At 40.5% G+C, this 60948-nt stretch overlaps 1 protein-coding gene across 11 annotated transcripts; it reads left to right on the forward strand.

The window, feature by feature from the left end:
• The first annotated feature begins 30942 nt into the window (after positions 1-30942).
• On the forward strand, positions 30943-59959 carry LOC146382950 (alanine and arginine rich domain containing protein). Of its 11 annotated transcripts, XR_014800703.1 has the most exons (46): positions 30943-31027; positions 31274-32241; positions 32556-32670; positions 32782-32955; positions 33238-33344; positions 33449-33586; positions 33848-34005; positions 34123-34149; positions 34655-34691; positions 34776-34845; positions 34924-34975; positions 35053-35252; positions 37692-37878; positions 41988-42049; positions 42133-42217; positions 42465-42569; positions 42994-43061; positions 43146-43215; positions 43304-43348; positions 43986-44252; positions 44393-44491; positions 44575-44645; positions 46050-46676; positions 47664-47839; positions 48115-48330; positions 48967-48997; positions 49090-49231; positions 49397-49610; positions 50910-51084; positions 51579-51725; positions 51847-52309; positions 52589-53094; positions 53217-53369; positions 53495-53670; positions 53859-53952; positions 54060-54086; positions 54497-54574; positions 54738-54872; positions 54964-55076; positions 55546-55687; positions 55836-56126; positions 56449-56684; positions 56828-57059; positions 57455-57512; positions 59045-59090; positions 59195-59261. XR_014800703.1 is itself a non-coding variant. In XM_084933988.1 (45 exons), exons 2-45 carry the CDS (start codon positions 32042-32044, stop codon positions 59320-59322), a joined length of 6885 nt encoding a protein of 2294 aa, XP_084790114.1. In that variant the 5' UTR covers positions 30943-31027; positions 31274-32041; the 3' UTR covers positions 59323-59959. The 11 variants fall into 11 exon arrangements, 10 of the variants coding, with proteins under 10 accessions (XP_084790114.1, XP_084790116.1, XP_084790124.1 ...); XM_084933988.1 differs by lacking the exon at positions 57455-57512 and having other exon boundaries at positions 59195-59959; XM_084933990.1 differs by lacking the exon at positions 57455-57512 and having other exon boundaries at positions 35056-35252; positions 59195-59959.
• The last annotated feature ends 989 nt before the right edge of the window (positions 59960-60948 follow it).

A 60948-nucleotide genomic window follows, 5' to 3' on the forward strand; every position in this document is an offset into this window, starting at 1 on the left:
AGATATACGTATATGGCAGGGACCTTTCTGCTTTTTGTGATTGAAATGCTGGTCCATCCATCCATCCATCCATCCACCTTCCGCTTTATCCGGGGCCGGGTCACGGGGGCAGCAGCCTAAGCAGAGAAGCCCAGACCTCCCCTCTCCCCAGCCCCCTCCTCCAGCTTATCCGGGAGAACACCAAGGCATTCCCAGGCCAGCCGAGAGATATAATCTCTCCAGCGTGTCCTGGGTCTGCCCCGGGGCCTCCTCCCGGTGGGACATGCCTGGAACACCGCGCCCAGGAGGCATCCTTTTCAGATGCCCGAACCACCTCAGCTGGCTCCTTTCGATGTGGAGGAGCAGCACCTCTACTCTGAGCCCCTCCCGGATGGCTGAACTTCTCACCCTATCTCTAAGGGAGAGGCCAGCCACCCTTTGGAGGAAGCTCATTTCCGCCGCTTGTATCAGAGATCTCGTTCTTTCGGTCACTACCCACAGCTCGTGGCCATAGGTGAGGGTAGGGACGTAGATCGACCGGTAAATTGAGAGCTTCGCTTTTATACTCAGCTTCCTCTTCACCACGACGGACCGGTGCAGCGTCCGCATCACTGCGGCCGCAGCACCAATCCGTCTGTCAATCTCTGGCTCCCTTCTCCCATCACTCGCGAACAAGACCCCGAGATACTTGAACTCTTCCACTTGGGGCAGGAACTCATCCCCGACCCGGAGTGGGCACTCCACCCTTTTCCGGCTGAGAACCATGGCCTCAGATTTGGAGGTGCTGATCCTCATTCCCGCTGCTTCACACTCGGCTGCGAACCGTTCCAGTGTGAGCTGGAGGCCATCACTCAATGAAGCCAACAGAGCCACATCATCCGCAAAAAGCAGAGATGAGATACTGAAAGTGAAAGCCCTCCGCCACTAGAAATCCTGTCCATAAAAATTATGAACAGAATCGGTGACAAAAGGCAGCCCTGGCAGAGTCCATCTCCCACCGGGAACAAGTCCGACTTATTGCCGGCAATGCGAACCAAGCTCTTGCGACGGTTGTACAGAGATCGAATGGCCCGTAGCAACGGGCCAGACACCCCATACTCCTGCAGCACCTCCCACAGGACACCTCAAGGGACACGGTCGAATGCCTTCTCCAAGTCCACAAAACACATGTAGACTAGTTGGGCAAACTCCCATGCACCCTCAAGTATCCTTGAGAGGATAAAGAGCTGGTCCAGTGTTCCGCGACCAGGACGAAAACCACATTGTTCCTCCTGTATCTGAGGTTCGACTAGCAGACGAACTCTCCTTTCCAGCACCCTGGCATAGACTTTCCCAGGGAGGCTGAGGAGTGTGATCCCCCTGTAGTTGGAACACACCCTCCGGTCCCCCTTCTTAAAGATGGGGACCACCACCCCGGTCTGCCAGTCCAGGGTTACTGCCCCTGATCTCCACGCAACATTGTAGAGGCGTGTCAACCAGGACAGCCCTACAACATTCAGAGCCTTCAGGAACTCGGGGCGGACCTCATCCACACCAGGGGCTCTGCCACCAAGGAGTTGTTTAACTGCCTCAGTGACCTCGCCTCCGGAAATTGGCGGATCATCCCCGTCATCCCCAGACTCTGCTTCCTCCTCGGAAGATGTGTCAGTGGGATTAAGGAGGTCCTCGAAGTATTCCTTCCACCGCCCGACAATTTTCTCAGTCGAAGTCAGCAGCGCTCCGCCAGCACTATACATAGTGCAGGTAGAGTACCGCTTTCCCCTCCTGAGACGCCTGACAGTTTGCCAGAATCTCTTCGAGGCAGTCCGAAAGTCTTTTTCCATGGCCTCTCCGAACTCCTCCCACACCCGAGTTTTTGCTTCAGCCACTGCCCGAGCCGCATTCCGCTTGGCCTGTCGGTACCTGTCAGCTGCCTCCGAAGTCCCACAGGCTAACCAAGCCCGATAGGACTCCTTCTTCAGCCTGGTGGCTCCCTTCACCTCTGGTGTCCATCATTTGGTTTGGGGATTACCACCACGACAGGCACCAACCACCTTGTGGCCACAGCTCAATGCAGCAGCTTTGGCAATGGAGATGCTGAACATGGTCCATTCGGACTCAATGTCCCCATTCTCCCTCGGAATGCTGTTGAAGCTCTGTCGGAGGTGTGTGTTGAAGATCTCGCGGACTGGGGCCTCTGCTAGGCGTTCCCAGCACACCCTCACTACGCGTTTAGGTAGGTCTGTCCAGTGTCCTCCCCCGGCACCTGATCCAACTCACCACCAGGTGGTGATCAGTTGACAGCTCAGCCCCTCTCTTTACCCGAGTGTCCAGAACATATGGTCGCAGGTCTGGTGATACGATTACAAAATCAATCATCAACCTGCGGCCTAGAGCGTCCTGGTGCCACGTGCACTTCTGGACACTCTTATGTTCGAACAAGGTGTTCGTTATGGCCAAACTGTGATTCGCACAGAAGTCCAATAACAAAACACCGCTCGGGTTCAGATCAGGGAGGCCGTTCCTCCCAATCACGCCCCTCCAGGTCTCGCTGTCGTTACCCACGTGAGCATTGAAGTCTCCCAGTAGGACAACAGGTGGAGCACTTTCCAGCACCCCACCCAGGGACTCTAGGAAGGCTGGGTACTCTGAACTGCCACTCGGCGCATATGTGCAGATGACAGTCAGGACCCATTTCCTGACCCTAAGGCGCAGGGAACAAACCCTCTCATCCACCGGAAAGAACCCCCAACGTACCGGCAGCAAGCCGAGGGGATATTAGAATACCCACCCCAGCCCGCCATGCGTAGAGGTGTGCCCGACTATATCTAGCTGGTACCTCTCAACCTCACGCACTAACTCAGGCTTGTTCCCCACCAGACAGGTGACATTCCATGTCCCAATTGCCAGTCTTGGTAGCTGGGGATCAGTCCGCCAGGGCCTCCGCTCCTGGCCGCCGCCCGGCACACAATGCACCTGACCCCTACGGCGCCTCCTGCGGGTGGTGGGCCTGTGGAAGGATGGGCCCATGTCCCCTTTTCGGGCTGTGCCCAGCCGGGCCCCATGGACTAAGGCCCGGCCACAAGACGCTCGCCCTCGGGCACCCTCCCCGGGCCTGGCTCCAGGGCGGGACCCCGGTAACCCTATCCCGGGCAGGGTAAACTGTTCCCTCGATGTTTTTCTCATAAGGGTCTTCTGAATCGCTCTTTTTTTTCTGGTCCCTCACCCAGGACCAATTTGCCATGGGAGACCCTACCAGGGGGCAAGAGCTCCCAGACAACATAGCCCCTGGGATCCCTGGGACATACAAACCCCTCCACCACAATAAGGTAGCGATTCACGGAAATGCTGGTGTTATATATAAATCAAAAGAGCACCAAACTAAAACTTGTTTATATTAACAATTCCATTCATTTTAAATTGTCATTCACAATCAGAATGTTGTGGGTTTTGCTGCCACTGCAGGTATGACCAGCTATTAAATCCAAAGGCCAGTAGACAAAAAGCTCAAGACAGAGTGTATCTCACAGGCACCTTTAATGAAGATAGACTAGAAGCAAAACGACATCAGTGGGACTGGTTAAATAGCTTTGAAACAAGCACCTTTCTGAGAGAAACAGGCAGTGATTAAAGATGAGAAGGTAGGTGTGGAAGTGTAGCACAAGGATTTGGAGACTCCAGCTCAGAATTAAATCAAAACATATAATTTGAAGTGACGTGAAGATGTCAGAGAACAATAAAGCTTGTCGTCTTTTATCCACACGTGAAAAATTATTGTGTTTATCAGTCTTTTTTTTTCTTCAAATAGTGGCAGTAAAGATAAGTGAATTGTATTCTGTTGCTTTAAATTTACTCCTCTAAGATAACTATTTAAGCCTAAATGCTATCAGTAGGGAAGGGACTTAAATCTCCATAAATCTGAAATAGCAGGATGACTTATGGACCTGGGTTTTAGTAGAGTATATCTAAGAATGTGAGGTTGTTTTCTCAGTCATAGCTAATGGGCAAACATTTGATGCTGCTCTCGCAGCAAAGCAATATGATTTACAGACGGATTTTGGTGGGATTTACTGTAAAGGAGCACCCACGTCTGTGACGTCAAAAACAACCTGTTATGACATTTACTAAAAGCTAATACTATAAAAAAAAATAACTCAGCAACTTCTAGTTTTTGTTTGAATTTTCTGAGCTTCTGTGGGGTCAGCAACAAATACACTTATACCCATATCATGGACTCTAAACCAACCAGAGATTAGGTGGCGGGAACTCTCTGACAGATATTCATGTCCTACTTGTGTGTATGTTTGAAAGTGCAGGCAGATAAAGAGAGTTGAGTAGCTTGAATAAAGCGTTATCGATTAATTAAATTCTGAATCGACTTTTCAATATAAATGGATTTTGCCAGAAATGCCAGAATCTCAGGTTAAAGCTCACAAAACAATTTCAACAACCACCAAACAGCTAATCAGCAAATGCGAGCAGGTAAACAGATTCCGCACAAAGTTGAGTCATGGTTTTCTTTAGTTTTTGATCTACTGCAGAATATTTTTAAGGCGGTTATCTGCTATAAAAAGGAAAATCTCCTTCATGTTTTTCTGTATTTTATACTCAGTTACTTTGACACAAAGACATCTGCTGTGATGCTTACACCTCTGATGAAGTAATCAAATCGAAACCTTGTGAATCAGAATTGAATCGATTATAGAAATCAGTGACGATACCCGAGCCTAGTGAGTAGCCTAGGCCTGACAGAGCATGGATGTAGCTGTGGGCAATGAAAAGAACAATTGATAACTTTTTCATTAAATTAAGGCCTGATCCATTTGAAATGCATAGCCAGTGCTCTGACACGGAGCCATCAACCTCTCAGGTTATGTCTAATACTGGTCCGGAGACGGCATCAGATAATGAACTGTCTCATGATCTAATCTCTAATGATCGACTCCCAGCCAGACTCTGAGCCAGAGCCCACTGAAAGTAAAGGGGGAAAGTGTATACATTTCGAAGAAAGTAGCCAGTTTCCCTGGCTAAGATACAGTAAAGCTGACAACATGATGCACTGCATTTACTGTCATGAGTGTGGAAAGACCATGGCCGATAATTCTGCATTTGTGACTGGTGCTAATATGGTTCGAATTGAAATGCTGAAAAAGCACAGTGTATCCAGAAAACACATTATACGCTGCGATGAATGCACTGCCCAAGTGTCCCCACTGCCATTCAGCGGCAGGCAGCAGCAAACAGGTCATGAGAGGAGGCCAAGATGATAATCAAGTTTAACATTGGCACTTTAGCACTCTTTGGCAATTTTGTAGGCAAAGCACTTTAAGCACAAGCACTTTTTCAGTAACTTATCTTTCTTGTAGAACTGTGCTCCAAATAAAGAAGTTTGTGTTGACAAGATTGTTAGTTAATCATTTACAAATCAATATTGTATGTATGGGCATGTAAAACTGTAGGGTTCAGCATTGCGATTGAAAAATTTGGGTGCACCCAACTTTTGTGCTGCTGCACCTAAGAAAAAAGTTAGGCGCACCAGTGCAACCATATGATACAAAGTCCTGATATGATACAAAATGTTTTCTTCATAAATTAATATATAAATAAATATATTAAATGTATTTACTTTTTTATTACAATAAATTTCCGATACCATTTGATCATGAAAGGTTCATTCTTAAATGGAAAAAAAAAATTAAAATAAGGTTCAGTTATAGATTTTTCCACAGTTTGCAAAGAAATTGTGTCGTCTTTAAAAAGGAAGACTAAAGCAAGAATATTATGTCAAACCACAGTATCCATTTATTTTTCTCTGAAAATGATAAATGACTGCCTTGCACTATAACGTGATGTGAGTGGAACTTTTTTCTGATTTGAATAGTCATATTTTATCTGAAGTGTAACCTATAGCATTGCTTTGCTGCCTTGACAAAATAAACCATTGGCTTACATCACTGAGACATAATGGTTTCCAAATGCTACACTTCCAGCAGTGGTGTCACGGCATCTTCTACAGGATGTAATAATTTTGAGAAGTTGTGGTTCAGTGGAGGTGAAAGAACTAATGTAATGATTTATATATAATTGGCCTGTATCTTTTTTTGTATCGTAACTGTTATCTAACTGTGATATTATCCAATGCCTGAAAAAAAAAAAGCCAGTTATCTTTAGTTTTTTCTAGACAGTCTGCTTAACTGCAGCAATTGTCGGTCATACGACTATTTCCTTGTGTATTTATTATGCCAAGGCTATCATTCTGTTCATTTTTGGACTATACAAAATGTATAAAATGTATATTTTCACTATTTTGTTTTAGTGTTAAGCACTTTGGCTTTAAATGTGCCATAGAATTCAAATGTGTGTGTACTTAATTTTTTACTTACTTACTAGGTGTAAATTCTGTTGATGAAAAGCTAGTTTGTGGCTATTATTTTTTTATTCAGAATTTAAAATTTTGATTATTTTAAATTTGCTAATGGAGTTTACTTGGATCACACGTGACATGATTTGCTGCACAATACTTTACACTGGGTTTTTTTGTTTGTTTGTTTTTTGATTAAGCAAACAAATAATGCAACTACAAGTCTCTGTCTTATAAAGTTGAGTAGAGAAATGCCTGCATTAGTGATTTGAATTTAATTAAAATTAGTGTGTCCTTGCAATTGTTCTAAAAAAACATTTTGTAAGTTTTGGGTTTCAGAAAGCAGAAACTAGCCAGTAATGCCTAACAGGAAAAAATGTGTTAATAATGCCAGAAATTAAGATCATAGCCATCCTTTTTCCTGTTCTGACTAATGAGAAGCAGACATTCAGCACATGAGAGCCATGTAAAATACACCACTCACTCCAATAAACACATACACTGGTATTTCATAACTTTATACAGGTGTTCTTGATATAGCACTTACTCACTACAGGATCTAAGCATGTTATTGTATCCTAAATCATAACTGAAAATGCAGAGGCAGTAGTGACTTGGGATATGGTAAAAATGGTAAATGGCCTGTATTTGTGTAGCACCTTACTTAGTGCCTAAGGACCCCAAAGCGCTTTACACTACATTCAGTCATCCACACAATAAGATCTTCTTACATCTCACAGTGAAGAGCATCCTCTACCTGTTTAGGTACGATTTTCTTCCCTCTGCTTTTAAAATTGCTTCCATCATCTCTTTCGGTATGGTGCTTCTATGTTGTGCTCTATATGTACTCCGTGAGCCATCTCTTTTACTTCTACAGAGGAGATTACATTAGCTACTGTCTACTACCTCTAAAAAGTTTTTTTAGTTCTTAATCTTCTATCCCTCCTTACAACTCGTACTTATTTGTTTCCCGACTTCCATGGCAAAAACCCCATAAAATACATAAAGGGGGAAAATTTATTCATTTTAAAATTGTGTCTGCATTTCAGAAATCAGATTATTTGGGATTGGTAATATATATGTTTATTTGACATGTTTGTTTGTTTTTTTATTTGTAATGTAAATCGTTTTGTTGAGATTAAACTGTGTGCAGCTGAGGGTTTTTGGTTTAACTATGTAACTTCAGGATTACAGACGAATGTCTCCAGCAAGTGGTAAAACTCTGCTATTACACTATGGACTGTAATGAGTCTCTTTGCCTTGTAAACCAACCTTTTGCATAAGGTTAAGCAGCCTATTGGCCAATTGTTGCATCCAACTCATTTTTGATTGGTTACTTGAAAACCCCAACAACCAACAAGGTTTTGTGAGCTGTTTAGCTTTCGTCTAGGTCTGTGATGGTTTGACTCTGACAATCAACAGGTTAGTGTTTGACTTTGTGTGCTGTAGTTAGGATTAGTTATATACATGCTCACATTAACTAGGGTGTAATAAGGGCTGGGTATCGTCACGGATTTCTAGAATCAATTCGATTCCGATTCACAAGGTCCCAATTCGATTAGATTTGAATCAGGGAAATTTTGCCTCTGACAGTCAGAAATATTATAATTCTGATGACTTCTCAGTACATATCTATATTTTTTAATCTATAAAAAGAAAGCTGACACTTGCGAGACTTTATCCGAGGTGTGAGCATCACAGCAGATGCCTTTGTGTCAAAGTAACTGAGGATAAAACACAGAAAAACATGAAGGAGATTTTCCTGTCCTGGCTTTTTATAGCAGATAACCTTAAAAAAATTCTGCAGTAGATCAAAAACTAAAGAAAACCATGACTCAACATATGAACATTTTCTGATCCTGCTGAAGTGAGGCAGAGCAAAGTTACAGAGGTTTTATTAGAGACACAGCCAAGAAATTTGCAATTCGCCATCATTTTAAAAAGTTAAAATTTCTTCAGTATTGAAAAGCAGAAATGAGACAATCTTGTCGAAAGACAGTTAAATTTAAAAAAAACAAACAAACAAAAAAACAAAAACGGGCCGACAGCGCTGTAAACAACGGTAGACTGGTGGGTAATAAGCAAGCAAATAATGAAAATTTTTAGATGGGAAACTGTTCTTGAGAGAGAGAGAGCGCGCTCTGCAGGAAGTGTGATGCAGGAAGTGTGATTTTACCGTGGTGGAAGCAAAACAGCAAAAGTAAGAGGGAATTGATGACGATGTTCATGTGAAATGAAATGTGAAGCGTAGTTTTGATCTTCTTTTGCTTCTGGTTCAGTGAATTTTGGTTGGAGAGAGACAAAACCTGCAGCTTCAGAATGTAGCTGAATCCGCTTACCTGCTCTCATTTACTGTTCTAGCCGTTTGGTGGTTAAATATAAAAATAGTTTTGTGAGGTTTAACCTGAGATTCAGGGAAAATAAATTCATAATTAAAAATTGATTTAGGATTTTAATAAATCGATATTGTTTCACTGAAGCTAAAATTGATTTTAATTGGAAAATCGATTATCAAAACCTACCCCTAGGTGTAATATCTTCAGCTACATTATTCGTCTTCTTTGCTCTAATTAACCAACTATCTACTAGAGATGGACCGATCCGATATTACGTATCGGTATCGGTCCGATACTGACCTAAATTACTGGATCGGATATCGGAGAGAAATAAAAAATGTAATCCGATCCATTAAATATCAAAAAAGCACCTCACAAAACTTGCGACACCGCGTAACTCGGCTCATAACCGTAGCACGTCGGAGCAGTGTGGTCACGTGATAGAGCGGCTGTGTGTATTTGTAGCCTGCTAGCAAACATTTCATCTCCGAGTAAGTTATGTCAGAGAGAAGTAAAGCAAGTGTGTAAGTTCATCTCTGAATGTTTGTAAAGCATTCCCGCGTTAAGCTTAACAACCGATATATAGAGCAACTGCCTCTTCTCTCTCTCTCCTACTGCTACTTCAATCATGAAACTGCTTAATGATCAGCTGATCGGCTTTTCTGTCGGAAGTCCGTCTCTCTTCTTTGTTTTTGGCCCACTTTGCACCAAAAAGAGGAAACCAGCGGCTGAAAGACAGCAGCACTATTAAGCTTGATAAGCTGTTGTTAGAATTTATTTAATATTACTTTCTAGACCAGGATCTTTTTCTACGTAGCCAGGGGGGCCGATAGGGCATTAACAGGGAAAAGGGGGCACAAAGACATACTTTTCTTTCTTATTCTCATTTAAAATATCTAGCTTTTAATTATTTAATAATTATCTGAATCTTACACCCAAAGTTTTAATCTGATGTAAAATGTATAGAAGTCCATTACTGTATATAGTAACTGTTAAGTCTAATATACCCTAGTAAGCTGTAGTACTTTTTCCTTTGGGAAAGTACCATCTGTGAATTCTGCAATTCTGTTGAAGAAAGATGTTGAATCTAATTATTCTTGAAAAATAATTTATTTCTGTGAATTTTTTTCACCCTGCATCAAATTAAAGTTGATTACATTGATTAAGCATCATGAGGAAGAGGCTGGTTCCCTATTTTCTTTTGCTGGGAGTTTGCAACCCTATTAGTTAGGTTGCTTAATATTTCTGCTAAGTACTCTTTAAAATACCAGAATAGGGAGGATGGAGTAGGTTTAACTTTATTAGATTGATCAGTGTTGCTGATCTATGAAATATTTTGGGTGCAGTGTTTTGTTTTGTTTTTTTTTTTTTTTTTTTACATACAGGGTAACAGAATAGCTTTAGTGTTGTTGTTGTTTTTTAACTTGAGTATGAACTTATACAAAAAGCAGCAAGATATTAAAAAAACAGTTTTATTGATTAAAAAAACACACTATATCGGATTCATATCGGTATCGGCAGATATCCAAATTTATGATATCGGTATCGGACATAAAAAAGTGGTATCGTGCCATCTCTACTATCTACCTAATCTAGCTAATTAGCATTGTGTTAGCCAGGTTAAGGTTGAACCATAGTTTTTGAGTTTTACACATGTCAAATCAAGCTGAAGCACTTAACCAGGACAAGCAGCCCGAGGCCGCCATGAGGTATGTGCAGTTTTGCTTTGGAGATTCACAGACGACATCTGGATAGACAACATCTCAGCGGTCATCAAGAAGGCCCAACAGCAGCTGCACTTATTGAGGGTCCTCAGGAAGTACAAACTGAACTCCAACCTGCTGCTGACCTTCTACCACTCGTCCATTGAGAGTCTGCTAACATACTGCATCACAGTATGGTACAACAGCTGCACTATGGCGGACAGAGGGAGACTTCAATGAGTAGTCAAGGCAGCACAGAAGATTATCGGCTGCTCTCTCCCCTCCCTTATGGCAGGGCTCGCAAAATCGCTAGCCCGAAGTCCCGGGGCTAGCGATTTTTCCAGTCGGGCTACCAAAATCTATCTCTGCCCTGCCCGTCGGGCTATCGTAGGAAGGGAAAATATATGTCAATGCTTTTGCATTCTTTCGGAAATTTCGTTTGAATTTGCTTGTTGTTTTTGCTTTCACTTTGCAATCGCGCGAACTGTGTATAGAGAGCGACAGTACTGATTGGTGAGTGACGATAATTTGCGCACCAATTCCTCTGACATCGTCTTATCAATCGTTAGCTTACTATGCAAACATGACAAGTGAAATCTCCCGCAGCAAGCTTAAACATGTGAGAGGTTGATCGCGCAGAGAATCGCTGAGCGTTAAGTGAGTGCGTGTGTAAAAGCAGCAGGATATATATTTTAGTTCTGCTGAGCCAAATAAGACAGGTCAGGGTGAAGAAGTGACAGCCAAAGAAAAGGTTACCACAAAACGGAAAAGTTATGACAAATCAGACTATAAGGCAAAAAATAAAGTGCAGCTTTATGGTTTCATGGACAAAAGAATTTCTGTGGCTGCAATATGACAAGCTAAATAATAAACAGGGGTGCACATAAGTGGTCCGCAGGTGCATTCGCTGTCAAAATAAAAAAAGGCGCACAAGATAAGAAGTTGCAACGCGTGTTTGCGTACATAAGATTTTCTGGAGGAGGACAGACATTTGTTTAGAACTCTTAAAGATGTCGAAGAAGCAAGCTCCTTTAAGCAATTACTTTGGTGTTCCTCCACCTCCAAAGAAATGTCAGAAGGACTCCGAACCACAAAAGAAGCGCGTATTCTCGGAAAAGTAGTTGCAGGAGGTGAGCTGGCTTCAAACAAATGATAAACGCACAGAGATGTGGTGCGGAATGTGCCGTGAAAATCCCACTCTAGCGGACAAAAACAGTGCATTTTATATGGACGCAAACACGCGTTGCAACTTCTTATCTGGTGCGCGTCTTTTATTTTGACAGCAAATGCGCACATGCGGACCACTTATGTGCACCCGTGTAAATAACATAATGTTCTGCCGGGTGTGTTGTTGGTTTTCCCTCGATTTCTGAGTCGACAAGCACCTTTGTTACTGGGACCAGTAATTTTAAGAAAGACCCCCATTAGAACCCATGAGAAATGCAAGAAATGCATTATTGCTCAGTCTGCAATATCTTTCCCAGAACAAACACCAATTGCAAATAACATACTAAAAATAAACCTGAAAAATCTGTTTAGAACAGCGTACTATGTTGCAAAGAGTGAACTACCACTGGCAAAATTTAGCAGTCTTTGCAAACTTCAAAAAGCAAATGGCCTAGATCTTGGTTCCACTTGCCTCTTACCCGTGACTTCAGTGGAAATTTCAAATTCAGGATCTGACACAGGCTGATTCATGTTCTACACAGTTCTTACAAGTTCATAGAAATTTCTGTTCAATTAGAACCAAGTATTTGAGTTGATGATTGTAATTTTTATACAATGTTGTAATTTGTGTTTCAACAATTTTTTGATTAATGTTTTGTTTCCGTTACAATATTATACATTAAAGTATAATATTGTAACGGAAACAAAACATCAATCAAAAAATTGCTCTCTTTTTTTTTTATTCGGGCTACTTAAATTTATTTTGGGCTACCAAAAACTGAAGAGTCCCTGCCCGAAGGGCTACCAGGGATTTTGAAATTTTGCAAGCCCTGCTTATGGACATTTATTCCTCCTGCTGCTTCAGCAGAGCAGCAAACATCATTAAAGACAGCTCCCACCCTGGTTTTAGCCTGTTAAGCCTGCTTCCCTCAGGGAAGTGCTACAGGTACATCAGCAAAAAGACCCACAGACTCAAGAACAGTTTCTTCCCAAAGGCCATAACCATCCTGAACTCACGCATGCACCGATAACACAGTCTTACCACAACATTTTTCCCATTTCCCTCTATAAACCACCAATACTAAAGTCTGTGCAATAACCCCAAGTGGATATACAAAACACTATTTATTTACATATTTTACTTTTTTCTTCTTACACCTGATTGTATATTTGTACATTTTATACAGGAAAAATAAAAAGGAGAGGCACGTTATTATTGACACATTATAAGATCATGTTTGAGCATTTATGATTTGTTAGAAATAAACCCAGATAATTTTGTATCACTGAAGTGGTAAAATTTGCTTGAATAAACAACAAAGTAAGAGGGCCCACAGGCCCCACCCTGTCGCTAGCAGCAAGCTCTCCTGCTGTTGAGGCCCACAAGCCCACGCTACTTACTTGAAGCAGCTACTCTCCCAACTGCTCCCACAACTCCACACCACAGGCAGGACAATCACACAACAGGACCTTTCCATCACCTAGAAAGCAGTGTAGAGACACGGGACAACCACCCCCGCATCATACAGTTCTTTCCCAACCTATGTAACCTCTGAGAGGTAATTGCTGACCCGGACAAGCCCCCACTTGTTACGTTCCCCTAAAAAGGTCCAGGGGATGAGGGAAAGTAACAAAAGGTGTCCAGGTCGAAAAAAGGAGACAGGAAGGCAAAATTGTTAAATTAGAGTTTTACTAATGCTTCTATTAGTAACTGAATTAAAAGAGACAGAAGTCGCTGTCATAGTTTAAAGAAACAAAACAAAACTGAGGTGTTGGTCAGTAAACTGAAAAGTAAAAAGGATTAGATACCAAACACACACTCCTCTCCATAGAGCAGGAGCAAACAATCACCACACACAGCTCACTAGCTGTAATCAACAACATGGCTCTCTGGCCCTAGAGCTTACCTTTCTCTGGCGTTAAGTACTTCTAATTTCTGATGGGAATCAGCTGTACAAAAAAGGAGGCATTTAAGCCAAGAGAGATAGCAGGACACACCCAGACAAGGGCAATTTCAGGAGGAGGCCCTGCAAGGGCCATAACAAACCCTCCCATAAATACAAACAGGCGGGTTCTCACGGAAAGTCCTACACAATGCAATAAGCAAAGCTACAAACTATACCTGCAATTGTTACACCAAATTTTAATATACCACCTACCAAACCCAATAGTAATTATTAGGCATAGCCTGTGGAATCTGCCAACACCTTCTGAATGGGTCCAAAACACTGGACGAGGTTTGCCTAATTCTCTTGAAATAGTGTCCCATGTGGGGGGGTCGTCCGGGATCATGAATGAAAGGAACTGAAACAGCGTTGAGATTTGGTGTTTGTATGTTGTTTTTGGGTTGCTTGTTTGGTTTCTACAGAAAAATATGAATTGCCTTCACTTGCATGTAAAGAAGCATTTTAAATAACTTTCATAAACTTCTGCTGTGATGCTTACACCTCTGATGGAGTCTCACAGGTGTCTGTACTGACAAATGATCAGAATTATATATTCTGACTGTCTGAGGCAAAGTTGAATCGAATCGTGGATTGAATCGGGACCTTGTGAATCAGAATCAAATCGATTCTAGAAATCAGTGACGATACCCAGTCATAGTCAGTGCCATCTCAGCTCATGGGGTTGCTGACAGGGAAACAAACCCCACACACACACACACACTTTTTTTCCATCGAGATAATCACCTACCTACAGAAAAATATAAATCACCTTCACTGGCATGTAAAGAAGCATTTTAACAAACTTTCATAAACTTTCAATATGAAGTAAAAAAAAAAAAAAAAAATGGTGTTGAGGTAGTATTGTACCACAATAGAATCCAAAATTTCAGGAGTAGTTAGTCATTATAACAAGTGTTTGTGAACTAAAAATTAAGAATGTGGGATAGTGTTTGTCTGTGATTTGGACAGCCCAGCATGTGCTCCCGACGCAGGGGAAAAAAAAAAAATTCTGTCGGGGATACCTATCTTGGCACCACCGTTGTGCAGGTGAAGCCAAAGGCAAGATATGCTTCATCATATGTTCTAGTCTTTAGCTTTCGTTTGGAAGCATATTTGGTGATGCTTCATCATCTGCTTTGCGTTTGTGTGAGAGCCCCGTAAAAACCTGTCTAATATGCTAGCAGTGTCCAAGCATTCTTTTTTTTTCTTTTTCTTTTTTTTTTATTCGTACCGTGCCCCCCCCGATGGCCCTGCACACCAGATTTAGATTTAAGTGACTTGTATATCATGTTTAACCTGAGTAGCAAAATCTCTATTAATAAAAATAGTATACAAGTATACCTGAATAAAAACAAACAGGTGAGATGTTAGAACGCTTTTATTTTTATTATAGTAGACACTCAAAAATTACAACAGACAGAACATCAGCATCTCAAAGACAGACTCACTGGTTAGTTGGAGCGTCAATATAACCAAGCAACAGAATTTTATAAGATTTTTTTTTTTTTTTTTGTAACGCACACTTAGTCAACTAGGCAAGTATTTTATGCTTTCAGTCAGACTCATTCTGTTGCTAGAACCATGCGAACCACTCTTATGGCAAACCCATTTGCAATAGCAGAATTGGCCAGCTTTGAGTCCCACGCAAACAGCATGGAAAATGAAGTTCATCGTACCACTATGCAGCTGACGGAGAAGGGCGTACTGCTGGAAGTGCTACAGCGGGAAAAGGACCAGACAGTCGCTCATGTCAAGGAGCTAGAAAAAGCTCTGCAGACCAGTGTTGCCAACTTAGCGACTTTGTCGCTATATTTAGCGAGTTTTCAGACCGCTTAGCGACTTTTTTTGGAAAAAAAGTCGCTAAAAAAAGACGTGAAAGCGCGTATCGCTTTTACTCTCAACAAGCAGCGGGTGCTGTAACGCAGTCAGTTCTTCTTTTACTCTTTTACTCTTATGCTGTTTTGTGGATCACAAGGTTTAAAACTACTTGTAAACACACACACACACACACACACACACACAAAGTAACTCCACCACAGTGCCTATTTCGGGTCACTTTTGCCGGTCCAAGCCCAGGTAAAGGAGCAGGGTTGGAAGTGTGACATTAAAAAAAACCAATAATTGCTAAAAGAAATTTAATTTTTAGTTCTAAATAAACTCTAAATGCATTTAGGACGTTTTTTACTCACTTTATGTCTCTTCCACGATGTTATTTCTCTCTCCAACAACATAGGTTACAATTAGATTAGCATGACCAATTATGCAAATTAGGCGATGACGTCATTTAGCGACTTTTAGGACAACCAATAGCGATTTTCCTTACTGAGGAGTTGGCAACACTGCTGCAGACTCACAGGGAGGAGGTCAATTGTAACAACGCACATCAAGAGGCCACACAAGAGCGGCTAGTTCAAGCGCAGAGCGAGGCCATGTTACTAAGGCAACAGCTAGAAGAGGCCCAAAACAAAGGCACTGCAAGGTGCTGAGTGCTGTGACAGATGCTAAAGAGTGCTTCAGTGATATTTTGTCTAAGCTGCGCTCTGACTGGGAAGAGATGCTACGGCTGTTAAAACATCTCACCTGCAAAATTTTCAATGATTTTTAACTGAACCCAATAAAAGAAAATTATAAGTCCCTAGAAGCACGGTTTTCTGTCGCTGGTTTATTTCTTCTCTCCAAAGCCACCGTGAAAACTACACAGCATTGACAAAATAAAACTCAATGTAAGGCACAGCACCTAAAATAACAGTGTACAACAAAACAAGATAAATCAATAAAGTACCTTGTTGGCTGCATGCAGCAAAAAGGGAATTAGTCGCCGTTCTTCTGAGGTTTCCTTATAAGCCAGTAGTTAAAGTCCATTCTACTTAATGTGATTTTCAATAAAGACCATCACGGCCTAACTCTTGCTGCCCGCTTACAGGTGTTTCTCATTTTTTCTCCCAAAAAGGAAACCAGCGCGACTTGTGAGCAAGCTTGACTTTCAAAATAAAAGCACCATAACTTTAACTAAATAAAATAACATATCATAGATAATGTACAGCTTAAACAATTTACAATGATGACATGGGCCTTGACAAGATAAAGAAATAATCCAAATTATGTAAACAATGTCATCATGCCAAAAGCTACAAAAATGATATCAAATATGTTAATTACATGAAAAAAGCCTTATCAGACAGGGAAAACGAAACATCATCTATAAATCCAAACCTTAAAATGGTTTCTATGTACAAAATAAATCAATGAGTTGTCGATTTATTAACCTGATTTACTGAGCTGCCCAATGACATGTACATGTAAACATATACCTTTTTTTCCTATCCTGGAAGATAAAAGAAAAGTGGAGCACAGGTTCACACTGAGCTTCCTTAACTACTCTTTTCTGTTTTTAATGTTTGCTTTGTTCACAAACACAAGAGGAAAACGTTGTCTTTGAGTTTAAAAAAACCCAAACAAAAACCAAACTAACTATGTGTAAACTAACATTAGTGACGTCTGGACATGAATATTAATCATAAAAGAAGAAAAAGAGGGAGTTCCATGTCAGTGTTCTGTTGAAACAGCTTACTCATGGTTAAAAGCCATTGCAAGCCATTTACCATTTGATGTCCATGTATACCACCGTTTCAAAATTGCACTTAATTAGTAGTCTTATGGGGATTTCTTTCGCCATATATCCACCCTATCATCCATCCTTTTTTTGCTGGGTGTATTAGCCTTTATGCTAGAAGGCAAAGAAGGGGCTTGATCCCTCAGGTCTCATCCCAGCTGGACATGCCTGCAACAGCTCAACCTAGGCAGCATCTAGGAGTCATCCGTTTGATGTGGAGGAACAGCATCAATAGTCTCCACCAATGTTCCCTCTAATTTTTCATGTGTCTGAGCGAACACACAAACTCCCTGAGCGGTCCCTTGGACCACTGTGAGCAACATCAGACGTGTGCACTGTGGTCACGCCAGCATCTAATCCATCCAAGTTACATGGTTTATAAAATAATCAAATTACAGCATTTACATTTATGTTAGACTACTTTTAATTAACTGCTTTATCCCACTTACAATGAAAATGTTCATGACCTGTGTAGTATGTTAACACTATTGGAAGTAAAAATAACTTGAACTCCAATTTTGAAAACACAACTTTATTTTTTTGTTTTGTTTTGTTCTGACTTGTATTATGAGTATGAGTCTGTGGTCTGGGAGAGAGTCCTGTAACTCTCTGTCTGCAAAATACAGTCAGGTGTTCTGCATCAAATTTGATGCCACACAAATTATTTGTGCCACTCCAATAAGTAATTTCTGTCCACTATGAGATAAAGGAGAACAACAGCCTGATACCTGCAGGCCTGACAACAGGAGATGTATCACTCCTGTAACATTCAGCAGTCGCCTCATTGTTCTGACACACACAACAAAACTATTGACTACACTACACACTTACTACACAAGATTTCCGCTAAACATCGCAAATCTCTCACGCCGCAACTCCTAAAACGTCCCTCTTCCTAAACAACTAAATGCCATGTTGCCATATCATTTTTTGATTGGTCCACATAGTACATTTTTCCACCAATAGGAAAGGCTGGGGGCGGGTTGCTCACAGGCGGAGAGTGCTTTCGAGCGTTTTCCTTATAAAATGCAGTTTTTACCGTTTCTTCCCGCAGTAAATACAAGCAACAATAGTATTCAGGAAGAAAACAAACATTGCATATATTTTTTTAACATAACTATGGTTTTACGTGGCTTATCAACACAATTTAAAAACTGTTATATTTTTAAAATTTTGGTATAGTCCACATTTTTTCTGTCAATTGTTCAGTCTGTCCTGCTCACATCTCCAATGGTTGTACACGTTGTCATTAACGTGGCTTCACTCCACATCAGCCACACTGCTTTGCTAGCTAAAACACCGGTGTCGGCACATAAGGACACTGTCATAGCCTGTCGACGTTGATTAGCTGCGTATATATGAATGTGAATCGCATCATTGGCTGGACTATGGGATAAGGTGGCATCGTTCTAATCCCATACTGGAGCAGCCAGTCACTTACTGACTAACACTGCAAAACAGAATTGTTAACGTATTTATTTTAATTTCAATTCAGGTTAGATTTTTTTTTGTGCGCAACACAGATTTTCTGTGCGCAGAGACCATGCCAGCAGTGCGCAATTGCGCACGCACGCAGCTTAGAGGGAACGTTGGTCTGCACCCCTCTAAAACTGGGACCTTATGCTGTCATTCGCTACCCGCAGCTTGTGGTGAAGTCACTGGCTCTCTTTTCATGTCAACTGCATATTACAGCATGCACAGACACGAAACCAATACATTTGTCAGTCTCCCAGAACTATTCTTCTCCCATCCCTAAATCAGACCCAGAGGTACAACCCATCATCAACCCAGAGTAAGTACTTCACACTTTTTCATCCTAGAACCAGAGTTCAAGATGTTAATTCTTATCTGAGCTTTTTTTGCAATTGGCTGAAATCCTTCAAGTGTGGCGCTAGAAGTAACCAATCTTGACACTCTTCCCTGGTTGGCTGCACCTAGAAATAGTCCATAAAACTTATCAACACATTTGTGATAATAACCAGTCCCGTGCCCACTGGGAAAGAGTTAGGAATGTTCTGCATTTTGATTCAGGGCAACTAAGCTTGGATGCTTTGCAAATTATTTACCACAAATTGTGAATTTAACACAATGCATACTTGTAATTTTTTTAAAAATCCCAGCAGCAGACGTAGACAGAGTCCAGCTTCCAATAAACGCCTCACACAGGGTAGAAACGACAGAGATCACTGGTCCCAGATCAGTCTCTAAATCACCGGCCGTGCATCTGCAGCCTCGCCGTCACTCCCAGTATTTGGGGACTGTTTAATTTAATAAAGCCTGCAGACAAACAGTGAGCATAGCTAACATCCTTTAATAAAAAACAGCAAAACCAAGTTTGGTGAGAGCAGCCATCGCGGGGTAAACGTCCGGCAGAGTCTCCCCTGAACCCAGAACAGCCCTGGGTTTAAATACCTTCTACTAAACAAAGGGCAATACACAGCTGTTTTAACACCTTTGATCACACTCTTACTCTGTCTTAATTAGTGAAGCCAAGGTTCAATTGCCAGGGAATACAGCATCCCTGACAAAGAACAGCCCTGCGTCAAACCCCTTAGAACATTGAATGGACTCCATTTACTTTCATTACACTCGTAATGTCACAGTACATAACCTGAATCACTGCTACAAAACCTGGGCTGAAGCCAAAAGCAGTTAAAGTTTGCCACAAATATTGGTGTTCAACCCGGTCAAAAGCTTTTTCTGGGTCTATAGAAATGAGACCAATATCTATGCCCAAACAGCTAGAGAGGTCCAAAACAACTCTAATTAAAGTGATATTGTCACTTATCAGCCTGCCGGGCACACAATATGTTAGGTCTCCATGAATGACAGAAGCCATCATGTCTCAAAGACTGGTGGCCAGGACTTTGGAAAAAATCTTATAGTCTGTACAGAGCAACGGAACTGGTCTCCAGTTCTTCAGATTGCGTAGATCTTCCTTCTTTGGTAGCAGAGTGATAACCACCCTTTTACAGCTCAGAGGCAGCAAGCCTCTCTGCAGACTATCTGTGACAACCTCCAGAAAATCCTCACCCATCACACACCAAGAGGCTTTGTAAAATTCAACAGGAAGACCATCCATGCCAGGAGTTTTACCACTCTGAAAACTCATCAGAGCAGTGTAAAATTCATGCAAAGTTGGCTGAGCCTCCCATTTTTGATTGGCTTCAGCCGCCACCTGAGGGAGTCCTTTGACGAAACGATTGCACAAACGGGGATTTTCTGAGAAATCACTCTTAAAAAGGTCCTTATAATAGCTGACAGTAAACTTCCTGATTCCAGAAGGAAAGAAGTGAGATGGGGCATCCATCTCTGCGACCTGAACAAAGCCCCTTTGGCTGTTGTGCCCAACAGGTCGTCTAGAAAAGCCTTTTTAGATTTGAGAGAATCTAAAAGCCCTCGGTTTCCCGTAGACGCTGCTAAACCCTGCAGTTCTGCCACCTGAGTCTCTAGGTCTCTCATAGATCTGGTTATGTCTCTTGTAACATTACAAGTGAATTGTTGACACAATTGTTTGACCTGACACTTGCCAAAATCCCACCACTGTTGAATACAAACAAAATCTGATAGATCTTTTGTGACTGAGCCAAAAATACTCAAAGGCTGTACTAAAAGCTATGTCATGTAACAGGGCTGTATTGAAATGCCAGTAGGCACTCCGTACACAAACAATTTTAATGAAAACAGAACAATAAACCAGACAATGATCAGAGAAACCAACAGGGGTTCTCTGACAGTCTTTAAAAATACTCAAATGGTACTTAAATTAGTATATACGATCCAATCGTTCCAAAGATAAACGATTGTCCTTAGGATGTCTCCACGTGTACTGTCTCTGACATCCATTGAAAGCCCTCCACACATCTGACAGGTCCACAGCTGCAGTCAGCTGCCTGACCCTGCAAGAGGATGCAGGATGAGGTTCTGTGTGGTTCCTATCCAATAGTGGGTTTTCAGTACAATTGAAATCCCCGCATAAAAACAAATACTCATCATCACAAGAATCCTTAACAGTATGACATAGGACATTTAAAAAACCCATTCTGTCCACTCCTTTAGTTGGACCATATACATTGATAAAAACAAAATTCACATTTTCATATTTGACTTTAATTTTCAGTAAACACCCCTTGATTATTTCCTCTGCTTTGCAAGAAACAGGCAAAAAATTCTTAGAGAATACAATCCCCACTCCTCCAGTACAGCTGGACTTATAACTAAAAAATATGCTGCCTGCTGCCTGCTGCCTCAGCGGGGCTACCCATGGCCTCAGCAGGCTTCGCATGGGCAATCGCCGTTTCTCCACCAGGAGCCCTAACCGGGCACCTGCTCTCCAACTGCATCATCCGCTGGCTGCGTGTTTCTTAGCCTTTCTGGACAGGATCGAAATAAATGCCCTTCTCCAGCACAACCAATACATTTCATGCTCTCAGATGGAGCAAACACCATGTAATTGAAACCCTCTATTTTGAAACTGTAAGACTGGTTTAGCTCACTAGTGGTGTCCCTGAGGATCATAAAAACCTGCCTTCTGTGACGCACAACATGTTTAAGTAGCACAAATTTACACCCCAAAGAGACCATCTTTATGGGCTAGACTAGTTGGCTATACCCTGACAGCTCCTTGGCTAGAGTTTCATAAAGGAGGTGCATTTTAGATGGTAACCTTTTTAGCAGGGCTAACCAATGGGAGAACGGGTGTCAAAGTGTCATGAATAATGGCACCTCTTTCCACCAAATCATTAACTTTAGATACCTTATCAAGAAAGATAACAATCACACCATTCATACGAGAGGCAGATTTCACGCTGTCATAACCCACCACCTCTCCTATAGTTAAAACAGCTTCCTGCACCGAACGGTTAACAGTCAGTATGAGTTTGACAGGATGACGGCGTGCCAGCTTCTCAAACTATGCACCACCAAATGGGCAATAGAAGACCAATCGGTGTCCATGCAATCCCCAAAATGCACTGGCATGATATCGGGGTAGCATTGGTGCGAGCAACTTTTTTTTGCCGATGCCATGATGCCGCCTCCACCACGATGACGCCCTGGGCAACCGCCGATGTCACCCATATCAAAAACCGCTACTGTCGGCAATCACAATCTGAAGAAGGCTGATCATCAGAAAGTAAGGATTGAAAGAAAATTAAATCCCTGAAAGTTACAAAAACACTGAACGTGGTAATGATATCCTGCTACTTTAAGTAAGTCCATATTTATAGCAGCATCAGTTTCATGTGATGTATTTGTGGTATAATTATATTTTTAAAAAGAGCTTTTATATGAAAATATGTGTTTCTATTTTTTACTTCATGCTGTGTCTCCAGCTGTCTGTGAACGTTCGATTAGGCCACAGAGTACAAAAATTCAGCTTCCACTTGCTGAAATAAACCTAAAAGAAAATCAATATATACACGAGCGCCTGGCAGCACAAATGAACCAGCTGCTAGTTGACGAGAGACACCCAGAATGGCTAACTGAAGGCCGGACAGTCCTGATCCTCAAGGACCCCCAGAAGGGACCGGTCCCCTCTAACTACCGACCAATAACCTGCCTCAGCACCACGTGGAAGCTCCTGTCAGGCATCAGAGCGGCTAAGATGTACAGGCACATGGGTCAATACATGAGCGGGGCACAGAAAGGTATGGGCAAGAATACCAGAGGCTTTGACTGCAAGACCAGACTGACCAGCCTGTGCACTGCCTGGATTGATTACAAGAAGGCCTATGACTCAATGCCCCACACATGGATCCTGGAATGCCTAGAATTGTACAAGATCAACAGGACCCTGAGAGCCTTCATCGGGAACTCAATGGGTATGTAGTGTACAACACTAGAGGCCAACTCCAAGCCCATAGCACAAGTCACCATCAAGTGCGGGATCTACCAAGGAGATGCCCTGTCCCCACTGCTGTTCTGCATAGGCCTTAACCCCCTCAGTGCAATCATTGACAAGACTGGCTACGGATACCGACTACGGAATGGAGCAGTTGTCAGCCACCTCCTGTACATGGATGACATCAAGCTGTATGCCAAGAGTGAACGAGACATCGATTCACTGATCCACACCACCAGGATATACAGCAATCAGAATCATCAGAATCAGAATACTTTATTAATCCCGACGGAAATTAGGCTTACAGCAGGCAGCACGCTAATGGCGCATGCGCACTTACAAAGGAACCTTCTGACCAACTTTACACAAACATCACATTGGGGAGACATGTCAGAAAGGTAGGCTGATAGGAAAAAAAACAACGAAAATACATAACATGAGGTAAGGGGAGGAGAAAAAAAACTCCACTCAGACTGAGCTCCTAGTGGGAGAACAGTTTGATAACAGAAAAAACACCTCAGCACAAAAAGCACATGACTATCAATACACCATAGAAACACAAGACAAGCAACAGGGGCGGGTAAAGGATAAGAGAGAGCCGGTGTAGACAGCGCATCCGGTCCTGCAGCATGTCTGCGCTGGTCCAGTCGACTGCCATCTTCCCGGTAGGGCACAAGCATCGAAGGCGTTTGGAAAGGGAGGGGGGATCAGTGTGTGCATATCAGTGTATGTGTGTGTGTATGTGTGTGTCCAGAGTTCAGCTGAGACAGTGTCCTTCGCCCTGCCAGGCTAAGTAAACAGTCTTCCAGCCAACCCAGGTGGCCTTGCATGGAATGGGAAGAATAGTCAACACACACAGTCGTTATCTGGGAGTTTTTGTTCGGCTCCAGCCTTGGGCCCGCAGCTGGCGCCGAGGTATCCGCATTCTGATGTTGATGTTGTTGATTTTTCTTTTATGCGAGCAGCTCAGGAGAATTTCAAAGCTGTTCTTTAACACTCTGACACTGGTCTCTCAATCTCCCGTTGGAGAACCGCGAGCCTCCCCATGATGGTATCAGACTTCTGTTCCGTGGTGTTGTCATTCTTTTGATTCTGAGACCTCACAACTGCAGTGAGCTGTTCTGCGATGTGATCCAACTTTTGCTCAAAGGTGTCATTTTGAGCAGGCCTCTCCTTGATGTATCCCAATTTTGAGTCTTCACGGCAGCTGTAAGCGTCTCCAAGGTCTTAACCATGCTGCTTTTGTTGTGAGAAGTCACGCCTCGTCCCATCGTTTCAATCCCAGCGGGCAGCCTTGGGGGGGTTTGAACAGCCAGTTCCGCTCTCTTAATTCTCCGATAAGCCAGGGCCAAGCCAGCTCCGATCAGCAAGAACCCTGTTATCATGGTTCCGAATAGGTAGATATCTTCAGCGTCCTCGATTGACAGTCCCGCCAGGCACACGATCCTCCATTTCTGCCACCCGTCCATCGTGTATCAGGCAGGGAAAGTCCCTCCAGGGCACTCGGGCTCTCCCGAGCCCAGACTTCTTGTTGAGAAAAGGGTGTCAATAGCATTCAGAGACCAGTTGATCAAATCCATAATTCTCTTTTAGGTTTTAGAGAACGACTGTGAGAGACTGTTCCAGGGCAAAGTAATACACACGAAACAGGACAAGGACACAAGAGGCTAAGCAGGGAAGATAAGGGGAAGGAGGAGAGGAGAAAAGTGCGACCGCCTTCGCCGAGAGCAGAGAGAAAAATGACATCGGAATGTCGTTCGGACTGGAGAAGTGTAGTCGGATGGTAACAAAGAGAGGGAAGGTAGTCAGAACTGAGGGGATTGAACTACCAGAAGGCAACATTGCAGACATAGAGGACAGTTACAAGTACCTGGGCATCCCGCAGGCGAATGGGAACCATGAAGAGGCCGCTAGGAAAGCTGCAACCACCAAGTACCTGCAGAGGGTCAGGCAAGTCCTGAGGAGTCAGCTGAATGGTAAGAACAAGATCCGGGCCATCAACACCTGGGGTAATAGGCTCGCCCTCGGGCACCCTCCCCGGGCCTTGCTCCAGGGCGTGGCCCCGGTAACCCTATCCCGGGCAGGGTGAACTGTTCCCTTGATGGTCTTTTCATAGGGGTCTTCTGAATCGCTCTTTGTCTGGTCCCTCACCCAGGACCAATTTCCCATGGGAGACCCTAACCGGGGGCCAAAGCCCCCAAACAACATAGCCCCTAGGATCCCTGGGACACACAAACCCCTCCACCACAATAATCTGAGGCCATGGTCCTCAGCCGGAAAAGGGTGGAGTGCCCACTCCGGGTCAGAGACGAGACCCGGAGCAGGTCTGGGCTTCTCTGCTTGGGCTGCTGCCCCCACGACCCGGCCCTGGATGGATATATGTATATATAATCTGACAAATTAAAATCCTCATAGGGTGATTATGGTGGTCCTCTGGTGTGCGTCTTGTTTCTTTCAACCACAGGGATAACTGTAGATACCCCGATAAACCCAACGTCTATACGGACATCTCAAAACACCTTCGATGGATCGACGAGGTTCTGGGGCACATGGGCAGTGGCGGTCCTAGCCTGTTTGGCGCCCTGGGCAAACACTCCCTCTGGCACCCCGAGGTTCACCACAACATAACCTAATACAAACATAACCTAATAGACCTACACCCTAGTTCACAGACTCACTTTATCTAAGGTGTATTTCTGGGATTTCGCACAACCCAGGATTCAAATCATGAATACATAATGGGCTTGGATTTACAACATTATGAATGAAATGTGCTCTATTTGGAAGCAGCCGGTCCACCTCCCCTTTCGACGGGTTGTCTGTGAGACTTTAAATCATCAAACTATAAAATATAAATTTTAAATTGTTATTGATCCCTTTACCCCTAGTCCTAAAGTGTATATTTATTTTCTTACTCTTCTTATATTTATTGTTTGTTTACTTGCACTGCTGTAACTGTGAGCCTCGTCGTCTCGTCTCGCTATATACTGGACTGTATGTAGCGGAGATGACAATAAAGTTTACTTTGACTTCAGCAGCAAGCAGGCGCACCGAGGGCTCTCGTGCTCACTTTTCGTGTATAGAATTTCGAAAAAACATCGGCGCAAATTCTAAGTCTGTATTATAATGTCTGGTGTTTTCGTGTTTGTTGGTTTGTTTTTATTTTGTTTTACTTTGCGAGATGGTTATTAGATGCTGCTCCAGCCAGCCAGTGAATCCCGCCGCCCCACCCTCTCCTTCCTGTGCGCAAACAGAGGGCGCCCTTACTCCCAGCAAATGGGTGATAGAAAACCGATCAGTGCCTATGCCATTCCCAATATGCACTGGCATGACGTCTGGGCAGCATGATTACGAGCAATTTTTTTTTTTTTTTTGCCGATGCCCGTGATGCCGCCCCCCACCACGATGCAGCCCCGGGCAACCGCCCGTGTCGCCCGTATCAAAAACCGCTACTGCACATGGGAAAATGTGAACTCATGTAAGTTTTTATAAATATCTTCAGTTTTGACAAAGAATTTTGGTTTCATTTATTTATTTGGGTAATTTTGCTTCCATGTTGGTTATGTGTATGTTGTTGTTTTCGTGACTTTCAGATCCTGTCCATCAGTTCACAACAATGACTCTGACTACAGGGAAGAGGTAAAGCATCTAGCCTTGTGGTGCGCTGACAATAACCCGCTCCTGAATACCAGCAAAACCAAGGAACTCATTGTTGACTTCAGGCGAGAGGAAAGAGACACCCATGTCCCCATCTACATAAATGGCACAGATGTTGAACGGGTTTCCAGATTCTTGGGGACCCACATCGCTGAGATTCTGTCCTGGTCAACTAACATCTTTTTTTTAATTAACTTTTTTTTTTTTTTAATTTAATTGACTTGCACAGAAAAAGGAACAGTTCAGGACACATTTCACTGTGTATTGTACTCGTATGACTATGCATGTGACAAATAAAGAATCTTGAATCTTCCATCTCCAGCCTGGTCAAGAAGGCCCTTCAGCGCCTCTTTTTCCTGAGAACACTGAAGAAGAAACACCTGTCTGCTAACATACTGGGTAACTTCTACTGCTGTGCGATAGAGAGCACCCTGACCAACTGTGTTACAGTCTGGTATGGAATTACTTGGATGAGGTATTGATCAGCTCCTGGTGAGGAAAGAGAAAGTAAAAAGCAGGCCTTGGATTCAGTGTGTTTTTGTTTTGACTGCTTGTTCGTGCTTGAACAGGATGCAACTGTTAATTTTGTGTGCTGTTTCTGTGTAAACACTGACAAATAAGTGCAAGTTATTTTCAGCTCTTTCATGGCTGCTGCGTTTAAATTAAGACTTAGACTCACTTAAATGGGGAATTTAAATGACGACAGATACTTCATTAGGTACACCTTTCTAGTTTTGGGTTGGACCCCTTTTTGCCTTCAGAAATGCCTTAATTATTTGTAGAATAGACTCAACAAGTTTCTGGAAAAATTCCTCTGAGATTTTGGTTCATATTGGTATGACATCATCACACAGTTGCTACAGATTTGCTAGCTGCACATCCTTGATTTCAATATCCTGTTCCACCACATGCCGGAGGTTCTCTATCAGTGACTGTGGAGGCTCTTTAAGCACAGTAAACTCACTGTTATGTTCAAGAATACAATTTGGGATGATCTGAGATTTCTGACATGGTGATTCTCCCTACTGGAATCTGCCATCGGATGATGGGTAAACTGTGGTTATAAATGGATGGGCATGATCAGCAATGCCAATGTCAGAGATGCTGTGGTGTTTAAATGATGCTTGGTTGGTACCAAGAAGCCCAAAGTGTGCCGTGAAAATATACAATTACACTGCCAACAACAGCCCAAAGCGTTGTTAAAAGGCAGGATGGATTCAAATTCTGACCCTGTCATATGAATGTTGCAGCAGAAATCAAGATTCACCAGAACATGCAGTATTTTTACATTCTTCAGTTGTCCAATTCTGGCAAGTCTGTCTAAACTGTAGCTCCAATTTCCTGTTATTAGCTGACAGGAATGATAACCAGTGTGGTCTTCTGCTGCTGTAGCCCAGCTGCTTCAAGGTGCTCTTTTGCATACCAAATATGGTCTGGTGGGAAAATCCAAGCAGGTCAGCAGCCTGTCATTTCTAATATGCCTAAATCTTATTTTTTAATTTCGGATTTTCTAATTCTAATTTCACCCATCCATCTGGTTAATACTTAACAGCCTTTGGACAGATTGACATTAAATTTTGTCCACCAGTCTGTAGAACTGTATGTTTTCATCCTGACAGCAGTGAACAGGAATGAATTCTTCATCAGATATACGTATATGGCAGGGACCTTTCTGCTTTTTGTGATTGAAATGCTGGTGTTATATATAAATCAAAAGAGCACCAAACTAAAACTTGTTTATATTAACAATTCCATTCATTTTAAATTGTCATTCACAATCAAAATGTTGTGGTTGTGGTTTGCTGCCACTGCAGGTATGACCAGCTATTAAATCCAAAGGCCAGTAGACAAAAAGCTCAAGACAGAGTGTATCTCACAGACACCTTTAATGAAGATAGACCAGAAGCAAAAGTACATCCGTGGGACTGGTGAAATAGCTTTGAAATAAGCACTTTTCTGTTTGAGAGAAACAGGCAGTGATTAAAGATGAGAAGGTAGGTGTGGAAGTGATGCTGGTGCACCTGCAGCAAGAAAAGGAAGTTTTCTTTTCAGGTGGAAGACAAAAGACTCAGAGATGTGAGAACTACGTAAGATGCGGTGGAGACAAAAAGCATGTCGGTGCATGCGTGTGTTCCATCAGGAATGATACCACCAAAGAGTAAGCATCTAGTTTTCATTCTTTCAAGAGATCCACTTGCCACAGTACGAGACGTGTAATTGGTCCAAGCACAGCAAGAAGCAAAAACCCAAGCGGGTTGTGACGCTAACAAAATACCTATTCTCCTAACTGTCATCTTTATTGCCACAAGAATTTGGAGACTCCAGCTCACAATTAAATCAAAACATATAATTTGAAGTGACGTGAAGATGTCATAGCACAATAAAGCTTGTCGTCTTTTATCCACACCTGGAAAATTATTGTGTTTATCAGTCCTTTTCTTTCAAATAGTGGCAGTAAAGATGAGTGAATTGTATTCTGTTGCTTTAAATTTACTCCTCTAAGATAACTATTTAAGCCTAAATGCTGTCAGTAGCGAAGGGACTTAAATCTCCATAAATCTGAAATAGCAGGATGACTTATGGACCTGGGTTTTAGTAGAGTATATCTAAGAATGTGAGGTTGTTTTCTCAGTCATAGCTAATGGGCAAACATTTGGTGCTGCTCTTGCAGCAAAGCAATATGATTTACAGACGGAGTTTGGCGGGATCTACTGTAATGGAGAACCCACGCCTGTGACGTCTAAAACAACCTGTTATGACATTTACTAAAAGCTAATACTATAAAAAATAACTCAGCAACTTCTAGTTTTTGTTTGAATTTCAGGACAGTTCTAATAGTCTGAGGTCGCTACGTCTATTAAAGACACCATAAAATGCACAACATACAATCAAAATAAGCAGTGAAGAACCTGACAGCATATCAGGCAAAACAACTTGTAGGTTTTTTATATGATATATTAATATGCATATGATACAAAATATTCTCTTCAGACATTAATATATAACAAATATATTAAATGCATTTACTTTTTTATTACAATAAACTTCCGATACCATTTGATCATGAAAGGTTCATTCTTAAATGGAAAAAAAAAACTTAAAATAAGGTTCAGTTATAGATTTTTCCACAGTTTGCAAAGAAATTGTGTTGTCTTTAAAAAGGAAGACTAAAGCAAGAATATTATGTCAAACCACAGTATCCATTTATTTTTCTCTGAAAATGATAAATGACTGCCTTGCACTATAACGTGATGTGAGTGGAACTTTTTTCTGATTTGAATAATCATATTTTATCTGAAGTGTAACCTATAGCATTGCTTTGCTGCCTTGACAAAATAAACCACTGTTTTACATCACTGAGGCATAATGGTTTCCAAATGCTACACTTCCAGCAGTGGTGTCACGGCATCTTCTGCTGGATGTAATCATTTTGAGAAGCTGTGCTTCGGTGGAGGTGAAAGAACTAATGTAAAGATTTATATGCAAGTGGCCTGTATCGTTTTTTTGTATCATAATTGTTATCTAACTGTGATATTATCCAGTGCCTGAAAAATGGCAGTCATCTGTGGTTCTTTCTAGATAGTCTGCTTTAAATAGTGTAAACACATACACTGGTAATTTTATAACTTTATACAGGTGTTCTTGATATAGCACTTACTCACTACAGGATCTAAGCATGTTATTGTATCCTAAATCATAACTGAAAATGCAGAGGCAGTAATGACTTGGGATACATTAAGATCGTCTTACATCTCACAGTGAAAGGCATCCTCCGCATTTTTAGGGGTAGGATTTTCTTCCTTCTGCTTTTGAAATTGCTTCCATTGTCTCTTTCAGTATGCTCTTTTAATTTCACAAAGGAGATCAAATTAGCTATGGCCTTCTACTTCTACTTCTAAAAGGATTTTTAGCTCCGAAACGTCTATCCCTCCTTATAACGCGTACTTTTTGGTTTCCCGACTGTTATGGGGGAAAAAGCAAAATATATAAATGGACCTGCCATAACAGAGACAACGAGGGGGAGGGGTGTGTGTGATTGATTATAAAACTGTGTCTGCATTTTAGAAATCAGATTGTTTGGTATATGTATTATATATGTATTATATATGCTGATTTAGCATGTTGTTGTTTTTTTGTAATGTAAGTCGTTTTGTTGAGATTAAACTGTGTGCAGCTGAGGTATTTTTGGAATAACTATATAACTTTAGGATTACAGTCAAATGTCTCCAGCAAGTGGTAAAACTCTGCTATTACACTATGGACTGTAATGACTCTCTTTGCTTTGTAAACCAACCTTGTGTACGAAGTTAAGCGGCCTATTGGCCCATCGTTGCACACGGCTCATTTTTGATTGGTTACCTGAAAACCCCAACAACCAGCAAGGATTTGTGAGCTGCTTCGCTTTCGTCTAGGTCTGTGATGGTTTGAGTCTGACAATCAACAGGTTAGTGTTTGGCTTCGTGTGCTGTAGTTACACGCATGCTCGCATTAAGTAGGGTGTAATATCTTCAGATACATTATTCGTCTTCTTTGCTCTAGTTAACCAATTATCTACATCAGGTTTGATTTTCAGCGTCTTAGCTAATTAGCATTGTGTTAGCCGAGTTAAGGTTGAACCATAGTTTTTGAGTTGTATGCGTGCACAAGTGGGGTGTTTTTAAGCTGAAAATGATCTTTATGTTTTTTTCAGACGTATAGCGACAATTCATGTTATGCTCAACTCTACCACACATTCATTTTAAATGTGGCGGTTTGCATCAATGCTGAAGTGACGACGTGGGAGGCGCAGTAACGAGCCAGTTGAAGCTACATGCATATATTTTTTTTACAATAACTTATTTTGAAGTGATAATACATGCAGTAATATAGCAGTATTACACAACTGCGCTACAAAAAATAGGTTTAGGCAATTTTGAACAGTAGTAAATTGGAAAACCTCAGCTACGTATCAATTGTACAGTCAGTTACCATGGCAACAGCTCTTAATCTCAAACGCTAGCTAAACGCATGATAAAAAAAAAAAAATCCCGGCGACCTCAGCTAACGCTGTCTACTACAGGTTCTCTGCTTTATCGTAATCTCGTAAAACAGCAGCTTACTCACGATACCTTATCGTTAAAGGAATCTGTGTAAGGTATGACTCAAAGAATGTCGTTAGCATGACAGCTAAGTTCTGCTGTCATCCAACACCGTGATGAAGTACTCGGTGTTGCGTATTGCCTTCTGATATATGCACTCGATTATTATAGAGTAAACGCGCGAAAGCCACCTAATTCTGTATATCGGTGGTTGCATTATACCTTATAATAAGCGACGCTGTAGTGCTTAGTACTGTTTCAAGGGCTTCTAATCCGCTTTGAACGTCTTATTTTAGGGATGGGAGTGTCGGCTGTGGTTGACCTCCAGATGAGTGGCAGGTAGCGACAGGTGCTAAAGTAATGTTTTAGTGGCATATACAATGAAGAAGATATTCAGCTTCACTAAAAAGAAAAAACACCCGTCCGACACTCCAGACAGTGCAAGCAGGCTTTCTGTTGGCTATGAAGTGAAAGACAAGGACCTCGGGAAGGTTCACAAGGCTGCCTTAGCGGGTGATTTGGCAAAGCTGAAGCAGTTGGCTAAGAAGAATGATGTCAATCAACTTGACAAAGAGAACAGGTAAGTGGGGATGAAAACACTAATAAATATTTTTGCATTTTCTGGATTTTGGCACTCACTTAAATGTTAGCAGAAAGCTGCCAGCTGTACCCATACATGACACTGCCTTTTTTTCTTTTCCACTTATGTGTCAAGGTAGGATCTAGTTACCATCTACAATTAGTAGGTGTCAGAAGGAAGTGAGTGAATTGAAAATGAATGTAGTTTGGCCTGAAGAAACAGCCAACCAAAGTTGTAAAACACCTATAATCTTGGTAAGGTCTGTTAGAACAACAGTGCTTGCATATGTAACACTCTTTTTATTACTGTTGCAGAACCGCACTGCATATTGCCTGTGCTAGTGGTCATGTCGAGGTGGTACACTTCCTCGTTGAGAGCAAAGCCAAGCTTAACCTATGTGACAATCAAAATAGATCTGCCTTAATGAAGGTAATCTTGGATGATGGCGCTTCAAGTTGGTGACTCTTAATAAATTGTAAAAATTCATTTTTCCTCACGTCTTGTTTTGGCCCATTAATGTTAATTCTCATCTAATAACAGGCAGTTCAGGGCCAGCATGACAACTGTGTGAGCATACTGCTGGAAAATCATGCTGACCCTAATCTGATGGACATCAATGGCAATACGGCACTACATTTAGCGGCAAACATCCCATCCGTCCCCACTGCTGTCCTCCTGCTGCAACATGGGGCTCAAATCAATTCCCAGAACAAGGTGACTTTTTTCTTTCTGTCCCCTACTTTGCAGTTTCTCTGCTTTAGGGTGAACATCAGGATATTTAATAAGAATATTTTCTTCTTCCTGCTCCTTTTCACACATGGTTGTAGTGCTTTATTGATAGAAAGTGTGGTTGGTTTGTTTGATCTGTTGTACCAAGTGTGAAATAAATAAATAAATGAGAAATGAGAAAATGAGGATACTCTTGAGTGCGTATGGAAAGCACTGTCCAGTGGGCAAGAATTTTAACTGTGATTTTAACTGTAATCTATATTTTAGGAGGGTTTCACGCCTTTGATAGTAGCAGTGCGAGAGAACCATATTGAGATGGCTCAGTTTCTCCTCAAGGAGACTGCTGATGTGAATTCTGTGGATCAAGATCAAAGGTTAAGCGATGACACCTTTGTGATTCACTTTGGATTATGTTAATGTGTGTTACTCATTATTTGGCATGGTTGAACATGTTGCTGCAATTGATTTTTACCTGCAGGTCCCCATTAATGATAGCTGCTGGAAATGGCGAAGTCTGTATGGTAAAGCTGCTCCTGCAGTTTGATGCAGATACCACACTAAAGGATACCAAAGGATGTTCAGCTGATAACTATGCAGGAATAAATGGGCATCACTCGTAAGCACACTTTTTCAAAAGAATATGTCTTTGTGCTTGTATATGGGTATTTCTTCTGTAATTTATACATTTATGTTGGATTTTAATACAGAAATGAAAGAAACTAAATAGCCAAAGCCCACAAATGGGTTGTAATAATTTATTTTTGATGTTATTTTATTTTAATAATTTATTAATGTTTCTCCTTAACTCTTAGTTTGCTAAAGTTTCTCAGCAGTCATGACATTATGACATTTTAGGTCTCTCCTCTCTTTTTGTCAGTTGTTCCCACCTGATCATAGAGCATGATACCCAGCGTTCGGACAGGGCCTCACTATCACATCAAGATCTGAGCAAGAAGAAGAAAAAAATGCTGAGCGGTCCTTCCCAAGATCTTGAAGCAGGCTTCTCTTTGGGAGGACCAGCCACTGACAGAGATGGTATGCAATTTATTTTATCACATCAAAGCGACTGAAAATCATTATTATCATGTCTATTAATAATTGACTTTGGTCATTTTACTTATTCCTCATGCATTACCTCTTGACTGGCTCTAGAGCATGGAGCAGATGAAGCAGGGAGAGGTATTGCTTTCCTTAGCTAGACTTTGTTAGCAAAATCTGTCTGTTTTTTGTCCCCTTTTTAAAACCATTAACAGCTATGGGGATGATTATTAAATATAGGGAAATTTGTTTTGGAAATGCAATTTTTCCTGCTGCCTCTTAGGCTCGATTAAAAAATAAAATAGCAATACAGTGACAGCAAATATTTTAATAAATACAGGGACACTAACACTAACTAGGTTAGCCCATAAATTTCACTTTCTCACATCGCAGTTTCATGACTTTTCATGTTAGCTAGTATCAATGAAGAACAAAAACTCACTGGGGCAAATTAGAGGGATAACTGAATGATAATACATCTGCTGACACTGTTACGTGGTGAATAAATATATATATAATTTGTGTGTGTCAACATTTAAATCTTCTAAAGATTTCACCATTCAAAAGTTGTCCTATTGAAATATTACTTCAATGATTTGTTTCAGATCAGGCTGAGCTGAAAATATGTTTTCCTGCTTTCTTGCAGATTTTGAAGATAATTCTCAGTCAGAGTCACTAAGTCGGTGAGCTAATTTCTTAATGCTGTCTACAGTTTATACTTAAGCCGACTTCCTTGCTATGACCATTTTCTTCCTCCTCTTCTTTAGTGTTTCAAAAAGGGCTGCAGATGATTGGCCATCATCAGATGATGATGATGAATCTGTTTTAATTGAAAAGGTTGGAACTACTCATTCTTCTTTTATATTGTATTGTTGTAATTTTGCCCTGACTTTCATTTAATTTTCTGACTTGCAGAAACCTCTGAAAGTTGACCTCAGCAAAATGATTGCATCTAAAAAGGGAGAAGGTACCAAGAATCTTTCAGCCTTTTTTAATCCATAGTTTGTAGTTTTAGGTAGTAACCTTCTATCCCTCTTTGTCCAGTAGCTTCGGCACGAGCTGACACATCGTTGAGTGGCTCAGACTCTGAGCCAGAAAGTGAAAATAGAGTTCAGAGAATCCCATCCCTCCCAAAGGCTTTGTCATCCAGCAAAGGTCTTCAGCATCCAGTAGATCCCACTCCCATTACCTTCCTTACCAGTGCATCCCACATGACTTCCACTCCGCTTCCACACTACAGAAAGGTGAAAAATTTCTGTTGAACCTTTGTTACATGCTTGTGTCTGACAGATTTTTGTCTTTTTCCCTAAAATCTTAAAACAAGCTGGCTGTGCAGCTGAACAGGGGGAAAGAAAACACTCTGAACAACCTCTGGGTACTAAATCAAGACCATTGTCTCAAGAAAGAAGTTCAGATGCAGATGACTCTGAAGAGGAGGATGGCGAAGAAGAGGGAGAGGAAGACGATGAAGAGGATGAAGAAGAGGAGTCTAATGAAGAGGAAGAAGATGATGAAGAAAGTGATGAAGGGGAAGAGGAGGAGGACGAGGAAGAAGAAGAAATAGAAGAAGAAGAAGAAGAAGAAGAAGGCTCTGAAGAGGAGGATCAGGAGGATGATAGCAACTGCGTGGCTAGCACTACAGAATTTAAAGCCCCTCAGATCACACATGATGCTGGCATCACTTCAAAGAGTGAAACATTTCTTGGAGTTGTACGTGAGAGTGCAGATACCTCAGAGAAAAATACCAAAACAAAGACTTTAAGCACCAACCTCATGCACCCCGCTGGGACATCGAGCTTTGTTACTCCAGCCACATTACATATAGTGGAGGATTGCGTTGTGTCAGCCATAAGAGTAGAATCTAAGTTTTCAGATGAAGATGACAGCCTGGGAAAGAAATATTTGAGTTCATCGGATCAAAACGTAATTTCAGGCCAGGATTCAACACGACATTGTCCAGAAACTCATTCACCAGGCGAGGATATGAAGGAATGTGAGAGAGACACAGAAAAGGATGATGAAGACTCATGGGGCAATAAACAGAATCGTGGTGATATGGAGTGGAATGACAGTGATAATGAGGAGGACAAACATTTGCTTGCTAATCAAACAAATCTATTACCTGAACTTGGCATAAAAAACACAGACAGCACTTCTGATGGTAAAGATGATTGTGGATCGCACAACAAAGTTTCCACAGGAGTGAAACTCCGGTCCTCATGGGGATCTTCATTAGAGGACAGTGATATTGACATACCTGAGGTAAGCAATGAGGTTTTTGATCAGAAAAGCACTGTTCAAGCACCAGAAGCATCATTATTGCATTTAAAAAACACATTGCTCCAGTCAAATGAAGAACATCCAGATAGCCAATGGGATTCTTCATCACCAGTTGCATCTCCAAAATGTTTTACACTTAAGGAGGTTATAGACAACCACAAGTCACTGTCTGGTCTAGGTCCAAAAACCTCTTCTCAGTCCAGAAACCAAGCAGCTGTAGATGAATCAGAGTGGGATTCCTCTGAAAATAAAGACCAAAATGATTTTGGCACTAACTCTAATTGTGAAGTGGTGTCCCCAGTTTCCAAAGCAAATGAGACCGGAGAGATGCAATTAGAGTCTAAGGAAGAAGAGGTCAGAGAAAGTATTGAGAAAGAGTCAGATGACCCCTCACCAGTACTTTCATCGGCACTGGATGATGAAAACCAACTTTTGGGGAATGATGAAGTTGAAGAAGATGAAAGCTGTTGGGATGATGAAGATGAAAGCAATGGCTCAGAAAAGCAAGAGAAAATTGCGATGAATGACAGTGATGTTTTACACAGTGAGGATATCCTGAAGATACCCGACTCAACCAAGCTCTTGTCTCCAAAATTGAAGTCCACATCTACAGTACACAAGAAGGTGGCAGAAGACGCTAAAAGGGATAATCAGCATGATGAAGATGGTGAATTGGTTCCTCAGTCCGTTATCGGTGAAAATGATATGCTTGCAGAAAATGTTGAACTGGAAGAAGAAAAGCTGGAGGTTGTTAAGAAATACAGTGTCCGCAAAGATGATGAGACGAGTGAAGACTCTGACAGCAAGATCCAGAAGCTGCAGTACGATTTTGTCAATGCTACAGTTAAAATGTCCACAGTAGGAGACGATTCTGATAAAACTGTTGATGGAGGCCTTTGTGAAGGTATCGATGCAGATGATGAGCATGAAGCTAGATTAACTGCATACGTTCCATTTGAAAACCAAACTAGAGTGTTGTCAGAGGAGATTAATGAAAAACCAATAAAGGAAAAGACATTTTCATGCCCACCCATCAAACGTCAAACCACAGCTTGTCGGAACAGTGATTCAGATGTGAACACATTTTCAGATGAAGCACTACCTCAGACTGACATTGATGACGTTGATGTAGACTCACCTGATGAGGCAGAAAACATATACATGATATGCTCTGGCATTCAGGTAAAACGGGAATATTTTTACTTGTGTTTGTCTCATTTAGTTTGGCTATTAATAGTCTGTCCTCTATAGCTAGGCCAAGACCTTTAAGACAGTTATATTCACGTCCTTGTTCCTAGCTTAGCTTGTATGTATATCAAATGTGACCTGTGGATGCATACTCACAGAAAAATGGGATTTACCATGCACAGTTTTGAATATTTCCATTTTTTTCCCACACACAGAAGGAAGATTCCACTGAGGATGAGGATGAGGAAGAGGATGAGGGTGATAATGACAAAGAGGGGGAACAAGAGGAGGAGGAAGAAGGAGACGAATCAGCTGAGAATAATCAGCTTGAAGAAAGTGGAGAGTCTTGTGACGCCAATTCGCCTGCTCCTGAGGCCGAAGTTTCTAAAGAGAAGAAGAGGGGTAAAGAGGAGTTACTTTCTACAGAACCAGCAAATGCTCATATGTCAGGAAAATGGTGGTCCACAGGAGTTAACAATACTAAAAACCATTGTGCAGAAGTGCTTATTGTAAGTGACTGTTGAATCGGTCGGAGGGTAGCTCTGTAATTGCTATTAGTGTCTAATGTGAGTGTGGCTGTACTGTGCCTAGAACTCCGCCATGGCAATAAAACACCAGTCTACCAAAGATCAAAGACCTTATAGAAGCAAGTCTGTAGTATAATCAGTCAGATCTGATTAAACTCCTCAAAACTGACACAATCTTTATTGTTGCAGGATTCTCCGATAGATTTCAATTCAGGATTCTTTTAGTGCCAGTCTCTCTCATGCCTGGGAAACTACTAGTGACTTCAAAGGCCATAGCATATGACTGACAAAATTTTTATACTTATTAGTGACCCCATGTGAGGGGACAATTTATAAATGCTTCGTCATAGGTTGGAGGCCATCATTTATAAACTTTGCTCTCTCTTTTTTAAAAGCTTTTCAAAGCATCATTTTCTAGTGACCCATAGATATAGAGGGTAGAACGTAACGGTTCTACCATATCTCCTCACTAAATATATAAAGGCTAATTTACGCTATAGAGCCCTGCTCTTGACAGAGGTGTAACACTAGGGATGGGTATTGATAAGATTTTCACGATTCCGATTCCATTTTCGATTCTGTTTAACGATTCGATTCTTTATCGATTCTCTTATCGATTCTTTTTAAAAAAGGAGAACACTAAGGTCGATTAGCTTAGAACTTTGTTTTATATCTTCTCTTTGAACAAGATAGAAATTTAGGAGTAACATGGCCTTACAAACCCAACAGTGAGATCTTAAGAGATCCACAGCCTACGGCTCTTCAATGGAGCATCTCAGGGTCCCCAGGAAAAAAATTGTAAATGTAAAATAATAAAATAAATATTCTTCTGTAGCAATAACAAAGTATAACATAAATTATTCAGTAGCAATTACACAAGAATATCCAGTAATGTCCCTGCCTACAATTAAACACATTCACTTACCGAAAATCGGGGCATCTGCTGTGGCAAATGGGTGCAAATCTTTGACCACAAACTTAGTCACTGCTCGGTGACATTCGTCTATCCTTGCCTGAAAGGAGACGCTACCGGTAGACTGCAGCGAGAACTGCCAGCATCTGAGCCAGACTCTGTCTGTCTCTCTCATCATGGTCACCTAAATGCACAGTAATGGCAGGTTTTGTAATAAGGCAGATCACGCTAACATAATATGCACTGTTAGTTGATTATTTACCTGCCGCATTAACAGGAGAGGACGTGCAAACGTTACCGCTGCTGCTGGGTTGAGATTCACGAGTCCGGAGCGGAATTAAAAAGATTCATTTAAGGTTATCGTGTGTTTTGTGAGCAAATGCTTTTGTATATTTGTAGTGTTTCCTCCCTTAAATGAAATATCTACTTTGCAAGTATTGCAAGTTGCCCTGTTGTCATCCGTTCTCGTGAAGTATAACCAAACTTTTGAGCATTTAAGCCGCTTAGGCGCCGTGTTTCCTGCCAAGTAAATGACGCTCCACAACGTGGTGACGTCATTCGGGGCGACTGGAATCGATAAGGGAATCGTTTGCAAAAATGGCAAACAATTCCAAGGAATTGAAACAGTGGGAACCGGTTCTCAACAAGAACCGGTTTTCGATACCCATCCCTATGTAACACTGCCTGTGAAGCAGAATTTATGAAATAAGTGCTTAAAATTAAAGTTTTTGAAACATGTTTAGCGCCATATTGTATCAGTACAGAATGTTACATCACTGGGTTGTTTGGTTGGTTGTGGTCAATAGACATTAGTTTGTGTTAGCTAACTAGTAACAGAACCAGTAACCCAGGGGAGTATAAGGAGACTAAAACTAAAAATCGGTTTAAGGGGATCACCTTTGTGCTGCCCCTGGCTCCAACAATGAGTTTTATGTTAAAATCAAGGATACTGTTCACTTTCACTGTCTGCCTTTTTAAGCAGGAGGTGGTTCCTTGTTGCTTGGCTAGCTGCATTGAAACAGGAGGATCCACCTGTTAACCTAATGATGTTTTGTATCAAGCAATAAAAATGCTTGAAGTTTTCACCGTAAAATCCAGTACAAAATAAAAATGAGAGACTTAATCCATGACCTCTACATGTCTTTGCTTTAAAGCACCTTATTAACAACTATCTGGACATTACAAAGTTTGCTCAATGAAAATGTCACCTCTCACAAAATACCTAATGAATAGAAAAAAATAGACAGTGTTTATATTGGCAACCTATTTTAAATGCTTCAATTAAAAAAAAAAAAAATTATTTAAAAATGCTTTGCATTTTAGCTGTGGTGTGGTACAATTGAGTGTTGCAGTCCAGTAATGTAGCACTGTCCACCAGCTATAACTCAAAAGTGAGATGCAGAGCTGCAAAGCTGTCACTCTTGCCAGACATGGTGTGTAAGAGACAGGCACCCCAGGGGGTTTGCCACTTTGAGCACAAAGAGGATGTAACATAGGCCAGCAGGTGAGCACTAATCACTGTTAGCCTAGTTCACAAGCAGGCCTTCTATAATTACTGGACATTAGTAGACGGATGTAAGCTAAACAGGTAAAAGAATTTTAAGTCATGACCTTTACTTAATTCTTTATTTCTTTTTTAGACACTATTTTGGCATCTTTTTCAGTCTAAAGTATGTATGGTTAATGGGAACTGTAATAGGATTAGTAGGATTCAGTAGATGCAGTAGCTAACTTGTCAGTAATTTGTCACGATTATTAATTGATTTTATTAACAGAAACACTTTTTATTGCACTTTCATGTAAATGTAACTCTTCTTTCACATCCTTGTGCTAAATTCCTGCTAATGTACAAATCTTTGCATCAAAATTCACTGTTTGTCTTAGACGAAAATCACAATTTAAAAACCAAAACTTAAAACAGTTAAATCAAACAGTTAAATCAACAGGGTTTCACTTTTACATTATGCTACATTCCTTTTAGTTACAAGTTAATGAAATGAAGGTGTTGAAATAGGGTCTCCTAAATACCATCACTTAGAAGCCAATACAGACTTTTTCTCTAGTCACTGTACCTGCATGACAGATGTGAATGAAACTTGTTACAAAGTACATGACAGGTGTGAGATTCATACAATACAGGTATTTTCAATTTGAAAAAATAACCCTGTGTGGGGACAACATCTTTTGTCCAGTAAGCTGAATATTTCCCAGAACCTTCATTACTCACTGTCTGTATTGGACAAATGTTTGGTGTTTGCGTTGGTGATTTTGGTGCGCCTTTGTGATCTGGACGAATATGCGGACGTGTTGCACAGGCTCACTTTGTTGACGACCTCTGAGTTGGTGTTGGGAGATTCACTTCAGCAGCCATTGCATTCTTTTCCTTGGCCTTCATGTATTAGTCATGCTAGAGTTAGTGGTGCGTGTTCAGGTGGCTGAATGAGTTACTTCTGTTGCTTTGCAGCACAGACACAAGTGAGCACTCTTTGCGTATGATTTCATCTTGGATATAATCTTGTGCTAAATTCAATGTGTTTCTAAACAACAGATGATGATCTTCAGCTTCTACTGTGGCAGACATTAGAAATTTGCAGTGTTTTAACATACTGTTCCTTGTTGAAGAAACTTCAGGCTGTGCAGCGCAGCAAAAAGCTGTAATTGACAAATGATCAGGTGCTAATTTAAGGTGTACTTGATTTGCTTTACTTTGGTACAGCACGCATTTCCAGTATTGTCTGATGAGATTCATGTTATTATGAGAGGCTAAAAATCTTGTATCTCATTCCTGGCTGAATAAAGGATGCATGGAAAAACAAAAACCCTTTCACATTGCAGTTTTAAAGAACATTTTTGCCATCATTTAGTGAGTTATTTGTTTAGCAATGCTCCACTTCTTCACAAAGTTTACCTTAAATAATCAGCCTAGTAAATTTGTTTTGTATAATTTTGTGGACAAACAAAACAACACTTAAACTATAGCTGTAATTACTAGACCCAGGAAATGAAATAAGCTGTACTTAAAAGACTTTTTTCATCCTGTTGCTAACCATCACTCTTAATGTTCTAAACAGATTTCCTGTCTGAGCTGGGTCTAGAGGGGGGTGAGGATGACCAGAGTTCATGGAGCTCTGAGGTACAGTAAAGATAAAGTTTTAAATGACATGCAGGATCCAATGTTTGCCAACCTGATTCTCACAGACCAGCCTCATTTTTCAGTCCCACTCAGAAAACCTGAATATTGACGAGCAGAAACGAGGATTAAATAGTCAGAATGAAGGAGAGAAAGAAGAGATTAAAAAGAGTAAGTCTACTTTGTAAATTCCTTTATTTGTTTTGGATTTTTTTTTCCATATCATTCCAAGCACCATTTCATGCTGCAGAAACAGTGAGACTTTATTTGATCGTAAGTATAGAAAAGTGTGCTTTACTTTGTACATTTTCTCTGTCAGTTCTGGTTCAAGCTTTAACATGATGTGGAATGTGCAGTGCAATGTAACTTGTGTCAATCAAAAAGCCTCCAACATTTCTTTTTTACATTTCTTTTGTAGACTTGTTATATGTTCCCTCATTTGTAAGAGGGGATAGAGGCAATAAGATGGCAGTGCTAGAGCCTCGGAGGAGTGTAGGCAGGCCAAGAGTCAGCCAGGGAGGGGGTATGAATATCTTGATTTATAGGTCAGAGGATCAGCATGCAAACCATACCAGAGGCCTGAACTTCACCTCATGATCAGAATAATAGAATGCATGCAGTATACTGTACTTCATCCTGCCTGCTGCCCATAAACCTTATTTTGCCAGATTAAGTGGCCCCCAGGTTTGCACTAAGCTTGCTTGTTATTGTAAATGTTATTCATATTGGCTGATGCTGAACTTGTTACCCAATGAAACTGTGCTGGGAGTTGAAATGCTTTTCTAAAGGCTAAGCATGTGTGTTCATACTAATTAACAATGAGCTCATTTGCATGGGAATGCTTTTTACAGAGTTCTGGCAAACTCATCCAGCTTCATCAATGTTGTTCGATTTTTCATAGACGTTGTGTTTTGGCAAATGTAAGTAAGTCATCTTGCCTCTTACAGTTGCCAGCAGCAGTAATGACAATCTTGAAGGTGAACCTGCCGATCAGTACAATAAAGTACAGAAAGAGGTAGGTTAAGCATTTTATTTTATAAAAAATAATATTATCTGTAATTCAGTTAAGTAAAATAATAATATTTTCCCTTTGTACTAGACGGAGAGGGCAAAATGGGTACCACCTAATGTTTTGAGGAAGCCTGAAGGCGATGTCAGCCGAAAGACAGGTGAATTTATTCAAAATCAAATGAAATAATTTGTTACTGTGAAAACCTTTTTTGATTTTTAACACCATGCTTTGCTCCGCTTTTCTAGATGTAATGGAAGAGCTTGGTCTGGGTGATGTTGATGATCTGGAAGGTAAGCTGTAACAAGGATTTTTAGATTATACATTGTAGAGTTTGCTGAAAACGAAATAGTGTAATATGGAAAGCAAAGGTTCCATGGATCATAAAAGCAATAACTGGACTCAAGTTACAGTAACACATTTTTAGAACATTCTTGCATCAATTCCTAAGATTTTGCTCCCTTTTCTCACTCCAGGCTCTCTCCTTTTTCTCCCATCTCTATCTAAGAGAACCATATAACTCAAGCATAGCATCAAAAAACCTTGTCCCACCAAATTTGTAACCATTTGCATCATTACATATATGCTACCTGCAGTTGTGCTGCACACCATCAGAAACTTCTTTTTTTTTTTTTTTTAGGCTTGTGTTTAATACTGAGTTTTCTATCTTTTATTTTTCTCATTAAACCTTTTTAAGCTCAAAAAGCAGGTCAGTAAAGATAAATTAAGAAACTAAATAGCCATAAAAACAGTTTTGTAGCTGTGATTTCTTCCCTGAGACCCCAGTAGTAGTTTGGTAGTGTAACAGCCCACCCCTGATCTTTTCCATTGCTTTGCATCAGTGTTCTCCCAGTGTAAACTCTAGTCTTCAGCAACAGATTAGGCTCATTTGGTTGAACTGATATAAAGCTTCCTGCATTAATTTGACAGATGCATCGGACTGGGATTCAGCCAGTACTGCCAGTATGGGAGCCCTGTCTGGTCACAGGGTTGCGTGCCCTGTAGTTGAGAAAATTCCAGAGTGCTCCAGTTCATCTGATAAGGACCAGGACAAAGATGATGTTGCCACAGCAACACTGACGCATCAGAAGAGCATCAGCCCAGACAAGAGACTGCCCAGCACACCCTCTCAAGCTGTTCCTCAGCCCCAACCTCGTACGCGGAAGACGGTCCCTCAGAAACTAGAGAGTGAAGAAGGTAACGCATAGCAAGAACTTTGTTACTATTATGATGATTATTATTATCATCTTTATTATTCACATGAATAATAATGATTAAAAAAGATATATTCCTAACCTATTCTTGGCGGTTTTCCTCTTTTATTCGTTCTAATTCAGAATCTGATTGGGAAACTGAAAACATAACATCTTGCAAAACAGCTGAAAATGACAATCCACTACAAAATATGGCTGAGCCTCAAGTAACGGTTAAACCAAGTAAGGTTCTTTGGTCTTTTTAGCCTTGCCTTTTTATGAACTTGTGCCCTTTGCTTTGTCTGATGTCTCTGTTTCTTTATTAGGGTCCGCTGACCCCTCACTGATGGAGAAAGACAGTGAAATCATCACAGAATTTGAAGAGCAGCAACAAAAGGTGAGAAATAGTGGTAAAATGGCCATCCCTACTAAGTATTTCTCTTGATTTATTTTTGTTTCAGACATGGAAAATAAAACGTACCAAGGCATTCCTAATTCCTAATCAAAGGAATAAACAGCACAAAATGATATGTTCTGGTAAATTTGTTCACACATATTTATGACATTGCTTCATCATTAGATCATTTGTAATTCTGGTAGACAAAATAAATATGTTAACACCATTTGGCTGGCCTCAAATTAACCTCAAAATTACATCATGATATTTCAAGAAAAATCTAAATATTTTTTAAACCAAAATTAATGTTTTATTGATGTTTGCAGCATTTATAAGTGTAAGTCAATAAAGAGCATTTTCCATTCTTTTTATTTTATTTTATTTTTTATTTATTTTTTAACTGTGGATAACACTGTGGATCTGTTGAATGAAGTTGCCACCCGCAACAGCATTATAGTGCAATAGCAGTGACACAGCATAAATGTAATGTACAAAAGTAGTCTAGGTAGTGTTTTCCCTGGACATGTTGGGTAAAAGTACAAAAAAACTTGTAACTCATCAGGAGCTGCTCAGTATTGTCACATTTTGGGTCAAATTTTTTAAGCAGCTGCTTAAAGCCCTCAATTTCCTCCATGTAACCACATCTGGCATTTCAATCAATTTGCTTCTTGCCACATGGAGTGCATCTACTGAGTTCTCCATCAATACTTGGTGGAGTCTTTGTTTACACTCCATCAGCTGCTGGTATCTATTCCTTTGTGGTGCGTTTTTGCCTCATGTTGAAAAACAAGTTATTTCTACATTTAGCAGCAGCAGTTTAAAAAAGTATAAGTGCTATGTTTTGTCAGAGGTTGTTGAAGTATCTCCCACATGCAGCTGTTTCTCTATAGCTACACTAGGGAACATAAATGTATGATGCTATTGCAATGATATGCAAAATGACATTTTTATATCACATAAAAACATACTGGAATTATTATGGACAAATAAAATGACACAACCCCAAAAATGGAATTTATCCTATACTCTAAAGAAAGACCACTGCCTCTTTCAGGCTTGCAGGTGGCACACACATTATTATGTCTGACATCCTGATTTGAGCTGCTGATTCTATTTGACTGCATATGGTTTCCTGACAGCTTTACTGTGTTTACTACTGGCATGTTTACCATGCCAGAAATCACTTATTTCAGTTTTAGAGTCTAAAAAGAAAAGGATCAGTCAAGATATCAAGTATGTTATTTAATAATCCTGTAAACATGAGTATTTTCTATGATGAAAATATAGGAAGAAGAATGAGAATGCACTGTTGCCTGAATATTTTCTCGAATATTTTATCAAGTCTCAGTTTTTGCATTTTTGTCTTGTCTGTTCTTTGTTTTATGTCCACTCATGCCATCAAAGGAGAAAGATGATGCAGTAGATAGAAGTGAATTAGATGTAAATAAATCTGACAATAGAAAAAAGGATAACGAGTTTAGAGATCAGTGCAGTGCTGGAGAAAGCGGTGGCGTGCCATGGGAAAAACGTTATGAGAAGCTCTGGGTAGAGGTGGAGAAAAGAGAGGTAAAGTCCACCTTCAAGAGTGTCGCTGGTGAATTAAAAGAAAAGTTTGGTGAACTGTTTAAATCAAGACATGACATCAGAGAAGAACAGGCCACAGCTGGATCCGCCTCTGCAGAAGAAGATTCAAGTGATGAAGAAGATGGGGAAGTCATTGAGCGTCCTACTGCGAGAGCAAGAAGCACTGCCCTTATCACCATACCTGAGCAGAGAGAGTCTGGACCAGAGGACTCTGCAGCTGAATCGAATGCAAACTCCTTATGTGAGGACAGGATGAAGAAGCAACCAGCTTGTGATGGCACCGTCACAAGCCGTGCTGATTTACGTCAAACTGAGGAGAATACTGCAAGTTCAGAAGACGATCTCAACGAATTTGGTATAAGTCAGCCTCCCTTCAGACGTTCAGCACCTGTTCCCGGTGTTTCTGGTGAAGAGTTGGAAGAGGACATGGAAAAGTTTAAACTTGAGGTAGGGATGCTGAAGGTTGTCTTCCTCGATATGGAGAAAGAAAAAGCCCAACTTCAGAAAGAGGTAGAGGATGGCTGCCCCATCCATAGTTCCTTTTGTCCGCCTCGCTTTCTCTTTTTCTTATGTCATTCATATACTTCATTTCCTTCTTTTACTCACCTGTTTCCAAGGGCTCAAAGTGGCCGTTCATCATAGGTGTGTGTGCGTATGTGTTTGGTGGGGGCCTGTAAGATTTTCCATGTCATATATGTTGTCTGTAGATCTCATTTCAAGTAGAAGTGAGGTTGCATGTTTCTCAATGAGTATTTGTGTCTTTAACACACGTTAAAAAAGGTAGAATTGAAGATTTGTTTGAAATTCATTTTCAGTACACCCACCCATCTGGTACCATTTTGTCGATTGTCCTTCTTGATTGCACTTTGACATTACACAAAGGGCAGTCTTGTGTTTTCTTTTGTCATGTCTAGCTTTCTGCTGTGCATGAGTTTTGCATGTATTGTCACATCGGTGTTGTATGAATTCTCTGTTTTTAGGTTTTGTATGAGGTTTGAATAAATAGAGGCTTTCTTGGCTCTAAAAAGAATCACCATAGTGATGATATAAATGTGTTTATTGTCTTTTTATGCATGCAATGCTTCAGTTTTTCTTTGTGCTTGTCCTTATTAAGAGGTATGAGGATTGTATTTTGGTCAGCCTTTTGAGTTATTTGCTGTTTTTCTGTGGAAACTGATACGAAATTTAACTCTTTATTTAAAGTTGATGACATTTTCTCATTTTAGTTTCCAAGCATTGCAGTGCATGGAAAATATGTCCTTGTAATTACGTTAAAGGTGTTAGGTCTCCAAAGGGAAGGGTGGCACTAAATTATGTATGACAAAGTGAACAAGTACCAACTCCAAAATGCATCTTAAAAGGCTGGACCAAACCTGTTACAGTTAGAGTAAATGTCTAAAGGCCAGCTATCAAATATTTACTTTTTTTCCTCAGATTGGAGAAGGGAGAACAGAAATCGAGGTTGAGGTACAAAAATCAAGTACTTCCCAGGTTACTAGTGGAATAGCATTGGAGGAAACTGGTATGGGGAAACCTGAGACCAGCTTAGGATGCATGTCAAATCAAGCTGAAGCACTTGACCAGGAGCAGCAGCCCGAGGCCACCATGAGGTATGTGCAGTTTTGCTTTGTAGATTCACAGTTATCGTCAGTAGATGTTAACGATTGCTCCCTTTATTTCAAAGCAACACGTGCACAATCCTCTAATCAGATGTTGGGCTTTTGATATTTTTTTTTTCTTTTAACAGAGAGAGTCCAGTTTTAAGTTGTTTTTGTTTTGTGATGTCTCAAAGTTTTTTTTTCTTTTCTTTTCCATTAAAAATTGATACATTGTTGCATTTAAAAAGCCACATGTCGCTGATTATCAGATTTATTGCTCTCTGTAGCACCAACAGGGCTCCAGTGCAATTGCATCTCCCAGTCCAGCTAACCTGCATTAGCAACAAACAAGAGAAGCAAGCTCTAGTGGAGACTTTACAGTCAGAGTTGGTCCGAGGGGCCCGGGGCAGCAGAGCCCCTCAGACCAACACACATATTAATGGAGGTCCTCTCTGTGTGTTTGACGATGGCACTTTAAGTGAAGTGTCGGATGATGAAGGAAGGTATATATACAGTATGCCCTCATATGTATCAGTTCTACCTCTCTGTCACTAACCCGTAAGGTATGTTCAGACTGAACGCAAAATAAATTATACACGCAGGACAAATCTGTATATAGCCAGAGGAAAGTATTGAATAGGTGTGATATGTCAAATATTCAGTCTAGGTGCAGAAACTGAAGATTCTTTGGATAGTTTTTGTAAAACTTGCACTACTTAATATAATAAACCTTGTATATTTGTACATTTTATACAAGAAACATAAAAATAAAAAGGAGAGGCACTTTATTATTGACACGTTATAAGATCATGTTTGAGCATTAATGATTTGTTAGAAATAAACCCAGATAATTTTGTATCACTGAAGTGGTAAAATTTGCTTGAATAAAAAAAACACAGGTGACAAACATTTTGCCTTAAGTCTGAGCAAAGCTTTACAATGTTGGATCTTGCTGATGATTAGCATGCATTTGTTCTTTATTCTTTTCACTCTTTAAACTAACTGCTACCTTCCTATAACTGGATCGTATACTGCATTATACCAAATACACTTCCAATAACTTGTCTCAGAATTAAGGAACATCCACATTATTTTTCTGAATGACATGATTTTCTTCTTCTTTGCGTTGCTTCGCTCAGTTTGGCAGCCAGTGGACCAAAGAATGATAAGGTAAGACACCAGTTCATACCTTGAAATGAAAGTTTGAACACAGTGAACAGAAAATGAGTAATGTTAATGTTACTTATTGTTTTGATATTCAGGACCGTGAAGAGGTGGGAATGGCAGAAGATTTTGATGAACTCACTCAGTCCTCAGACACAGCCACAGATGATGCTGATTCACCCGCTACAGGCTACAGTCACGCCTCCCTCCTCATTAAGAAACTGGACTCAGCAACTTTGGGTACTGATTCACCTTTTTCCACACATAAGTTAACTAATAAGTCTTGCTTTTTAGGAGTTTGTGACACAAGTTGTTTATATGTAACCTACCTTTGAAAGCAAGACCTTCTGTGTGCCCTGAACATAATGAAACTCCCATCCAGCCTCCATCTGCTGTGTGTCACAGACTCAACATGTGTAGTGAAGCTGCAGAACATTTTCCATGAATATGAGCGCTCCATCAAGAAGGGAAAGGATCGGCATAAGTACTTGACTGATAAAGTGGTCCTGCTGGAAACTGAGAGACGAGACTTGAAGAGCTCTTTGGAGGACATTAAAGATGCCAAGTCTGCCATGGAGCGGGTGCAGTTGGAATTACAGACTGAAGTTACAAATCTCAAGTAATAAATAAGTCCATTTATTTTATTTATTTTCAAAAAACTGGAGCACTCTGTAGCCATTGCTTTACAGCTTCCTATCTACTGTTTTGCCCCTTTTAGCTTTTCAGAATAAATTTAGACTCAATTAATTGGTCAGTGCTAGGGGTGGGTTTTGATAATCGATTTTCTGATTTAAAATCGATTTTAGCTTAAATAACGCGATATCAATTCATTAAATCTGAATCTTTTTTAAATATAAATGTATTTTCTCCAACACTCAGACTCTCAGGTTAAACCTCACAAAACTATGTCAACAACCACCAAACAGCTGAAGCAGTAAATTAGAACAGGTAAACAGAATCTGCAAAAAGATACAAAGCGCGCACCCAACGCATCAAAACCAGTGAGATGTCAGCTTTCTCACCTGACGGGACGCCCCGTACACAGACATGCCGTCGGTGCTGGACGCCGACATCTGACAGATTCTGATGCTGCAGGTTTTGTCGCTCTCCGACTAAAATTCACTGAACCAGCAGCAAAAGAAGATTAAAACTACGCTTCACATTTCGCTTCACGTAAACATCGTCATCAGTTCCCTCTTACTTTTGCTGTTTTGGCACAGCTCTTTCTCTCTCTGTGTAATTTAAGAACAGTTTACCATCTCAAATTTTTGTTTTCTGCATTATTCGCTTGCTTTTTACCCACCAGTCTACTGTTGTTTACAGCGCTGTCAGCCGCAGTTGTTTTTTTTTTAAATTAATTAATTTACTTAAATGACTTCTGATAAGACTGTCTGAGGCAAAGTTGAATCGAATCGTGGACTGAATCGGGACCTTGTGAATCAGAATCGAATCCATTCTAGAAATCAGTAAGGATACCCAGTCCTAGTCAGTGCCATCTCAGCTCATGGGGTTGCTGACAGGGAAACAAACCCCCCCCACACACACACTTTTTTCCATCCAGATAATCACCTACTGAAAAATATAAATCACCTTCATTGGCATGTAAAGAAGCATTTTAATAAACTTTCATAAACGTCCAATGTAAAGTAAAACAAACAAACAAACACGCACAATAACAAAACAAAAACAAAAAAAAACTGGTGTTGAGGCAATATTGTACCACAATTGAAATGTATAAGGCACACAAGGCAGGCGGGGTTCAAAGCCAGGATCAGATTGTATACTACATGCTAAGGGTGAACTTCAGCAGGTAGTCTTGACCATAGAACAACATGAACAGCTTTGTCGATCTTTTTAATGTTCTTACTGTTTATTTTGATAATACTGACTTGAACTTTATGACTGACACATTGTGCAGATTTCAGCTGAAACAAGAACAGGAGAATCACCGCCACACCACCATGAAGTACAGTACCGCTGCCGATAAGATGAGGAGGATGGATGAGGAACATCAGAAAGAAATTCAGGAAATGCAGAAGGTGCACATGAACCTCGAGCTAGAGATTAAAAGACTCGTTAACAACATGAAACAGGTACATTTCTTAAATTCCTTTTTTTGGTGTGAAAGTAAAACTGTGAAAATGTGTTTTTTATTTTATTATAATTACTGTATTGTATTTACTACCGTTGTCATTGTATTAACTGTTTAAGCCATAATTCAATCATGTGAAAAAAAAAAAGTACACACTGTTTCAGGTTTGACATATCAGGATATAGCAAACATGAATTTGTCCTTACCAGGTTTTAAAATTAGTATTAAATATCTAATTAAAAAACAACACATGACATATTGCACCATATTATTATTTATTTAGGTGGTAAATTGTGAGCAGTAGTTCTTAGTATTTCTTTTGTTTTAGTTTTGTTTCAGATCTACTTTTATTTTCACATGATTATGTAATTGGCTTGGTATTATTTTTAATACTAATTAATAACATTTTTTTTAATTAATGTTGATGTAATAATGACTTTCAGTATTTTACATTATTGGTGTATTAATTTATTGTCTGACACGTCATCTGTCTAGCTTGAACAGGCCCACAATGAGACGCAGAGACTGCTGGCTCAGGAGCGCAGTGCACGCACCCTTCAGGAGAATCTTCTGAGCAGCCATCTGAGGAAGAACCAAGAGATAGAGGAGGAAAACAAAAGAAACATGATCAAAAGCAGTGAAGTAATCATCATTTTAGAACTTTTTTTTGTTGCATTTAGGTTTTGAAAATTTAGTTTAAATGTCTTAAGGATTTAAAAAAATTTTCAATGTTTAATACATTTGGAAATCCTGACGTCCACAGGTCTTATCTCAGCTCACTGAAGCCAGTGACAGGGAGCGAGAGTTACTGCAGCAGACCGCTTCCTTACAGGAGCAGCTCACCCTCCTGAGGACAGACTTTGAGCGTTTGCAGACTCAAAGCAGTCTGAACGAGAGCCACCTTATAGAGGCGAGGGAGATACTGAAAGAAGAGCTTGAAGAGGTACGACGGGAATCCCAGCTTAACAATGAAACCATGGCCCAAGTTGTGTTCAACTGCAAAAACCAGGTTACAACCCTTAAATCTGAACTGGCAATAACAACGTCCCGTCTGGAAAACGAACGTCAGATTCGCGAAAAACTGGAGGAGGAGGTTGAATTGAGTCGTGCTCGTCTGGCTGCAGCTGTAAAGGATGCCGAGCTTTGTCTCGCATCTAAGTCAGAAACTGAGAAGGCTCTGCTCCGGGAGAAAGAGGAACTTCAGCGTCTCAAAGACAGATTCACTGGTTAGTTGGCCCATCAATATCACCAAGCAACAGAATTTTATAAATCAGATTTTTTTTAAAAACACACACTTAGTCAACGAGGCAAGTATTTTATGCTTTCTGTCAGACTCATTCTGTTCCTAGAACCATGTGAACCACTCTTATGGCACACCCGTTTGCAATAGCAGAATATGAATATGTCAGGTTTTATTTAGAGACAGCTGTTTCAATTAATCTACACCAGTTAGAGGATTCGCTCACTAGGTATTTTGAATTTGTCTCTTGCATTTATTCCTAAAGGTGAATCAGCCAGTCAGCGTGAGGAAGTCAGTAGCCTGTCCCAGAAGTTGGCCACGGCAGAGTCCCACGCAAACAGCATGGAAAATGAAGTTCATCGTACCACCATGCAGCTGACGGAGAAGGGCGTACTGCTGGAAGTGCTACAGCGGGAAAAGGACCAGGCAGTCACTCGTGTCAAAGAGCTAGAAAAGGCTCTGCAGACTCACAGGGAGGAGGTCAGCTGTAAGAAAGCACGTCAAGAGGCTACACAAGAGCGGCTAGTTCAAGCGCAGAGCGAAGCCATGTTACTAAGACAACAGCTAGAAGAGGCCCAAAACAAAGGTGCTGCAAAGGAGCGTGCTGTGACAGATGCCCAAGAGCGCTTCAGTGACATTTTGTCCAAGCTGCGCTCTGACTGTGAAGAGAGGGTACAGTTACTGGAGGACAGAAATAAGGAGCTCGCCAGTAAGGCGGTGGATCTCCGCGATCAGGTCTACAAGTTGGAGGAAGACAAGAATGAAAGAGAGGTAAGATTGAGAATAAGAAAGATTACCTTACTGCTTCTCCAGAACCACTTTTAGCCTTTCTTCCACATATCAATTAAAGCATCCCTTCAAAACCTCCCTTTCTCTGAATTCTGCGTGCACAGACTAGTCTGAGGCAGCTGCAGCAGGAACTCGCCGACTCACTCAAAAAGTTGTCAATGAGCGAAGCCTCTCTGGAGGTCAACACGCGCTATCGCAATGACCTGGAGGAAGAGAAGACTCGGCTGCTCAAAGACCTGGACAGACTCAAAGGAAAGGTATTAGTGGGAAATGAGGCCAACTCAACTTTGACTTAAATTAGATGGTTTATTATCTATATTTTTAGGGTATAGGGCAATGATGTGGTGATGCTGATGTTGTGGATGCGGTTTCTGTCATGCAGCTGGAGGAAAGTGAGGATGAGTATGTACAGGCAGAGAGACGTATTAACAGCCTGAAGAGCAGTTTGGAAGAAAGGGAAAAGGAATTCTCCACTGCTGCTCAGAAACTCCAGGAGGCGCTGTCTACCTCAGCTGCTTCTGACACCACGATCAAACAGCTGGAGGATGCTGTGCAGAGGTACCTACCAACACATGTTATCCAGATATACATTTGAGTTTTCAGTAGATGCCACATATACAAACATTAAATATAACATAGTTGGTATTATAGAACAAGCCAACCTTATCACACATAAATAGAATTAAATTATAATATATATTTATCTGATAGAAGCATCTTCAGCCATATCTTTTATGTCATGTCAGGCTGGAGATTGAGAATGCCAGACTAGAAGCTGCTGCGAAGCAACTGTCCAACAAAATTGATGCACTGCAGAAAGGAGCTCAGGAAGCTGCCGCGGTGAGTAGTCAAAGTCCTGACACACACAGGGTGTTCATAATTTGCCATATCTACTAGTTTTTGCAGTGGATCATTATTGTATTTTAAGGTTTGCAATCTTTTTCCAGCTATCTGGCTGCTCACCTGGAGGAGGGGTTGGTATTGTGGATGTAGACTTAGCTTTTCCTGTGTGGGATTACATTTTATAGTTTCCAAAATAATATAAGTAATGAAATCAGACTGTATTTGGATGAAGTTTTTTGGTGCTTAATGAGGATTCCTGCGACACCAGGAATCCAAAAATAAGCAAATAGAGAAGAAATATCTTTGGTTTTGTTGAGTTCTTCTTGTTGTCTGAAAAACAAATGCTAATGCAAAATGTTCTCACTTTACTCTGATCTTGGTGTGTGGGGTTTTCCACTCTGTGTATTCTTGGGTTGCATGGTGCATGTTACTTCCTTTAGTTTTCTCCTTTCCAAAATAATGAAGAAAAGTGTAACAGCATCACCAAAAAAACAAAATCCATCGTTAGTGTCCATTTAAGAAGCTTTTCTCATTTCTGTAGGTTCGAAGTCACTTGGAGGACATGGTTACGAACCTCCAAAGCAGTAAGATGACCTTGGAAGACCAACTGAATAGAGAGGTTGGTGGCATATTCTGTTTCCTCACTATTAAAACAGTTGCTTTCAATTTCTTACTCTAGTCCTCTTTTAAAGCCTTTATGTACGTACGTACGTACAGGAGCTCCCATCTACAAATTTCCTGTTTAATAGATATATTTTTTTTTGTCTTTTTTATTTCTTCAGGTCCAGAAGCAGAGCTTGCTCTCTCACACAGCCCAGGACTCTCGGGCCTTGTGGGAGGAGGAGCTAAAGGGCCGCTCTAAGTTGGGAGTACGATTGGCAGAACTTGAAAAGGAAAAAGGAGAACTGAGCAGCCAGGTCAGCAAGCTCACACCTCTGTACACAGCCTAATGTTATGAAAACTGAGATCTAGGACTCGTGAGTTATCTGGCTGTTGTTTGTGTTGCAGATGGAGATCGAAAAGAAGAAAGCCAAGAAAATAGCAGAGCAGAAGAAAGCTGTCGATACTCGTCTGGATCAGGAGATAAAGAGAAACACGGAGCTTCAAAAAGAAATGTACAGGTGACCCCTAACTTTCTCCTCGTGCCCTCCTTACCTTTGGCAGTGCCTTATTGTGCTGTTTAGGTACACCTAGGATCCAGTAGATTGCAGCCTTTCCTTGGTTTTGTGACTGTGGTGCACCAGTGTCTGTATCCGGAGTAAGGATGTGCTTTTTTTTTTAATTCCCAGACAAAATGTTTGTTTATAACAAGACCTTCTCTTTAACTGATGATTTATGATTTGTATTTGAGTTTGTTTTAAACATCTCTGTTTTTTGTGGGATACAGTTACCTTAAATTTGTTGTATGATAACTGGCCTGATTTAAAAAAAGAAAATCACAACTTAAATGACTTACTAATGAAGTTTATGCTTTAATTGATGTTTGTAGTCATTTTCAGTTTTAGGTCAGATCATTGGATTGGTTTGTTTTGATAAATGCTTTGTCTTTATTTCTCTATGTGAAATTGACTTTGTGTTTATGGATTTAAGGCTGCGAACCTTATTGAAGACTGCAAAAAAGAGAGTGCGAGATCAAGACGCTGGTGGTGCTGAGTTTGGCTCTCCTATGAGCAGCATGCGGATGGATCTAGGCAGACACACTGAGGGGCACTTTGGGCGAATGAAAGACAGGGTTTGTCCATCTGACACAGCAGATTTAAACCTTTCCAGTATTACCCAATATCTTACAGAATGTGCTATGGCTCTAGCGTCAGTCTCCTACATGTAGCTTTATACATCAGCTGTCAAACATTGGCCTCAAGCATTCCCTTTGTCCTCAGGTGGACGATTTGCAGGTGCAGTTGGAGAAGGAAGCATCTCTTCGCAGACAGCTAGAGAAGGTGAACGAGGAGCTCAAGGATCAGGTGACTTCCTTGAAGAGCATGAGCCACAGTAATGATTTGCTTGAGAGGAGTAAGAGGCAGTTGGAGGAAGAGGTACTGGACCTAAGACGCCGAATGGAGACTGCTCAGGTTGAGCAGAGCCACGTGGAGCAGTACCGGCGCGATGCAGAGGAAAGGGCTCGGCAAGAAGTACAACAGAAGCTGGAGCAGGTTAACCTGTTCCTCCAGGTACCAAGCTACAGCATGCACAACGGGAACACAAATACAAAAAACCTAAAATAAATACATTTTAAAAATGAGCATAATACAATTAGAATGAGTGATAATGATAATGTAGCTGGTGTGTGAATGACATATGTACATGGTTTCTGTGATTACTATATGCCTGTCTATTGTATCCAGTTTCCATAAAAAGTGAAACTCTATGCAAATAAAGAATGATATAGTTATTATTTAATATATATTATTTAATCCAATATTTAATTAAAAATAGTAAAAAGACATGGCCTAGAGATCTGATTTATAATATTTGTTTATGTTTTTGTTCCAGTCCCAGGCTGCATCACAGGAAGCACTCGACCAGATTAAAGCTGCCAATGAAGCTAGCCTTCGCTCTCAGCTGGAGCAGCGAATCCGGGAGCTGGAGGGGGAATTGGGCCGGGCCCGCACTTCCCAGCAGGAGAGCGTTAACCGACGCGAGTCCACACGCACAGAGCTTGAGAGATACCGCCAACTATATACAGAAGAACTGCACCTACGCAAGTCTCTGGCTGCTAAATTAGAGAGGTCAGAAAATCTTACCAGATGTTCCATGTGATACTTTCAAAATCAGTGCTTGTGTCTAAAGCTGAATATGTCATTAAATCAGTAGATGCAGTCAGCTGGTGTGATCAGGCAGGGAGTTTGAATTTGTTGTTTTCCATCCGCAGGGCCAACAGTCGGCTTGCAGAAGCCAATTCCAAGTTGCTCAATGAGCGCAGCAGGTCACTGATCACAAATGGCAGCCTTGGAGCGCCATCACTTGACTTTAGCTCTTTGGCTTCACCAGCCAACTATGGAGCCTCACTTGGGCCCCTCAACAGGAATCTTGGTCTGGGATTCTCTCTCCTCAACCCTGTGGCTGAGGGACAGAACAGCAGGGTGGAGGACTACTTAGCCAAGGTCTGCATTAATCATTAATCTGCGCGCTCACTCACTCATGACGATTGCAGGGAATTGTTTTTTTCTGTAGACTAGTTATCTATATTGAGCCAATTCATTTTCATAGTCATGGCATCCATGGTGTTATTTTGTAACTAGCGGCATTCAGAAATGTTCCTTTTTCCCATGTTAGTGTGTTGTTATGTTGTCATAACTGCAGAGAACATATCTGGCTGTTTAGGTGTTTTATCTCAAGTATTTTAGATTGAGAGAAAACATTCCTATAGATCTAAAGCTATTTTAATTTTTTTCTTTTCTCCTCCTTTCTGTCCTTTTCCTCCTCTTGCACAATTTCTGTCTCTAGCTACTATGAAAGTACTTTACATCTAATCTTCTTTTATTTCTCACTGTTTTAGCTTCTAGCTCAAAAGTCTGTCTCTCACCTCTCCTCTCTTCAACCAGACTCATAATAAGGTGTGTAGATGTGTTTAGCTCAGTCCAGTTGGCTACTGTTTTCCTCTATCTTGCTCATGGGATTACTATGGTTCTTTTTCCCAGCAAACATTAATGTTTGGGATCAGCACAGGGAAAATGGATTTAAAAAAAAAAAATCAAATCCGCTGAGATTTCTCCATGAATGTCTCTGTCCCTTACCCAGTTAAGGGTTATTTGGAAAGGTAAAGGAAAATTAAGGTATTTATAAATACCTTAATATAAAATATGTTATGTTATGTCAAATGTAAGTATTTTTTATAGCATTAAAATAATAAAACAAAAAATATTACCAGGGTTAATGGTTAAATATAAAAATGTGTTGGGGTTTCAAAAATGTGAAGAAAAAAATTACTAAAAAAAAAAAATCATAGAAATCGTTTAATTTTACCTGTGAGCTGTGACTGTAGTAAGTCAGTATGCCAGCAGACATCTTAAACGTCTTTGCTTTCAGTGGACTTTCTCTTTGCTCTTTATTTGTTTAGTAGATTAGAGATAATGTGGCTCTTTGTTTCATACTCGTATAATATTATATGAGTATATTTTGCTTTGAAAACCAAATGATCTGTATTTATCATACAGCGCCTTATTCCAAGCATGTGATAAAGGACAGAAACAGCCGATTAAGATACAAAGAATCATAAAGATCATGATCAAATGAATAATCAGTCACAATAAGATGTGCCAATTTGTTGTCTGACACAACAACACACTAACTATTGTATTTGCATTCTGAGGAGGTAGGACAGGCATAAATATTACCAGCATATATCCAACCCTGGTCAGTATAAAACAAAGATGTAGCTTCTGGGTCAGAAAAATTAAGCCAATTAAGAAGTGCCTTAAATTCTATCTAACGGCTACAAGATGGCGATAGCGTGCCGTTTCTCAGTTCCCTCCCTCCTCATCACATTCGTTTTTTGGCAAAAAGGATGTCAACAGAAACAATCATGTTGAGAATCCAGTGGTTGGCGTCACAGAAGCTACATCAGTCTTTTTTTTTTTTTTTTAAATTTATACGAAGTATGGATACGAGTCCTTAAAGGTTTTGTGTGCTTTTGGCTTTTTGGCTACAAAAAAGTAGCCAAAAAGCTTCATTTAATTAAAAAAAATTAGTTGTTCAAATTTATAATTCACTCTTTGTATCATTGATATCAATATTATTACACAGCACTGCACTTAAAGCACCAGTCACACAGGCACAGACAACAGTTAGTGGCCACCATGGCAGCCACTGTTTGTTAGGGGGAAAATGTTTGCTCTCCAACAGCTTTGCGATGTTAGAGGATCAGCTGTGTAACTGCGGCTGAAGGTGCAGTTTGCATGGTTGGCATGTTGTGCTGTGTTTCATTTACGTGTACTGACTTTCTTGCAGTGTTTTTCCACTATTTAATGTTTGTAATATTGAATCATTGTGCAAAATGTTATTCACGTGTCTGCTGTTTCTTAAAATGTCTTAATACTTAATGTTAAGACCATATTTATTTTCTAACTACAGCTTTCTCTTTTTTCAGATGCAGAGTGAGTTGGATAGAAGCATAACAAAGGAATTAAACAATGGTGAGCGCTGTGAAACTAGAGAGATGACAAAAGCACAGTGGCATTGTCTCTTATGAACCAGAACCTGCATGTAGATGTAACTGTGGTCTGTCTTTGGTCCTCAGCCACAGCAGAGCTGGATGTTGCCTCCGCCCGTATGTCACCTGTGGGATCCCCCAGAAGGGAGTTGGACCCAGTTAGCAGAGCAACGCAACAGTACTTGGAGGTACTAAAGAAGAACAGTATGATCTGACCGTCATCTTGTTTCAATCAGACACCATCTTTCAGCCAATAAAAACACCTGAATGTTGTAAATCTCTTCTCAGTCCTCTTTTATAGAAACATAAATAATGCACATTGCACTTAACACCTCAGGATCAAAGGACGAGTCATATATGTGATAAGATTTATATATCTTGAAGCATGAAAAGTATTTGAAACACAGTTTAGTTTTTATTTTGTTTGTGCATATTTTGGCATTCATAAGTGTGTATTTACAAATGTGCTTGTAAGCATGATTAAGATATTTGCCATGATATTACATTTTTGGTACATGCCATCAAATGGTGCAATATCTCTCTTATTGTAGTGCTGTGTTTATTTTATTTATTCTTTTTTCTTTTTTTAATGAACACGATATACTTGAACAAGACGAGCTGGAATACTCTCCGGCTATAGAAACAGGGTCACTACGCTTCAGCTTTTTGTTGGCTTGTTTTTAAAAGTCACTAAGAGTAAGCTTTTTCCCATTACTTGTATATGTTGTAACAAAGATGGAATAACTAATGTATAGAGATCATATTCTGTCTAAAGATGTTCACGTAATATTTTGTAATTGGAGCGACTGTGTAGTATTTTTGTGAACTATTATTAAAAATCTTCCCAGTTTACAGTGTTATGAATCATTTCATACAAGTGCTGTCGGAGTATTTTTACAGTGTCTGCATTCAGTGAGTGTAAATATTTATTATAATTTTATTTTATAAATATGTTGTGCAGCTAGTTTTAATCCAGTGATGCAACAATTCACCTTTAGAAAATACGTGTATTCCAACAAATACACGTATTTTCAGTGGTGGTTTGTTTGGGTAAAACAGGAATGCAGTATGATTGTTGTCCACAATGCACATGTATGTATGTACGTATGTACATATACATATACATATATGTATATGTGTGTATATATATATATATATATATATATATATATATATATATATATTAAAAAAAAAACTCAAAATCCATCAAATTGACCAGCAAAGACAAATAATATTCAAATATACTGATAAACTTACCTTTAATGTTAACATTTAATATAACAATATTACTTATCGCCAAAACCATAAAATAAGCCTAAATTTGGGTTTTTCTAAATATATATTTATATGTGTGTGTGTGTACTTAAACTGTGTATTTAATTGTTTTTTTATTTCTTCAACATGTTTAAATTTCATGTATCTTACATCCAAAATAATAATACCGCTTGTCATCAATTCTTTATACCTACCTATTTTAAACCCAACCCTCATTAGCTATGTTTTGATTTAATTCACTGCTCTCCTGCCTCTCACACTCCGAGCGCATGGGAGTGATGGTATGCGCCGGTTTAGAAACCATTTCCCTCACTTATTAAAATGAGAAAATGTGTTTATGATTGCCCCCCTATGGCACTTCTCTCTTCCCTTTGATCTATCCTCTCTGCGTCAGCATCAAATGTTAGATATTCAAATCTCGTTACATTTATTTTTGTTTCCTTTACAGCAGACGGGCACATCTGACAGACTATTAAGTGTTATTATTTCCCCTTTTTTCACAATAGACTCCACAGCAAACACTACACAGGAACCACAATGATTGAGGAGGTTACAACCATTGTCAT

Source organism: Perissodus microlepis, chromosome 7, assembly GCF_051167445.1.
Source record: "Perissodus microlepis isolate ML-2025 ecotype Zambia chromosome 7, ASM5116744v1, whole genome shotgun sequence".
In the NCBI taxonomy this organism is placed as follows: domain Eukaryota; kingdom Metazoa; phylum Chordata; class Actinopteri; order Cichliformes; family Cichlidae; genus Perissodus; species Perissodus microlepis.

Excerpts from the sequence above, each read along its gene's own strand:
- LOC146382950 (XM_084933998.1), top strand. The coding sequence starts at position 32,042 with ATGAAGAAGATATTCAGCTTCACTAAAAAGAAAAAACACCCGTCCGAC. Across the intron at positions 53,953-54,059 it reads GAGCTCAGGAAGCTGCCGCG|CTATCTGGCTGCTCACCTGG; the intron begins GTGAGTAGTCAA and ends ATCTTTTTCCAG. Across the intron at positions 59,091-59,194 it reads AACAAAGGAATTAAACAATG|CCACAGCAGAGCTGGATGTT; the intron begins GTGAGCGCTGTG and ends TTTGGTCCTCAG.